Source organism: Melanostigma gelatinosum (assembly GCF_949748355.1).
Source record: "Melanostigma gelatinosum genome assembly, chromosome: 2".
Classification (NCBI taxonomy): Eukaryota; Metazoa; Chordata; class Actinopteri; order Perciformes; family Zoarcidae; genus Melanostigma; species Melanostigma gelatinosum.
The window spans coordinates 28,146,576-28,207,523 of NC_136635.1; the positions used below are offsets into that span (position 1 = coordinate 28,146,576).

At 42.4% G+C, this 60,948-nt stretch overlaps 1 protein-coding gene across 4 annotated transcripts; it reads right to left on the reverse strand.

Annotated features, from left to right (window-relative positions):
- Window positions 1-24,059: 24,059 nt before the first annotated feature.
- On the reverse strand, window positions 24,060-60,504 carry uacab (uveal autoantigen with coiled-coil domains and ankyrin repeats b). 4 transcript variants are annotated; one of them, XM_079289002.1, is made up of 19 exons: window positions 60,357-60,504; window positions 45,653-45,783; window positions 41,940-42,028; window positions 40,113-40,177; window positions 38,810-38,867; window positions 37,254-37,324; window positions 36,848-36,954; window positions 35,798-35,979; window positions 35,224-35,261; window positions 34,827-34,883; window positions 34,346-34,453; window positions 33,852-33,884; window positions 32,965-33,048; window positions 31,998-32,028; window positions 31,841-31,890; window positions 28,850-31,555; window positions 28,446-28,598; window positions 27,709-27,774; window positions 24,060-26,778 (listed from the first exon to the last, which is right to left on the reverse strand). In XM_079289002.1, the coding sequence occupies exons 1-19, from the start codon at window positions 60,402-60,404 to the stop codon at window positions 26,707-26,709; spliced, it is 4,149 nt and encodes a 1,382-aa protein (XP_079145128.1). In that variant the 5' UTR covers window positions 60,405-60,504; the 3' UTR covers window positions 24,060-26,706. The 4 variants fall into 4 exon arrangements, with proteins under 4 accessions (XP_079145128.1, XP_079145129.1, XP_079145130.1 ...); XM_079289003.1 differs by lacking the exon at window positions 60,357-60,504 and adding an exon at window positions 46,463-47,180; XM_079289004.1 differs by lacking the exon at window positions 34,827-34,883.
- Window positions 60,505-60,948: the final 444 nt, after the last annotated feature.

Below are 60,948 nucleotides of genomic sequence, written 5' to 3' on the forward strand. Positions count from 1 at the left end.
CTTTTAATTATTTTTCCAAAAAAAAAAAATCTTTTTTCTTGCTGGCGGATTCGCGGGCCACATAAAATGACGTGGCGGCCGGATTCGGCCCGCGGGCCTTGAGTTTGACACATGTGCGTTAGAGCATCTGCACACAAGCACACACACACACACACACACACACACACACACACCTACCAATCAACTTAATGCATTCACCATCACAGATACGTTGTTGTACATGCAGAAACTCTCTCTCTCACACACACACACACACACACACACACACACACACACACACACACACGCACACACTAGCCACACATGGAGTGAGAAGAGCAGCAAAAAAAAAGAGACACTAGTTCTATAGACACTGATTTATATTCCAAAGTGCTCGTGTCAGATCCCGCCATGTAAAAAGGCCTCTATTACTAATAAATGAACATACGATAAAAAAGAAAAGATTCCCTTCAAATCAGCCTGTATAATGTGAATCTTTTATGCAAATGGGATTTTCAAATGAGGTGGAGCTATCTTCAGAGACCTTCACTGTTTTTCCACAGCCCTCTATTAAAATTCATGCCACCGCTGATTTATAAATTGTATTAATAGCTCGCTGCTGCGGAAAGAGAAGCAGAAGTGATGAAACAGCTTCACTTCAGTCTTTCTTCTACGCGGCCCCTCTTTCCCATCGCTGGTCCAGCAGGTCCCTCGTCACTCTCTCAATCTTTTCTGCTCCCTCTGTTTCTCTCTCTCTCTCTCTTACTCCTCTGTGGTGTCTCATAGTGATTTTATAATTGGGCTCTGCTCATTGTTATTCAAAACCCTGTAGAACCAATTAGTGGCAGACCTCCCGACCTTCAGTTGCTATGTAATGGTGGTAACTAAAGACTCTAAGTGAGGCAGCTGAGAGCAAAGGTCTGAATTTTCTTTAGTTCCTGATTAATAATTCTGTCAACCCTATCACATGCAGACATCAAACAGAATTGCAACTTTAAGGCTTTCGTCTTTTTTTTTTTTTTTTTTTTGGGCTCTTTTCACTTTTTTACTGCCTTTTATGAATCTTTAAAGAAGCCCTGGTGCTCCCTCCCTGCTCTCTTGTCAGATACATGTTGAGATAAAAGGATAATGAGACTTTGCAGGGAACCTGGTGCAGTGAGGGAGGGGTGGCAAGTGACCTCTGCCAACAAGTGTGGACCATCTACTGAGAAACTGTTATTACTGGTATTGATAAAAAGCCTGCACTTTCACTCACATCTCAGTCTTTTGTCTCTGACGTTGACTTATATTTAAACCCATAACAAACAACTATTGGCAGTGACAGATATTTATACTTCTCTGCAGTCAGACAGCTGCATAACCATGAAAATGTGATTGGATTCAGGGTCACAGATTGCTGACGGACCGAGACTTATGATGCAATGTTGTGACAAAAAGCGTATCTGAAGCTGTGAGATTTTGTGTTGTTACAAAAAATTCAAACAATAAAATGCCAATTGCTGTGAACTACTGAGACCCTCGTGGATCAAGTGTAACATTTTTTTGAAAATAAGTTTGCACAATATGTGCCCTAACATTTCAGCAGGATTTACAACACAATTACCTTAAATGATGCTCATATTTTAGTCTTATGGGAACTGAACACGGTAGTTAAGTCTGGTTAGTCTGGCTGGTTACGGTTAGCCAACGCTAGCAGGTGCCATTACATTCCTGGATTCATAAAACTAAGTCCATAATTACATCACATTAATGTTCTTGTTGAGCCTTTATGCGTCATTATTCGGTGTAAACCTGCCGCTTTATAGTAAAGTACAACGTAACAGGCGGATATACTTAGGAATGCCACAATGTGAAATTTTTATACCATGATTATAGTCAGAGGAAAATATCACGTTTTTTTACAATTATTAAATCACAATATTTCTAACAGTCCTACAGCTAATGAACTAGAATATGTATTATCATCATCAAATATATCCTGACTGTCTTTAAGTCATCTGTAAAAGATTGTATTTTTATTGATTGGCATTGGCAGTTTTAATTATGTATCAAAGCTTCTTCGAGCTAATGTTAGGAAGCTAAACAGTCATTATTCCCTTTCTAATATCTATTTATGTTGCTGTGAAAACATGTCCTTCAAACAACTGGATATATTTAAGTTTCTCACCAAATCTGCATTTTACAAGATTACATTTGAAGACATCATGATAGTGTAAGCGATGCACCGATACTACCTATTTTCAGTACAGGTACTTGCAGATCCCAGGAACAGATATGAGGACCTAATAATACCATTGCACTTCTGACAATAACTTTGTTGCTGACATTAGTCAGCATTGTGTTTCCCTGATACAAACGGAGCATAGATCTGATGATTAACCAGTCAAACGTCAATATTGAAAAATAAAAATGAGCAAAACTCAAGAGGAAGGGCTCGTCACATAAAACAGAATAGTGCTAGTCGTCCACCCTGATGGTCAGCCAGCCTGAAGTGTGCCAGAGCAGCCGGAGTTGTTGCTAACTTCGGGGCTAATCTCCTACACTTTAATCAGCAGCTGGCTGACACAGGACACGAGAATTTATCTTGTGCCTCCTCATGAGCCTTGAGGAGGTGAAGCATTTATTCACAGACAAATAAGCCGTAAGCACTGCACTGCTACGCACACTGCTATTATGTTATAACAGCTACAACATCAAGGCCATGCTGCATCACCGCTACCAGTTAGTACCTGAGATCACGGACATAATGATATGATAATAACAACAATAGCTTGATCCTATGTGTTTTCAGACAGCCCTAACCCGCAAGGAGAACAACAAAACATCCTGAATTACTTCTCATTTTCTGTATGTGTTGACACAACGATGACCTGTGATGCATCTGAGCCGAATGACAGAAACTTCATGTGTCAGGCTTAACTTAAGATCTGCTGAGCCAACATGAACTTTGAAACGCCTTTTCTTTCACATTTTACAAATTGCAACATCAGGTCAGAAGTTGAATTCCCACAGTTACTAATTTCAGACTTATTGGTTCCCTGATTCTTATCTCTGTAAGGAACTTCCTCAAGGCAAATCCACTAAGCTGTTATTAAATGTTAGATAATGTACAAATGCAGAAAAGGAAAACAGGGATGCAAAAAAAAGGAAGAAATGAGAAAGACAAGAGACAGAGAGAAAGAACATAAAAATTCAACTTCACCTCAACACGTCTTGGAAGTTGTCCTTTGACATCCACAGGGAAATGTCTGTATCAGTAGAGTCTAAACAAAGGCAACCTGCCACAGTCGATACACGTCTGTCTGGGTTGTGGTCATGCTCCCGACAAACACAACATGAACTTTCTGCAACCTTGTCATCGCCGAGTCACAGTCGGGCAGAGAAGTCTCAGTTCACCTACAACAGTAAATACTGACAAATGTCATCAGACAGTCCGCAGTCACAACAGATAACTCCAATGTAACATTATGCTGAGCCAGATGTCACCCAGTAACACTTAGGCAGCAACGTGACAGTAGGGAAACATCCAACATGCAGAAAGAAAGCCTCAGGAAGTCCCTATAAATATATCAGCAGAGAGGCCGACCGACAGATGTAATGCTGACTTATTGATGGACATGCAGAGAGACAGAGGCTGACGGACTGAGCGGTAATACACAGACAGAAGGTGCACGCAGGCGTCGTCTTTTTTCTGTGTTTCCAAACCAAATCAAAAATCTTGTAGGTATCAATTAGATCAACCAATAATCCGTTTGTCAAGAGTTATGACACAAAATGAGAAATATTACCTGTTTTCACTGGATAAATAAGGGCTGATGTTTTACATCTGGACTCATGTATGTGGACTAAACTTTAAAGACGTGTATGAGGCTTTTCAAATGCGGAAAAGAGTCCACGGCTGGAGTGCCGAACAGCAGAGTTTTAGGCTCGTGCATGATTGAGATACTGCAGAGTATGAAAAAAAATAAGTGACAGAGGAGTGGCTGCAGGAAAGACAGACAGCACAACAACATCAAATATCTTATTTTCACTGTGCGTAATGCTAACGCATTACGAGTCTACAGCTAGCCTTAATCAGCACTGGTTCCCTCTCTTGTGTAATAAATACTGGATTGTCTGATGCTCCCTTTACCAATCAAACCACACACTCAAGTGGATTAATTGATTCAACGCATGAATGCATGCTTGCACAAACACTAGCAAACATGCTCCCACACACATGAAAAACACTTCCCCTGCATAACATCAAGACCGGAACTAATGAGTGCCAGAGCAACACGACGAGCCAAAAGAGACGAGCAGGAAAGGGTGTGTTGATAATTGGTGGATGTCATTATGTGAAAATGGTCATCTCCATCTCCCAGAATACATGTTGAGGCATCCAAACGTAAGATGCCAGAAATGATCTCTCAACAAACAATGTCTGGAGCAGCTCGTGCCGGTCGCATTCTAAAATAGTTGACTTATATCTTCGCTGATATCAAACCAACCCATCTACTTTTGGCCCTGCTTTTATTGTAACCCCATCTGTCACAGAGAGATAGACATCAACAATTCCCCTTTTAGAAAATTGCAAAAATGCAGCTGGATTCTTCACATGGCAGCCTTGTTTACTCTCTTGTAACACTCTCGGCCTTGTTTCAGCGTCTTCTTTTTATCTAAATCTGAGTGCTCGTGGAGATAGAGGACGGATGAGCAATTTGTTGGCAGGAGAGGAAATGAAGCTTCCTGCTTTTTATTGGGACGCTGGAGGGATCACATGATGTGAGAAGAAGAAGTTCCTTCAGACAGCTCACTCACAGACGTACATGTTTACCGTATATGTGCACAACAGAGCTGCCACTTTTAGTTTGTGTAAGTCAGCAACCAAAACAAGATTTGCTGCTTTCTTCCTCTTGTGTGATAGTAAACTGAATATCTTTGGGTTTTGGACTTAAAGGGGACATCTTGAGCGCTGGGATATTGTGATGGGCATTTTTCATAATTTCTTTTTTTTATGTCATGTAAGCTTTAAATCGTTCACATGTATACATATAATTAGCAAACAACAAATTCCCACACATACAGAATATGGTACACACTTGAGGTGTTTCTTTTCTGCCTCTTGAGAGTTCATTTTCTAAATTTCCAGCCATTCACTGCCGTGGTAACGCCACTCATGTTGCACATTGTGACACCAGAATTGTCGGGCAGCACTCTGCATTTAGCCGCTGCAAAAGGGTTTCCTGAAAGCCCACAGAACTATGAGAATAGAGTAAATGTTTTTGGAGAGTACGGTGTCACCGTGACCTTTACTTTGAAATGGCTTTTATTGTGGCGTGGCGACAACGATGACACATGGTTTTTCAAGTGCAATGGTGCTGTCGCAACAGAGCTTGGTTATGTGGCCTAAAGTTGTTGTAAAATGATACGGCAGCAGGCAGGTGGAAAAAAAGAAAAAGAGGGAAGCGGAGGTTTCACTGAGACATTTAGAAACAACTGAAAGTTCAGCGTGAATGACAGAGAAATGGTGGAGTAAGGAAAGAGAGAGCAGGGGCGAGAGATGAACTCAAATGAAGCTAATGAGAGGGAGACGTTGAAAGGGACAAAAGCAGAAATAAAAAAGGGGGAAGTAGAAAGATGAGGAAAAAAACCGGTAGGTGTGAAATGCAACATGAAGTAGTCATTATGTTGGTTATTGGTTTAAGCATCATGTGGTTGTGGTGAGTACAGACGGCATCCGTCCAGCCGTGTGGAAAGCAGGTTGTGAAAGACAAATATGCTGACCCAAACCCATCATGTTCCTCAAAAGTTAAGAGCGGTTTCATGTTCACACAACAGAACATACAAAAGCAAGAGCTGAAAAATTCAAGATGGCCGACTCATGTTCCTTGTTTAACGTCATAAAATGGGTATGTGCAGTGCCTGTATATGATTGTGTTTCTTCTTTTAAAGCATCTGTATTCCTCTTAAATTTAACTTAAAATCGAATTTAAATGAATTTAAACTCTAATTCTGGGGTCAATGAATGTTTTTGGTGTTGCGTGAATTAAAGTGAGCATATGTTATGACTCATGAAGCCCAAATGCATCTACATAGCGTTGACTGGATAGACGTGACAACCCATTGTCCTGGGGTTTTCCTCCAAACCCTTAAAACCACTAAACAGATGGCCATCCACAAAAGTGTTTTGCTCACAAGAGAGAAGGCAATGTAGCACAGGGAAACTGGCCCACACCATGATGCAACAACTCAACAGCAATATTAATCCAAGCAACACACCTAATTGCTTTCACACTGGTGGGGTGTGTTTGCATCAGTGAATCTTAACACTTATCTCCGTTTCTCAACACCAGCACTGGCCCTCTGTGGAGTGTAGAGTGTCTGACACACGGTTCATAAGCCCCCCCCCCCCCTCTGCAGCCCACCATAAATCCTTAACGACAAACCCTATAAACTTCTCTGGGCTTGAATATTTATGGATGCCTGTGGTTCCCCAGAGGGCCGTTCTCTGTCTGGGGCTCAACACACGACAGAAACTTCTCTGGCCTGTTGCAGCCCTCATGCTGAAAAGAACTTGCGAATACAGACGTGGTGGTCTGCTCGGCTTGGGTCATAAACAAAATGGCCCCCTGTGATGCAAGAGGAGTAACATATCAGAGTTCATTCAAATCCATAGCACCAGCATAACCCAACCTCTCCAGCTGTCTGTGGCTCAGGCTCTCATGACTCCTGGTGCTCATGCTTCCTGACTTTAATCAAGCTGAAGTCTTTTAATCAAACAAAGAGTTGACAGGTAGTCAAAATCACTTCAGGCTGTATCAACTCATCATCAGATCTTATTCGGAAGTCCAACTTCCTCCATGGTTCAGTGCCAAAACGGCCATTTCAGTCAAACGACGAAGAAGAAAACCTGCCAGTATTCGCCTACGTTGACACCATTGAAGTGTAGACACTGCTTAGCATTACCTTAAATATGCTTCTGATCTTTTAAATACAGTTCAATTTGAGCCTCTCGGCACCACATGACCTGAGAGTTTAACGCATATGAGAAAGAGTTTAAAAGTGAAATGTTAAGTTGCACGTACTGTTGCCAAAAGTTAATTCAAACTTTGTAATTGTTGCTTCAACATTAGACGTTATGAAAGACGTTACCCTGAAAACATCCGCCTTTTTGCGTAAGAATTTTTTTTTTTCTTTGGTCACATCTAGACATATTCTTGTTTTACTGGGGAAAATGATTAACACAAAGTTCGAGCCAAAATTACAGGTCAACCGTCATGTTCAGTAACCCAAACCTCCTGATGGATTGTTGCACAGAACCATCGGAGAAACCGTCATCGGGAAGAGTTTGGAACAGGGTAGGCTTTTGCAAAACAATACTTGGCAAGTGATTGGATGAACCATCTGTCAATCAAACTCTTGCCGAAGCGAGGTAGGAGAAGAGCGAAAAACATCTTTTAACTCGAGAGAAGCCTTCAGTGCCATTCTTTGCTCTTCTCTAAATGAAGAAATACTCTCGGGTTCTAATATAACTCATGCTATTGCAGCATCTGCGCTAAACTCTTAGGCTCCACCATTGGTGTTATGGACGAACAGTCGCCGCTAGCTCCTCACAGGATGCTGCAGGATTTCGTAACCTCGCGAGAATCCAGTTGCCGTGCAAGGCAACGTGTTTACGTCCCTAATGCCAATATACAAGTTTGCATTGAGATGATTAGAAAATGCTTTGTTTCTGAGCATTGTTGTACCTTGATATGTTTACAGGCAATAAATCAACTACGGAGGATGTGTTGAGAGAATAAAACTATTCCACGTCCTGTTTTTTCCAGTTACTTTTGCCAGAAATAGTTTTGCATCTGTAATTTACTGTTGGGTCACAACAGGTCAGGTCATTTTTAGTGAGGGCTTCCCCAGGCTATACTTGGCATGCAAATTCACTACAGACACAAACGGAGAGACAGAGAGCCAGATTAAGTATTACAATGAAAAATATGTCCCATACTGTAGCCAGTTGTAGAGAAGCGAGAGAGAATGTTATATAGCGTGTTGTTTTTCACGACCGAGTCTGAATGAACACCAGGATAGGGATGAGCAACACAGACTCAAATTTATACCACAGTATTGTATTCGCGTCTGTATTCTATTACGATATTACAAAATGAAAAGCAATGCTCCACTGAAGAAAGAGTTCGACACCGGTGACTGTGATGAAAAAAGTACGCCACCGAGCCCAAATATGCAACATCAGCTGTATGCAAACATCAGACAAAAATATACAACCACGTTATCCAAGGCCCATACCTAAGTCACATGATATAAAGTAAACTGTCTCCATGACAAGTGAGCAACTCAACCCACTGAGGAAGGCATCTCAATGTAATTGAAAACTTTAAAACATTGAGTTGGATCTTGTGTTGAGATTTTTTTGAAAATCAATTAAGAAATTGCTAAAAGATAAAATAACCAGATATGAATGTCTGTTTTTTGACCAAATTAGTAAATAAAATACTGTTAATTGATTTTCAACACTTCCATTTCCACCATACCATTTCCAACATACAAGTATACGAGTATCAACAGTCTCCAAAAAAATTCTGAAAGTATAAAAATGTATTATATGTTATATATTGTGCTATCGCTCGCCCGCAGTTAACCATAGTGGAGGTACATATTGTAGCTTTAATTGAAAAAAATAAGTGATGATAATCATGAGAAATGTTTTCTAAATATATTTCAGGGGCATTTTCTTACACCACGGTTCCTTTTCTTTTCAGGAAGTACTACTGGCCTACTCCTTCACACCACGATGACACCACCGAATTGTAATCACGTTCTCAGGCGCGTCGGAGGCATTCAGTGCCTTCGGATCATTATCAGCACAGGAAGCAGACACCTTGCCATACCTCATGAAACTCTGACACAAAACAGAAGCTACACATACTTTGCATTGCGTTGCGTCATGTGTTAGCAGAGGTGTTAACATGTAGCGTCGCGGAGGTGGCACAGCATGTGCTACTGTCCATGTTCTGCTCTTAAAAACAACCTCTGACCTCGGTGAGAAAGCTCAATCGTTTTTACGAGTCTCTTCGCACCCCTTCACAGCGGTAATGTTTCACTTTTACTAATAACTTTCACTCTTTCTAATAACAGTAATTCCCCCCTATGATTCATGATTAATACGTCTTTAATAGGAAAACAGTATTCGTGGAGGTCTGCCAATAGCCAGCTGAAGAAAATGAACTTGCATGTAATTCCCCCCCCCCCCCCCCCCCCCAGAGTTGAATGTGTTGAACCAATCTGACTATGAATGTTTGTTAGATTTTGAGAGGAGAGTGGGGTGATGGGAGTGCATGTGTGTATGTGTGTGTGGGCGGGTGTTAATGTGTTGACATGATTACAATAACAATTAACTAGATGCTGAAAATATATGGCATTCCCTCCCAAAATAATGCAGTTTTTTTCCCCGAAAATTAGATTTAGTGTTGAGTGACTGAGCTAAACTCGGTTCATTTCCATTTTATTTCTATTTCCCATTTAAAATCTTGCCGTAAGCGTGAAGAGTTCATCAACAGGCAGTGTGTCAGTGGGCAATTATAAAGATCTGCTTAGCTAAGCAAGTGGATTCCACCGACGAATCCATCCACAGACTGCGTGCGGCAACATGCTATCTCTGACATCTGGCCCTCAGCGACATTAACATTAAAGTGTGAAAGGTTTGATTGTACATTACAACAGGTTATTGGTTGTTTTATAGGACTGCACTAGTTTTAGTAAAATAGAAATGCCACAGTGAGACATTTAGAATTGTACTTAAGTTCAAACACAAAAGTATATAAAAGTACTAAAAGTCAAAGTACTCATTAAGCAGAATGGCCCATTTCAGAATAATGTATTATAATTATCAATGCAGTCATATGTACGCTAAATGTTGCAGCTCTTAACTAACTTAGTAACTTTACTTGTGAAGTAAATCTAGAGGAGTAATATGTACACTATTTGCCACTGAATTGTAGTGTAGTACAAGTGTGAAGTAGCAACATATTAAAATAATTAAAAAGTAAAGTACAATACCTGGAAATCGTACTTTAGTGCAGTACTTGGGTTTATGCTGTTGCATGTATCAAATACATGACTTACACATCTCGCTTAGCGATGACATACAAATATGTCCTTTGTTTTGTCGTCAACATCATCAACAGAGCAACTTAAAAGCAAGACATGGATAACAAAACTCTAACCAGTATAGTAGAGTAGAGTTACCACAGAGCCATAGATATAAAACAGAGCCGAGAGAGAATAATAGAGATGTATTCTTGACAACACCTACCGATATTTGAAGATGAAGACTGTCGTCCTCCCTGGTAGAGTCCGGTAACCATGTAACGTTGCAATAATTTCCTGCTGGGCTTCATGTCCTTCACAGGCGAGGATTAGCTTGATATCTTGGATGACTGATGCAAATGAAAAAAATGTAGAAATATTACATAGCATAATAAATGCCTCCAATACAAGTTCAAGGTCTTTTTTTTTCTTCTTAAAAGTACAGAAGTATTATCAGCAAAATGTACTTGAACTGCCAAACGTAAGAGTACTGATGCAGAATGGCTCCCTTCAAAGTGTAATATTGTCATAGAATATTATACTATTCTATTTGTATCACTGGTGGTGATTTAGTTTTAGTGTTGTAGTTGATCAATGTCGAGTCAATTTCCATACTACTGGGTATATTGGTAAAATATCACTGCATCATATTGCGTAAGCAGAACGTGTTTTTTTTTAATGCAAAAAATAAGAAGTAACTCAGTAAATGTAGTGCAGTAAAAAGTCTAGATGTATATACTTCAGTACAGTACTGTTTCTTGAGTAAATGAACATTCCACCACTGGTTATTTGGAACAGAAAAGTCATGTCTTTATGACATTGACAGTGTAAAGGAGCTGTATTTAACATACTGAACATGAACAAAGCAACAACTATTTTCTATGTGACGATATCGTGGAGTAATGTCTACCTGAGCAGAGAATGAAGTCTCCCTCTGTGTGTGTTGCTATCTGAGCTTCTCCTTGCTTTGTTGTCATCGCTGGGCCGGCCATGCTTGTTTTAGTGCATGTTCATGTATGTGAGCTTGACCCACTGGTTAGCTAACGGCCGCCGCTCTGCACTGCTCTCATAGGCCCGGTATACAGCTGATGATGCCGGGTGGCTTCCAAAAGAAAACACCCCTGCAGCTGCCCTCACATGGGATAGCCCAGAGACCAAAGTGGAGCGCAATTGAGTTGGATTATGATTCATTTAATTTACAGTAAAACAACATGCATGCACCTGGGTTGAGCAAAGATGCTTCTATTTCAATAGAAAACACAGCTTCTCTCTCCCGTCATCCATGATTGGTCTGATAATGAGCAGTCTTCAGCAAAAAACCTGGTAACTACTAAAAATCAGTATTCATGCACACACACGTTTTCAAACCCATAAACGTATAATATCACAAAGCTTTGCTCGTGCATCGCTTACAGCTGAAGTTTTTATTAACTTTCCAACAAACCAAACATGCACCAATTGCCTAAACATCAATAGAAAGACAGAAAATAAAGGAGCGCCTTTGAAATGCAGCTGGGGTTCAGTACAGTCACAATCGAGTATTTTCAGCACGGCGGTACCGAGGAGATCATCACCGCAGGAGTTTATTAGCAACCAGAGTATCTCTGCTAACAACCAATGGATAAATAATTTATAGCTTTTACCCAACTGCTGCCAAGAGCAAGAATGCAAAACAACTTGGCGAGTCTCTGCCAGGCTCTGGAACAGGGAGCTGTTTACACACTACACGAGTGAGAAAACAAATTGGTACTGAGACAATTTTAACCATCTAATAATCTGCCACGGCGAGGGAAAGGCTGCATCGTTATCACGTTTTTGTTTTTTTAAGTCTCAAGCTGGAAAGCTGATGGCCATCTCAGGAAGAGCAGCTTCATCTCCCAAACAGTGTTTACTTCTACAAATGGACGCTCTGATCCACGTGGTATTGTGAGTGTTGTTTTTTTTTAACAATCATTTGAGCAGATGTTGTGGGACAGGAAGCTGAGGCATTGTGCAGTGATTTTATGTGCATGAAAGACTGACGCAACACTGTGCTGGTAAATCATCAGTCACCTAAAAGTCCCAAACAATGATGAGCACGTGGCACTGAACTGTGCAGACGGCGATACGGCGCAGGCAGTTGCAGAAACGGAGCGAATTACATTTTCTTGAAACTACAAGTAGATGTTTGAAAAAAGCAAAAAAACAACTCGTGCGATAACGTGAGGTTGCGTATGTCTCGATGACCTTTGACCCCTTCACCGTCCCGTTACCTGTTTTGGACCGATGTTTAACAAGCAGCTGATGTTTCCAGCGTTGATTCAGTCTCGTGTTCAGGGTCCGTATACTTGTCACAGATGGTCAAAATACAGTTTCCAAGGTTAAGAATAGTCGTTTAAATTCAACCCCTCCGTGAGGGAACTTTTACCACAATCCACTTCGGAAAATGGAGCTGGTATCCATTCTAGAATGCAAATTCATACATTTCCCCACACAATATAACATATCATTGTCACTGATGGAGATTCTCAATATTTAACTGAAATCATTGTTTTACTGCACATAGCATTTCATTACTGTAAGCGTCTCAATAGATTGAGTATAATTTTTTTACACATGTACTTTATATGAAATAAATTGTAAAAATCACTTACTTAGTTCTTAGTGAACTTAGACAATAACTATTTATTTTGCTACCTGGAGTCAGTGCAAACACAACACTGATTTACATCACATTCTGAGTTGATATGGCGAACTTGTTAGCAAACAGTTGCCTGTTTTCACATCCATCAATTACAGAGCATGATTAGTATCTCACAGAAATACTTTATCACAATCTCTTAACACGCTAACTCTGCCTGCCGTTTGGTGCTGGACATAAACTGTGCGTACGGTTTATCAGCAGATAAGAAAAAGGTTTAGAGCAGCGAAACTGAACCAAGACAGTAAAGTCGCAGGCCGGAAAACCAAAACATCGAGGTGAAAGATGCAGAGACGCTCCATAGAGCTGGTGATAATTCTCTGTGGGTTTGTCTCCAGTGGCCCCTTTCACATACAGTTAGCCTACGTGATTGTAAAAATATTGATAGTAGCTGCATTGATACAAATTAAAATAGTAAAATATTTAAAGCGCAGAAAGTTTAAATGGTAACATTCAGACATTTAAAAATACAAAGGGAAAAAAGCTGAACTTAGTCCAGTAGCTGGAGTGGTTTTGGAGTAATTAGCTGCTTTCCAGCATTGCACAGTAGTCTTTAAACACAGAGGTATAACTTCAACAGCTAGGAGTTAAAATACAAATGAGGGATTAAAGAGGCTGCGAAACAAAGGAGGCGAAAAAAGAGAGCCAATCTAATTAAGATCTCAATCACTCAATTAGACTTGAGCGGGAGAAACAAATGGCAAATAAATTCTTTCATCATAATAACCGGTTTAATTGCTCCAAGACGAAGCACTGACATCTGGCATGCCCCCTACAGACTGCTGAGTGTGTGTGACACACACACACACACACACACACACACAGAGAAAGAGAGAGAGTTTGGTACAACAACATGAAGGGATTGGAAGGGCGGGAGTTCAACGATGAGTGTGCTTCCACTGAGCCCTGACTGCGTTTATGAGCGTGAAACTGCCCGAGTGCAATAGAGCAGCAGCCTGGTTTATCCATCCGCACTTCACCCACATGGTCAGCGGAGAGCGGTTGAGTTAATGGGGACCAGGGGGCCGATTTTGTCTCACGAGAGCACGGCTCTTTTTCAGACAGAGAATGAGGCCACTCGCTCTTTGAGAAAGAGATGTGGTTGAGGTAAACACACAAAACATGTCGGCCTGATCGTTGATACGACAACCCGAGTGCGTGAGACACAAGAGGCGCAGTTGTGGCCGGAGGTGGCGTGCACAAAAAAGCTAACTCAGAGGGAACGTGCACTTCTCTCGCTCCCTCTCTCGCTCTCCCCTCAGCCTCGGTTTCTCAGTACTCAGCTGCACCACGTCTTGTTATGAGTCTGTCTAACCACTTCCTCATGCTGCTGGCAGAGAGGTCAGGGGTCAGTCAGGTCCTCTGACAGGCTGCAATAACAAGAACGCTGCAGACGAGAACTCTCTTTTCATTTTCTCTCTTCAGCTACTACCTCTTTCATTCTACCCACAGCCCCTCTGCTTTCCTTCCTGTATCCAGTAATCACATTTTTTCCACTGAATTCATCACAGGGATGGCCTTGTTATGTACCCCCTCCGTTGCACGTCTGTGTCATCCTCATGCTGTCTGATCTCCGTCTGAAGCCTTTAAAAGGTCAAAAACAGCCGTCATCTGAAAGAATTTCTTAAATTAAGCAAAGTTGAGTCATTGAGTCATAGATTTCTGAAACAGCACTCACGCAAGAAGCAGGATGTGTTGCACAAAAATGATGAAATCCATGAAAAATGTGGTAAATAAATGAAGGGGGTTTAGTGCCTACAGCAGCACTGACGGATGGTGTTTCCACTGATCTCACTCATGTTAAAACACAATCTTCTCTGAGGGGAGCGACACCGTTGGTGATGTCGGTCTGCTCTTTTTGTTGAAAGGGATCTTACCTCCATGCAGCTCGGAACAGATGGGGATATGCTGTCCTCTGCTGGTGAAGACTGATGCTGCAGCTACAAGACAATATCTACAAAAAGCATATGTACATAAACTCACCAAAACTCAGTCGTACTTAAGTACTTAAATGTGCTATTTTTTCCTACTTGGTTCATCCAAAGTGGATTTGGCCGACCTTAAATTGAAGCTGTAAATCGGCACTTTCTCCTCATTGTTACTGTTTCATTTCAAATCCAAGAGTACGGATACAAGACGAAACTGTCATCACACTTTAGAGCTGCATTGCATTGGAACAAAATTACAATTTAAACATTTCACAGTCGAAGAGTTTCCACCATTTGAAAATGTAAACTTCAGTTCTGACAAATAACGTTGAAATAAGAAACATTGCTGAAGGTTTAAAATATGTCACAGTTTACTCATTGTGGTCATTGCTTTGAAATATTAAGCACCAAACTTCAGGTAAAAATGTTAATGTTCCTTTAAAAGGTTTCAAAGTTATGAAAAACAATGTTTTCCGAGAGTTTTGACAATGTCACAAGTTGCTATAATTTCTATCTGCCAGGTTCATATTTCGTATGGTATTTAAAAAAAAGTTTTTTTAATATTCAACCTTAAGTTACTTTCAAAATGTTGTGATAAGGTGGAATTTTATAAAAACTAAGATATTCTGTGTAGCTTTATTTTATCATTTATTTTTCATAAGACAATTTTTTTTTATACATGATTGAGAGTTAATGTAATTTTGTTAACCGTCAATAATCCTCAAGCTAGTTCTGAAAATGTGTAAAAAAAAGACACTGTCGAGAGTTTGCCATATTTCAAACCACGTGGGCAGACCGTCTTTCTCTGGTTATAGGGTTGAAATATTTTCTCTCTGTTGTCCCACATATTGTATTCATGAGTGTAATCTGAAACTATTTCGATATTGTTGCACTGAAAGCGTTAAAATTATAACTCAAACAGGTCAAAGTCCACACAGACAGCCTTACACCCACAAGTGCACAACAATTCCTCCCACATCTGCCCAACGGCCTTGTCAAGCAGCAGATTCACCAGCCTGTGAGACCTTGGCGTTCATGTTTCTATAACTCACCAGCAAACTGTGTGTTAAGCATGAGTTTGTCTTGCACAAAGAGGATTAATACGGTGAAAATACAAGCTGGGTTACAGGAGCAGCATTATTAACCTCACCAAACGTTTTCACCTGATTTATAAATATAAATCAGGTGTACTGTAGCTCAGCATCACTGAAATAAATACCGTATTTACTGCCAGTGGATACAGAAATTGAAATACGACAAGCTTCTTTTCGGTATATTCTGCAGCAAAGCTCAGCCCATCAGCGAGTGTGTTTACATGGATGAGTGTAAACACACTCGCTGCGTGTTCGGGATATGCTGCACACATGCTGCAACACGTAAACAGGATACTTCTAAAACCTGATCATTAACGAAACACTTGTGTAAGCACAGTCAGTGAGTAAAGAGACAATCTCTACTTTTCAATACAAAGCAACACATTCTGTCACCTCTCCATCTCATATGTTAAAACACAGTAGACTCGAATCTCTTCCATCCTTAATAAAAAGTTACGGACAACCCCAAACTCGTTTCTCAACCAATCTGCGGTCAACCGTAACACATCCATCCAAAGATGGCTCATTTCATGATTGATAGCTTAAAGAAATCTAGAACTCCAGTCAATCTCCCTTTCACCTTCATATATTTAGGGAAAAAACGGAAAACCCGTGGAAGTTTTTTTTTGAGCTGCCATAACGAAACAGATTTAGGGGAATATAAAGTATCTGGTCAACAATAGAAAAAGCCTCCTGGGTTTACTTCAGGCACACTTGCACAGTTTGACTCCAAGAGCACTTGGAGATTCACCTGGAGTTTATAGCGCACAACCCTAAAAACACGGTATTTTCTTTCTTTGTGCTTCTGTGAATATAAAGTAATTTCTTGCATGTTAAAGTTGAATTTCATGCCCATCTCAAGTAGAAATCACTTACAGCGACAATCGGATCAAATGGGTCAGACAGCAACAACAAAAAGCAGATGCTGCATGGTGAAGAATGTCTGCTGGAAGTAGTTTTATCCCTCAAGTACCAGATGTTTACATTTGATCTTCCAGCAAGCAGCAGTTCACAATCCCAGAGGGAACATGTTGGTATTAATAGGTCCGAATGGTGTGTGTGTGAGATATGTAAGTGGGTCAGAGATGTGGTTCCAGGGTCGCTCTGGTGGATCAGCAGGCGGACTCGGAGGTGTGTTTGCACATTTCTGGTAAAGGTTGTCCATCCGAATGGCTTTGACCTCGCAGGTCAACTTCAATATTTGTTGTGGGGATGATTTATAAATATTTCCCTTTGGTCTCGCCAAGGGCAAGATATCGTGCCAAGGAGAAGCTCTCTCTGAAGTAAAGCCAAGAAAGTCAGTTTTGTGTGATGCCTGCATGCTCAAACACACACATCTTGCATGAATGTATTCACACACGCACACACACACACAATCTACTCTCTCTCTCTCTCACACACACACACACACACACACACACACACACACCTCTGCAGCTTGTCAAAGCCAAATAACCCTGATCAGGTGAACAGGAGCATTTCCCATGAGATTAAAAACTGGAATACCGGAAACGTCCAATCATTGTGAATTTGCATCAAAGACACAAAGAGGCCGTCATCGCCCAACACGGCTGAGATCACAGGGAGGCAAACGCTTTGACACGCCGACAATCTGAAGACAACACTCTGTGTTTAAACTTGCGTCTAATGAGAAGAAGGGGAAAAAAGGGCGGCAATTAAATCAAGTTAGTGCACGACGGGGGTGGACGTTGTGAGGGGGGAGAGATGAGGCTTGTCTTCTTCTGCCTGAATATCAGAAGGTTAGAGTCCGTGATTAAAAGAGGATGCCATTTACTGTGTGGAGAACATCACAACAACCAATTAGGATTTCATCATTTATCTATTTTTTTAAGGATATTTTTAAGGTCGTCTTTACAGAAAAGTAGAAAAACTGGTTCTCATATTTGGCCGACTACTGTCGGTGCATAATCACCAAGAAAAACGTTTAAATTTTGGACTAATTATATGTAAACACAGACAAAAGGGGACGCACATTACAGAACATGTCTGGGCCGCATCAGGAATAAAACACAAAAATGTAAAGACGCCTTATAAGCACAGGATTTTAAAGACGTAGACACTTCCCAGCTTGAGTCAACTAAGACTCCAAATTTCCAGAGGGGAAGAAGTACACAGATCTTTAACTAAAGTACAGGTAGCAATACCACAGTTTAAAAATACTCACAAGTAAAAGGTAATGATTCCAATGCTTACATACTTTAGGTATCAAAAGTATTGTTGATGACTGATGTTCATTTCAAATACTTTATAATCAGATGGACAGTTTATTCTGAAGCATTGCATTGTGTTTTATGTACGGTTTGCATGTCAAATCTTAATCTGTATCATAAACATATTTATGCTACCTGAGGTAAATGTATTTAGTTGCATACTTTCCACCACTGATGCATGTAAAGCACTTTAACACAGAACATATACTATATGAAGGTTTAAGGTTATATACTAAAGGCGCACCAATGCAGGCTTATTCTTTTTATGCACGCGCTTTCAACTTGATCAATTCCAATCAAAACGTGGCTTCCTTTCAACCGTTACAGCAGATGATTTAAACATTTATTTGGCAAACTCTACCCTGGAGAGTTCTTGATTCTGAGCCATGTTGACTAAAGATTACCAAATGTGGACGAAAGGGGAAAAAATGAATACAGATGTCTCCGTTTTTACAGCCTGTTTACATCTTGTGAACTCCTGCCCAAAGAAAAGAGTTTCCTTTTATGTGTCGAATGAGATGGTGTGACAATATCGCCTTGTGCAACTCCTTTAGCTCTTAATAACCACCGGCTCCGGTCTATGAAGTTGAATTGAAGTCAGACTGAGTTAATATCTACGATCCACGATAACTCAGCAACTGAGCCCACGGCCGAGACGGGAGAGAGGCTTTGAGTGTTAGACCTTTTGACCTCCTCGCTACTGAAATCCCAGCTCTGTGGAGGAAATTAACCCCCCCCCGAACCACTTCATCATCATCAAGCCACTACAAAGCAAAGCTATGAGCGAATTCATGTTGGGCAAGAGGCTGCAAGTTAGGCAAAGAGTTGGACGCTCCAAATTAGATTGTTGCTCAATTCAAGAACACTGAACTTCTAAACGGCTTCCAGCTGATGCAAAGAAATAGTTCAGTACGCACCCGAAACACCACAACATGCCGGATTAAACTAACAATACACTGTATATTGTAACAAGTGGACTTAGTTTCCTTTGGGCAGAGCCATGTCAGCAGTTTCTCCACTTTTCCAGTCTTTATTCTAAGCTAAGCTAAGGCTGCTGGCATTAGCTTATTCATCCTAGTAAGTAAAGAGGAAGTTAGAAAAGCGTTCCTTTTCCTCATTAACTGTGCACATTTTGAGAATTAAAAGTAATAGTTTGACACTTTGGAGAAATATGCTTCATTGCTTTATTCCCAAAAGTTAGTCAAGAAAATCGATACGTGTGTTCTGCATGGAGTTGGTGCCAGGAGGTGATTAGCTTAGCATCCCTGCTCCCTCCTGTTGCCAAAAAATATCCCATCACCGTGAAACCACACCTTAACGTTTTATTTTCCCGTGGATTAAACTCCCAAGATATATTGTGTTCGTGAGGTTAAGAAGTGCTATCGGTGGATTTTTCCATTAATCTTGTTGGTTAATTGTTAATGATCAGTTAAGGAGGGTCGGGAAATTAAAAAAAAATCTAAATTAGCATCCCATTCAAACTCTCTGCAAGAAAGCTGAATATTAAAGTGTTTTAAGCACCTTTCCCTGTGCAACATGCCACTCATTACACCCACTGTGCTCGTTTTGCTAATAATAAAGTAATAGTTTGAGAGTTACATGAGAAGATCAATGTCACTTTCACATTTGTGTGTTATGAGCTGGAGCTAGTTAGCTTAGCTTAGTGTGCAGACTAGAAACGGTGAAACCGCTAGCCTACGTACACTCCCTACCACCACTGAAGATCACTAATTAACAGACTTAGTCTTGTTTCTTCAATTCAAACAAATATGATTTACCAGTACGACATTTCCAAATGTTCAGCGGCCACAAATGGTGGGTTCCTATTGGTTAAAGTGCCAAAAAGCTGTTGAGGTGAGGTATTCAAATACGGCTGGAGCTTTTCCCAAATAGAGCACTGCTGCAGAAAGTAAAATATCCCCACCACTCCATTCCCTATCTCTATCTTAAGCCTGAGTAACATACCGGTTAGTCCTCACTGTATCACTGAGCCACCCTTCGTGTCAGTGGTCGGTTTCGGCTGAACTGGCTGCCCAGCCAACATGCCATCACAAGATACCACAACTGAAAATGCAGCGGCTCCCAAACGCCAACATCAACTCAACGTCAGTCCTCCAGACTCGCAGCTTTTCATCCGGCCGTCACCATGGAATCAAACACAGCCTTTTCCAACCGCACTAACAAGCTGAAGCTCACACCCTCAGGCCTAACCCAATGTCTTTAAGATGATTGAAGCAGCCAGAGGTAGCCTCAGCCATGTTTCCAAGCACCCAGCAACCCCAAAAGCCTTATCCTATTAAACCACATACACCATCTCGTGTGTTGCGCCACGAGCAGACATGCAAAACTGGGGCAATTTTCCGTTTGAGAGGGAGGGATTATTGTGAAAGAAGTGGTGGGAAGGATGACAGTCAGGAGGGAGCGGGAGATGTGGCGGTTTGGGCCCATCTGTTTCTTGCTAAGTCAATGAAGGGAGGAAGAAAAGCTGAGCAGATACTCTAAGCATTAGTGGTTAACCAACTACTAATGAGGGGAAAAAGAAAAACATTGAACTCAGATGAAACCATTTAGCATACAGTGGTGTACAATGTCCTTACCGGGTTTCAGGGAAAGATGGCCAACACTCATGTAAGCCTCATGTGCAATAACCAAAGGGATAAAAAGAGCCTGTTTCTAATCTAGCTGCGCTTGTGTGTTTTAAAACCATCCTCAGAGTATAGGAATCTGTTTAATGCATGTATCCCATACATGTACGTCCACACCTTTGATACAGCAAATGTCCGGGGCGCTCGGCTCTGGTGTAGTCTTGGCATGTAAAGCCTGATCCTCCTGCCAGGGTTTGAGGCTGGAGGCTTTTCATTCCTCTGATCGCCTCTCTTCCCTCGTCTACCCCCGCTGCCTTCCCCTCTCCAAGCTCTCTGGAATAAATCCTGGGAAATGAGAGGGCCTCCTGCCCCCTCGCCGCTACTCATTCCCAGGTGTGCAAACCCCAGGTCAACCCAGGATCAGACAGCTACACTGCCAAAAATGTTAGCGGGAGGAATAATAAATGACGGCGGATAAAGAGTGCAGGGGGATGCGAGGAGAGGAGCAAGACGAAAGGTGAGGAGTGGAGATAGAAAAAGAAGAAGCGAGACGAAATAAAGGAAAGAGATGGAAGAGACAGCGCTTGCTTTTGGGAATGTGAACCATGCTGAAACCATTCGACTCAAATCAGCACCATGTGTCCTCCAGAGCCTTATTATCCCATAAATGAACTTTATTGAGGCAAGAAAGTGCTTTGGAGCTCTGCAAAAACATTAAAGGGGCCTCGCCTGTCTCGGCCTGGAGCCAAGAGTAGTCCGATTCCTCGGGGGACTGATGAAAAAAAAAAAAAAGAGGGGGCCCCGGCCTCGTGTTCGCTGCCCCCAGTGTAGCCTCACGAGAAGGCCGGCCAGCACCGCCTGAGTCATGGCCTATTAGTGACAGAGAAACAGTTAGCAATTACTCCGGTGAGACAAATGTGGCACAGACCTCTTGACTGACCTGACCTGTGGAATTAACCAGGAAGGAAGGAAGGAAGGATGACAGACAACAGGTAAAACAGCAGGAAGGGAGTAGGCAGAAGGAGGCAAAGAAGAGAGGATACGACAGTAAGGCCGAAAAGGTCGTTTGATTACTTGCATATTTTGGAGAACATTTGCACCACTGAATATCAACTTTCAGTTTATAATGTGCTCGCATGGTGCATTTTCCGAAATAAAGTTGTTTCATAAATTACCACAAACACAGACATGCAGAAACTCTGAGTCAGAAAGTACTCCAGTATCAGAGTACCGTTCGGTTTGTACTTAAAAGGGGAACTCCACTTACACGCCTGTTTCCAGGTGATGAGGAGTTCTCCGGCATATGTCGAACAAAAAAGTAGTATGAAGCCTTTTGTGGGTCCAGAGGGAGCTATAAAGTACAATATGTTTCAAGAGATGACACGTGTGGCAGTGTCGGTTGAGGCCAAAGACTACGAGGATGAAAATGAAAGAAATCTGGAGGTGTGGAGTTCACTACGCAGACCTCATGTCAGCTTGTGGCTGGCAGCTGGAGGTTACATTCGCTGAACTAGCATCACACACACACCAGTCTCAGACAGAAATGTTGGCGGTCGAGTTGCATTGTGGGTAATGTAGGCCCAGAGAAAGAAGAATATGTGGAATAAAAAAAGAAAAATGATATATCTGGTTGTGATGTGCAAATTTTGATCCTCATGTCTATCATTGGTCAGGGGGGGTGCAGTGGAGGTGGAGTACCGGAGAATTCGGAGGCAACAGAGGGGCCCCAACAGTGAATCTTCAGCGTGTGGCCCCCAAGCAGGTCAATCCGGCCGTGTAGGAGAGAGAGAGGGTGAAGACAACCACACAGGAGAAGAGTTTAAGAACACTATGACACGTGTCAGGTGCTCAAAACCATAACTTCTCACAACTCCTGCGAGACACAAGAGGGCCTCTCAGATTCTGTACGGAAAACAACGCGGAGCAACTCCTCCAGGGAACGAGGTGGCAGACCGCTGTGTGCGATAACAAACGTTCGTGACAGCTCAAAGGACTGGAAGAAAAGACGTGGGCGTGTATCCGATGTGTGTATATAACCAACCAACCTGCTTCCTCCTCCAGTCTACCACTCATGAGGCATGCGGTGGACGGCCGGGGCTTATTCCAACATAAATAAAGCCTCTGATCCTTCGCGGGATGACGAATATTTACAGAGATGAATTCTTTGTGGCCGGGAAAGGGGTTACGATGGTGAACCAAATGGCCGCAAGTGGATGTATGGGACTGATTAGGGCCCTGGAAATGAGATTAAAGAGAGATCTACCAACTGATTGAATTGTATTTGCCATAATTGCTGAGAACAGCTTATTCAGTGCAGACCGCAAAAAAGAAAATCATAAAGCCAAGGAAGGAGGAGAGGAGGGCTGCCACTTGAAACCAGCAAGCTTTTCTCAAAGAAATCAAACCCAGGACAAGCCTTGTATCAATTAGAGGATGTGTGCATGTTTGTGTGAACAGAGGATGGGATAAGGGATGGATTAGCTTTTTTGTGCGTGTATGTGGGGGGGGGGGGGGGGGATTAGTAAACTTGCTTATTTTTTATTTTTAGGCCATTTCAACTGTACTTTAAATGGAAAAATGCCCCCATGCGCAGTGACTGTGCATGCTGTGAATTTATCTGAAATGAGATCATTTAAATAGCCTTGATCTCGGTTCTCAGCATCGCGGCGAAAAAGAGCTTTAATGAAAAATAAACCTTGTGAAGAGAAAAAAGAAAAAGACCAACAGACAAATAAATAAGAGGCACGGGCTCGAAGATAAAAGTCAGCGCCGTGTGCCAAAGAGCTCCTCGCTCTCATTCCTGGGTTGATTGTACTTAAAGTGAAACCACATGAACTGAGCCGTTTCCACGAGGGAAGTAAGAGTGTGTGGAGCTAAAAGCACACATTTACAGACCGCCCTAAAGCCGCTGAACATTTGGTATTTCTCTGGAACATTGAACATTCATGACTCAATAAGCAACCATCAATATCAAAGTGTATTCAAACAAACTCAGCCAATTTGCTTCATCAGGCTTTACGGGTGTTTGATCTGATTTGATTCAGTTGTCTGGCAACATACCAAAACAGACCACACAACTGTAAAACATTTTGATGAAAATATCGATAAATCCTGATTGGTGCACATAAGTTTGTGTTAGCAGATTTTGGTGATTCACTGACTTTTCATGTAGCGCCATCGTCAGGACAAATGGACAGTTTGACCAGATGATGGCACCAAAGTCACTAAAATACATCGCGTGGGGACCATGAATGTACCAAATTGACAATCCATTGAGTGAAATGTTGATGTTTAACAGCGCAAGGAAAAACTTTAAACCTGATGATGGCGCTAGAGGAAGTTAGGCAGTTGCCAAATTCTGTAAGATTCATCCTCTGGGGACCATGAAGGTCTGTACGACCTGTCGTAACCATCCATCCATCCACCAATAGTTGTTGAGGCATTCAAGTCTGGAAATACAAAAACACTGAACAAGAATGTGGTTTTCTATGTTAGGCACTTTTATTGATTTTGTATTACTGAGTCACAAACACAAAGATTATTGTCAAAGACTGGTACACAGTAGACCGGTAGTTGTTCAGAGATTCAATTAACAGTCTATGTTAACAGTAGATGGAAGACAGGAAGTAATGATTCTTAACATCTGCATGACAAAATGCAAGAAGTATTTACTAAACTATCTGTTGGTGTGAGTTTTTGGCCAAAATATAAAAACAGAGAGAATTTTAACTTGGCAACGATGGAAGGTAAAGACAGAAGTGCGTCACAGAAATAACCGTCAAGAGGTTTTGTTTATCCACATAAATAAGAGGGATCTGCTCTATTCGGATCACACTACAGTAAATGTTACCCTGAACGTGTTGTGCCGCTCTACTTCCAGACCCGCTGAATATCAGAATTATCACACTGTAGTACAGTCATTAAAGTAGTACAAAGCTATGAAAAATATATCAGTGTAAAGGCATGGGAGACTCGCTCAACAATCACAGCACCACTACACCATCAAGAGTCACAAAGAGCGGCCTCAGGGGTACGCAGCCTTTGCTCTCGGAGAGTTCACTGCTGCAGAAGTCAGGGGTTTGTATTCAGTCAAGCTTCAACTGGGACATTTGCCGTCTTTAAAACGAGGTGCGGTATAAATGTAGTGATGCAAAGCAACAGATATTAGGAGATAAAGCTCTGTCAATTTAGTGTTACATTCACATTTCATATTCTCTCAGTTGTCTGTGAGATTTAACACATTTGCAGATAGTCCAGCTTCCTAAAGCAACAGCTGCCTACCCCTGGGCCACACTGATTATTACATCTTCTATCAACTTGGCCTGCCAAGTCTCTCCACTAGAGGACACTCTGGTTTCAACAAAAAGGACGCCGTGCCACTGCAACCTGTAGGACACAGCGAGAGATCTCCACTCCCTCCATGACTCAAATCCAGCACAAACCATGTCCAGATTAAAACAGGCTGTCTGAGTGACATGGCTCCCAAATCTATAGTACCATCTACCATATTGCAAAAAAAATGGCGAGTACAGATTTGTACGATTTGTTTTACACTCTTCGGGTTTTGGGATTATACTGAAAACACGAGAGCTAGTTTGGACCTCCAGGAGACGAGAACTGAGCCACAAAGTGAGTAAAGAGAAAGTAGCTGGCGTGAACAAAGTCAAAGGATAGGTTCGCATTCTTAAAACAATTCTGCCAACATGTGCATTATCAATCCTGCTGTCCATGTGAGGAGTTTCCTTGTAAAACTATTCTAATGTAAGAGATGTGGGACAAAATCCACAGTCCTCTTTCTGTGAGACAGTTAGTCAAATCATGTGGGTAACGGTTCAACTTTGAAATGTAAGAGCCAACATCTCTTACATTTGAATCGTGTTATGAAGAGATATTTTCACTGCCAGTCGGTTTACAGCGACCAACAGTTTCTTATGTACATTACGTATGTATGAGCAGGAGAGTACCGGTTTAAAGGACCGGTTCACACGTTTTTTCAGGGATGTTTTAGTATCCAGTATGAATAGGTTTACAGAAGATGAGACCTATTTCAGTGTTCAGACTTGTAACATCGTGAAACTATCCTTTAAAGGGCACGATGAGTAGAATTAGTCGCTGGCTGTTTGTAAACACAAGTGATAATCAAGAGGGATTCATTTTGTGTCAGTCTATATTGTTTCATAGGAAGATCCTACTCATCCTGCCTTTAAGGTTCACTTGAAAAACATGTGAACGTATCCGTCAAATTCTAGCGAACAATGCTGTCCAACGGGAAAACAAACCGCATGAGAGCAGTCAGGGGGGGGAATGTGAAGAGTGGTCTTTGTGATCGTGTCCATGTTACATTTCAGCCGAGCGTGTGAAGAGTGCTCTATGAAAGGGTCCTACACGTCACATAACTCCCCATATCACCGTCATATCAGCGGCAATAACGATTTGCATTGTCATGGATAACAGATCCCACAGAAATGTACGGAAAGTGAAAAATGTTCCTGCACGTACGTCAAAAATCGAATGAGTCAAAATGGTTTCACAGTCAGGATGTCACGATTGAAATTTTTAGATCAAAACGTGGTCGAAAATAATTTTTTACGATTCTCAGTATTATTTTTCCCTCCGCCTACTTGCGCTCTTCCAAAAAAGAAGAAGAAGAAAAACACTTGAAAGATGACGCAGCGTAACGTACTGGTAGCCTGCAAATGCACTTTTTGCAACACTGTGGCAACTGACGGAGTCGGAGTCGAGATGACAAGAAGAAACAAGAGAATTGTAAAATGACACTCCTATTTCACAGGTCACTTTGATACAATCACCTTTTTAATGAAAGTTTTCATTCGCTGGGATCTACGCAGGTCGAGATCATTTGTATCTTGATCTACGGTTATTCACTTTTACCCACGACATTGATTTTTGGGAACCAAAGTGCAGCCATACCACCAAAAAAGGAAGCCTGTTTCGGAAATTTTGCCAAATGACAAACAAGCAAACACACGCACAAACATACACACACACACACACACACACACACACACACCGGGCACCCACAGGGGCCACAGCAGGTGAACTCAGTAGATGTGAAAATGGTGAATTTGAGTCAGCAGGCAGCGTTTCGTTTCGTCGGAGGAAGCTTCAACACACAAACTCCTGCCTCATGCGGATGATCTGCAGTAAGGCGGCCTGCACGTCCTCGTCCATGTGGCCCTGCGAGAGAGAAACACAGTCAGAAATGAGCTGCAGTTAATCCATTTGTGCCGTATTTCTCGACTAAAAGCTCTGTCGTCAATTACTTGCTAGCATAACGGGTAATCCTGCGCACCAGCTCCTGACAGCTGCGCTGCACTTACGCCTTCATATGTTCAGATAATTTGGGGCTGAGTCATACATTCTTTTTTTTTTTCTTGTTTTGATGAATGATTTTTGCAACCGGCTCCCACTGGACTTCCAACCATGAGCGTTACCATTACATGTTCCCAAACCATCTGCACCGGCTGCCTCAAATAATCAGCAGACTTTCACACATTTTACCGACGTGCAAACACACGAGGTGGCATCTCTTCGCTTGAATGGCGACAAAGTGCTTAAAGTTGACCGATCTTGATTTGTTGAAAGCGAAACCATGAATCAATAAAACAGACTTCACAACATCTTTCCCTGGTTTTCTACCTATAACTCAATGATTGCAGCGGTCGTTTCCTGTTTTAACGTGCGCTGCCTGTGTGTCGTACGAGCCTTCTGTGATTTGTTTCGCCTCTCAAAAAATTGTCGACTGCACGCCAACTAGAGCCGTGCTGCAGCTGTTGTGACGGCTCCCGATTCCTGTCATTTACTTCCTTTTGCTCTCCGGATGGCAGACGTCGAGCGAATAACATCTGTGAAGGGAGGTTTTTAGAAGTGTAGTTCATCAAAAGCGGAAAAGTCTTGCTGGGGATGGCCAAGGATCGACAAAGTGGTCTGCCCTTTTTAAGCAATTCAGGGTTTTAACGAAGACGATTCATCTCTTCTCCGTAACAAGTTACATTGTGACTGTTCTCAACGTGCTCATCATATCAGTGTAACTGTCTGAACAGAACCGGAGACCATTCATGGGAATGAAAAGCAGAGGAGCCTCACCCTCGTCAGAGAGAAACGTACCTGTGCTGCGCTGAGAAGATGAGTCCGATAAATGGAAACCACCTCTCTGTGCTGCCTCTCAGCATCCTTATGGAGCAGAAGAGAGAAGCATTAAGCATTGCACAACTTCATGTTACGATAACAACTGCACACATTTCTTTGCGACAGTTGGTTGTATTTTTAGATTTTAATAAAGAAATGGAGATGTTGAATGTGTATTTTCATCTCTGTTCATCAAGTAAAGGAGGTATACACGCTGTAATCACCATCACATGCTGAACAATCTACAGCTTACCTCACTTCAACCAATTCAAATCTTTCATTTCATTACTATTTCACTTCCAGTTGTTCTTGTTTTACTTTGTCTTGAATCTTAACTGCATGATGTATTTTTAGGTTTCTTATTTGTCTTTGTTGGTGCCGATGTTTTTACTCTCCTGTACTGTAAATTCGGTCTCTGCGTCGATGTATTTCTGAGTTAAAATAAAGGTTGAATGAATGAATTCTAAATCAGTCACTTGACGTAGTTTCCATATGTTTTATGCTAAACCAAAACACATGGATTGTGAAGCCTAAACTTTAAATTGAATTTATTATCTGAAGGAAAGTTTTTTAGATATCACTGTGTAAATAGCATTTAAAATAAAATGACGGTGTTCTCCCAGACAGTCTTTAACCAAAAGACAGTTGCTGTGCAGTGAATGGAATATAAAGCAGAATATGCACATGTCAGCGTAATGTCCTGTGTGTCCACTCACAGCCAGCTGTTGCTGTAGGGTCTTGATCTGGGCGTGGAGTATTTCGATGTGCTGCGTCTGTCTCTTATTGGGCGCGTTGCTTGTGTATGCCAGCTGGGACAGACCGTTTAGTGCCTGCTTCAATCGCTCAACATCTGTCAGCAACTCTGTGATCTGACACACACACACACACACACACACACACCATTACTTTATCACCCAGGCAACGAAACTGGAAGAAGAGTTTCATCCCGAGTATCTTTTTCACCCTTTGTGTCTAAAGAGACACAACATATTGTCACTAGAGGATTCTCACATTTAGCATCGACCGTAGTTTTAGCTAAAGTCAAACACGCATACTGCCTGCACCAAAAGTAGTTTGATTCATAAAACAATGACAACAACAAGTTTTCCTTTTCGGTTACCTTTTTGTCTTTGGCTTCAGTCTGCTGAGCTGATTTCTGAATCCCCCTTTGAAGATCGCAGATGGTGGTGAGCGACTCATCGTATCTCTCCTTCAGCTCCCTGATTTCTCTCTCGGCGGCACGTCCCTTCTCCTGGACAGCCTCCATCTCTGTCCGGGCTCTGCACTCACCCTCCCTCGCTTGCGCTGCCTCCCGACGGGCCTCTTTGCCCTCTTCTGCTAAGCTCAGAAGCTTGTTGCTCAGGTTGGCAGCCTCCTCCTCCAGCTGCTGCTTCTCCTTCTTCAGCTGGCTCATTTGGTCTTCTTTATCGTTAATTTCCTCGAGAGCGTGCGTGGCCTGAAGGAGCTCAGATTGCAGGGCAGACACGTCTTCGGCCCTCTGGGCGCCGTTCTCCTCCTCTTCGCGGAGAGCCAAACGAAGCTTAGCGACCTCAGCCTCCAGGGCATCCTTGGCCTTGGCTGTTTGTTGCAGCAGAGAAGCCCGATCCCCGCAGCGCTCCTGAACTTCTTTCTGCAAGGCGCAAACCCTGTGGGCCTCCTCCTGCTGAGCCTCTCTTGCTTTCTTGCAGTCGGCCTGGGATTGCTGCATGGCGTCATGGAGCGCTTTAAGCTCCGTGTCGTATGTTGCAATCCGAGTCAACTCCGATTTCAGACGCTCGTGGAGATTCTGGATCTGAGCGTTGCCGAGGGCGTTCTGCTCTTGAAGATCCTCTTTCTGGAGCGTTACCTCCTCGTGCTGCTGCTCTAACTTGACCAACTTCTGAGTTAATCCCTCAAACTTATCCTTGAACTCCTCCTCCACATTCTTGTGCTTTTCCCCGGTAACCACAGCAGAGTCTAGCCTCCGTTGAACAGATTCAATCTCGACTTTCAGTTTCCCGTTCTCCTGTTTGATGCTCTCTCTTGCAGACGTTTCTCTGTTGTACTTCTCTTCCATCTCCGACAGCTTCACGGTCAACTCCTTCACCTGAGCGCTGTGGGAGTGATCTTTCTCCTCGGCTGCTGTCAGTGGAATAAACTTGGACTTAATAGCCTCCTGTATGGTATCAAGTTCTTTCGTCTGTGCTTCCAGTTCTTGGGTAAGCTTTACCGTTTCCTCCTGAGCCAACACATAACTTCCTGACACCTCCTTTGCTTTATTCTCTGCCTCGACCACAGCAGCATTCAACTTGTCTGTGACAGCTTTGTGCTCTTTTACGCTCACATAGTCCTTTTTCATCTCCAACTGGACTTTTTCCAACTTTTCGTTTAACTTTTCATTTCTTTCTTTCACATTCTTCAATTCTTCCCCACTTTCTTGACCCTCGGTCTCCAACTTCAACCTCTCAGCTTCAACACTCTCTAAGGTGAAACTTAACTCCATCTTCACTTGCTCGTGCTGCTGTCTGGGAACATACTCTCCCTCCAAGCTCTGCTTCAGAGTCTGGCTCTGCGTGGTCAGCTGCACACGCTCTTTATCGCCGTCGTCACATCTCTTCTGCAAAAGTTCAAGTTTCGTCATCAGGTCGGCGTTCTGAGATCTCAGAGCGTCCATTTCGCCGAGGCGTCTCTCACTGGCGCTTTGGAGACTGCTGATGTTCTCCTGCAGCGCTGGCTTCTCGGATTGAAGCTGCTGGACTTGCGCCTCTGCTTTTCCGTAACGTTCGCTGGCTTCCACCAGTCTGTCCTCCAGCTCCTCCAACGCCGTTACCATGTTCCTCCGGGCTTCATCGTGCGCCGTCATGGGAACGTAGTCCATCTCAATCCTGCCGTTGAGCTCATCCAGCTGCTCTCGCAGTATATCTCTCTCCTCCTCGCTCTCCTCGACCTCCTGAATTAGAGCCTGGCTTTTGGCAGTCACATCGGTCAGTTTCCTTTTCAAAGAAGCGTTCTGCTCTTCGAGGGCTGCCCGTATCCTCTGCTGCTCCTCGGCAGACTTCGCCCCCGATCCTCCCTGGGATGACGGACTGTCCAGCTTTCGATGGAGCTCTGCCACCTCCTCCAGCACGTGATCGTAGTCTTCTCTCAGCTCAGCGATCTGCCGTTCCTTCTCATCAACCGCGTTGCTCAGCAGGTTTTTCATGTTGTCAAACTTCTCAGCTGGCACCGTGTTGGCATGTTTAGTCTGGGTCTCTTTTAAGTGGCTTTCCATTTCTAGAAGGGTTTCTGCTAGTTCATCTCTGTCCGCACTCGCAGCGCTCAGCTCTTGGTTCAGCTTTTCTGCCTCTAGCGCCAGCTGGTTCTCGCTGCTCTTGTACTCCTCCAAAGCCTTCTCGCTCAGTTTGAGGCGGTTACGAACGCGACACACTTCGGCCGAAGCGCCTTCATACTTGGCCTTAACATCTTGGAGCTGAGAGCGCAGCTCTTCTGTCGCCTGGCCCCCTAAGTGTTCCTTAACGGCGACGACATGGGCCTGCAGCTGTTTGACCTTACACTCAGAATCCAGCATCCTCTTCTGGACGTCCCCCAAGGCGTCCTCCAGTTCTTGAACCTGCTGGTCGGCCTGTTTCTGGACGGTTTCTCGGCTAAGAACCAGCTCTTGGCACTCTCGGTTCTTACGGTTCAGGGCAGTCTGAAGTCGTGCCGTCTCTTCGTCCGCTGCCTGTTGTCTTCTCTTGACCGCCTCGAGTTCACGTCGGAGGGTGCCCAGTTCGCCAGAGACGTCCCAGCCTGCAGTGGGATGACTCTTCTCTGGAGTTCGAGACAGCGAACGCAACAGGGCAGGATTCTGGAGCATCAGCAGAGAATGAGGAAAAACATTTTTAATTTGCATTGTCATTTGTTTCTATAGAAAGCCAGACACTTTGTTTGAGACTAGGGAAGAGTTGTCGATTGCATTGTAATACATTCGCAAAAAAGGTTCCTCGGCTTTCTTTCCAATCAGGCTCTGAATACTGTATGAACAGTTTAATTTGCATGCAGGTCCTCCTGTTAACACAGATTGCTCAAATGCAAACTACTGACATTGTACTTCAGACATTTGAAAGTCATGTGATTCCAGATGAAAACGTACCCGTTCAGAGTCCAGGCTTTGAGCTTGTTTGACCAAAATGTTTTCTTTACCTGCGAGAAAACCAGCGTACAAACACAACATTCAGACCTCGTCATACTCTGCAAGTAAATATTTAAATAACCGTATCAAATGTTACGGTTCAAGAGACGACTCTTACCTTTGATGACAGACTGTCCACAGTAGTCTCCCTGTGAATAGACGCAAACAAATACTCATTACAAACGGTCTGACTTTTTAGACGTAAAACAAATTCTATTTTCAACACTTTATAGATGACTCATCAAAACCTTTATATAAACTAGGATGTGACATTGAGATTAAAACCTCTTTCACAAGTGAGACGTTGCCAGGAAAGGTTTAAACAGCAGCCGCCAACACATGACAACAACATCAGATCACAGCAGCGACAATAGATACCACAAAACAACATACGTTACATAATACAGTGCATTTACCAGGCAGCATCTTGGTCATGTGCTTGTTAGTTAATTAAGGTAACTGCAACACTGATCTGTTTAAATAACTTACTGCATGTCTTTTGCATTTTCTCAAAGCAGATACACAGTTGCCAGTTCATTCGGTAAACGTATCAAAACAAGAGTCCTTTTTGTCCGTACAGCTTTGACGTTGGGTTTTGGTTGAAGATAGAGAGCTTATATTTAACTGTGTGATCGCTTTGGGAGAAAGGTGCTTATGTTCTTTAGCCTGCCGTCATTCAAGTAAATGGGGTTGAAAAAATATGAGTAGAATAACGCAGTACAGTTCAAAAGCATCACAAACTACATCCACCAAATTAACCATGAAGTTGAATCAACACATCTCGAAAACAGTACCAACAAAAACTGACCATTATATTCGTAACCTTGTTTTTGTTTGTTTGCAGGACTGTTGTGTGTTCTGTGTTCGACTGCAGTAGTTTTAGCTGCGTGTACCTAATAAACTGGCAACTGACAGTGATGTTCTTTGAGGGTAAAGCAACACTCTGATATGAAAATGAATGTAAAAAAAAAATGTAAATCACAAGTATTAAGTTGGATTACAAATAAAGAAAATCATCAATGCACTCATTTCGTTGAGGATTAAAAGCTCAAAGTAAAAATCGGATTAAGAGTAAAGTCACTGACCAAAGTACTCCGGAGCTGAACCTTGACAGTCTCCTGGCCTCGAGCTCCTTCTTCTCTCTCTTTGGAACTGAGTAACATCTTCATCTGATCCAAGAGAAAGAAACAAAGATCAATAAATGACTGATCACTGAATGATGGAAAACACAGTTGAACGATATCATTTATCAAAGAGAATATATACACTTTAATTGATACGAACTGCTCCAAAATACTTTTTTATTTTTATTTTTGAGAAATGTGCAAAAAACATCTGCCACACCGTTTTTTAATGAACAACTTTGGAGCAAAATTGAAAAGAAGTGCTTTTTGATCGTAACGTCTGACTCGCAGATGTCACTGCACATAATCATCAATTCAAAAGCAGCAACTTCTAGAAGAACGAACCTGCTTCATGGAACATACAAGAGCGCACACCTTTACTTGTGTGCATGCACAATGACGTTTGTGGAATTCATCGATTTTTGTTTTTGTTGATCTTTCTTTTCCGACTTTTAGACTAAAACAGTGGAACCAACTTAGGTTTTATTTTTTTTTTTGTCTCAGGAAATTACAAAAGGTTGAATTGCTACAGCACTTCACCTTGAATCCTGAATGTGTGGACCTGGTAGCATGTTATCAAGTTCCATTACGTCACAGCTGGACTGTGCTACCTTCCTTTGCCCTTCACCTCAACATGTACAGTTGACACCGCTCCACCAACATTCCTCAACCGCTCTCATTCGCTCTTATTTTTAGGATTCGGAGGTCTTACAGTAACATAAGACGTCTGCACGCATGACTGCTACTGCTGAATAACAAAACTCTTACAAACAAATGTAACCAAGAAAACAATTGAGAAAAGTGTGAATGAGGCCCAAAATGTCCAATAAATCATTTCAGTTTCATACCTCTTTTTGAGCGTCTTCCACAGTGATCTTTTCCTGCAGATGAATAAAAAAAAAAAAGAATATACATACAGTCAATTAAGGGACTACCGGTAATAACCAACAACAAACCACTTAATTCTTATGATTGAAATTCCTCGTTATTATTCTGGCGGCTAAAATTGAGGACTCTATTATGCTCACTGAATGAATAAGTCATCACTATTTTATATCGCCAATCACCAAACACAAAGCCTGCTTTGTGTTTGGTGATTGCCGATTACACATTCCTTGATATTAGGATGACGACATTAAGCCAAGAGATCTTGACTCAAATCAGCTTTTAATATTATATTTGCTTATATTTGTCACCCAAAGCCCGAGTTTAAGACGCTCAGATGTACCCACACACTGGAAAAACAAGCCAGCAGTAAAGAAAAAGCATGCTTGGAGGGTTACTCTAGCTGCTGAGCTATTCTTTAGCTGAGTCGCTCTTGTTTTGTTGTTGTGTCGTTTACCTGTGTGAGCTGTTGCTGTAGCGAGTTGACTTTATCTAACAAGGCTCTCTGATCCTGGTGGTACTTCTTAAGACTTTCCTGCAGGGTCTCGTTCTGCCTCTCCAAGTCCTGAAAGACACACACATATATACACACACACACACACACACACACACACACACACACACACACACACACACACACACACACACACACACACACACACACACACACACACACACACACACACACACACACACACACACACACACACACACACACACACACACAAAACAATGAAGCTTAAAAACTTAAACGGACCAAAATACAATTACTGAATGCTAAAAACAACTAATTATGTATCACTTTCTTTATGTACAAGGATGTGTTGATGATTGAGTTTAGCTTTGGATGCAGTGAATTCAAGCAAACACTCCCTAAATGCCATGAAGGTTGCTTGTGTGTGTGTGGAATAGGGAGGCTGACGTTAAACAGCACTTACATGTATGGTTTGATCCCTTCTGCTAACCTCAGCTGCCTCTGACCTCTCCACTGAATGCTGAGGATGAAACAGGATCTGTTTTACAACCATGTTTTGAAGATATAACGTTACCAAAGGTTATGAAAGTGTACAGAACAACTCTCAGTTATAATCACTAGATGGCAGTCATGTACATCTGAGCGGCAGTGAGTGAGGCAAAGAAAATGATTAGAAGTGTGGAACCACTGGAAGAAAAAGCGCAATCTAAAGGATTCAAAGAGTCTCAGCATTTGACTGGCTTTTAACAAAGAGACCTGCCGAAAAAACAATGGCCACACCAAATGTCAGTGTAAAGTAGTGTGGAGAATAAAGGCTGCTCCTCACTATAAGTGGGGTTTAATGAATGCTGCAGGATTACCTGTCGCTTCCACTGCTCCATCTTCGCGGCCTCTTTATCTGGAACAACGCGAGAAAACAGAAAGTTCAGATGTACAGGTGTGTTTACAGAACAGTGTTTCTTCAAAACATGTTCAAGGAAAGGAATGCACTCAAGCAAGGCAACAATATATCAGAGAAATACGGAATCAGGCCTCAGATATTGTGGGATATTAAAATACATGTTGACAAAGATTAGAAAATAAAAATCAAACATTTACATTCTGCAATGACATCATTGTAGATTCTACAGCAGATCTAAAACAGTGTAAAATGTCAACATGTGAAATGTCAAATGCGCCACATTTTACTGTCGTTGCCAATAAGAGTAAGAGAATCACTGAATTAATTAATACATGTATAAATATTGTCATGCAGCTAAAACAGAGCCAGCAAAACTGTAGAGACGTGTTGCACCTTGAAAAAACTGGATGTCGATTATCTTTTTTGAAAGAAAAGGTGAGGTGATTCTCAGCTTCAATGCAAACTCTGCTCTTATAAACTGCAACAGAATTATTTCGTGTTTAGTCTCCGGTGCCGTTTTTTCGCCATCTGACCTCTGGTTGCTTTGTCGAGGTAACTTTTGACGATGGCAACGAGCTCCAGGTTCTTGCTGAGGCGAGCGTAGTGAAAGGCATCGTGACCCAAGCTGTCTACCGCCTTCACGTCAGTGCCGCTCTTCAGCAACACCTCCACTGCATCCTTACAGCCGTACTCGCAGCCCAGAATCAGCGCCGTCCTGAGGGCGTCGACAAACACCGTTGACGAGCGAGAACATGCACAAACTATCAGTGGAACAATTGTGTCTGAATATGAGGATGTCAAATCAAAACATGTGGTACAAAAAAACAAATTCACTGTGCATGTAGTTCCACTGCTGCTGAATAATTCAGAGCTGTGGGAGCGGAGTGGATTTGTCCTTCTCTTGTCACCACATCTTGTTCTTTTTCTTACATTTTCAAGAACCGTGTTTTGTTTGTGTTAGAAACGCTGCTCAGAAACCACAATGAATCAGGCAACACGTGTAATGCATTATTGTGACGGTAAAAGTCATATTAAACTGAAAATAGACGCGCAAGACGTTCTGAGGGACTTTCTTTTCAAAGTATCTAAAATATGATATTGTGTCACTCCTGTAATCTATAGAATTAAGGCATGGAATTAGTTTATTCTTATACCCCCAACAAAACTGGTTTGTCTAGTTGGCCACGAAAATGTTCTGTAAAAATACACAGCATCTTATTACTGATGAAATTCTCAACATCTCCCATTAAAAAAATGAATTCTGTCTGTTTTTCAAATTTCTACTTTCACTGATATTCATCACCTGCCTGACACAGATTTTGCTACAAGGTTTGTATGGTCCTTTTTGCAAAGTAAGTACGATAAAGAAATACCTTTTTATTTTATGATGAATTTGAATAGCTGGCACAGAATATACAGACCCAAAAGGAAATCTACAGAAATTCTAATTGTTTTAAGTTAAAAATCCACACCACCTGTCAAAAGCTGCCTTTTGTAAGCAACACAGACTCCCAATTTTTAAAATGTAAACATGCCAACAAGCTAACCAAAGATAAACACCGCGATGGGGTGATGTTTCTTACTTGTGTTGTTTGTCCCGGATGGTGATGTCAGCCCCTCGCTCCAGCAGCAGCTGACAGATGCGTGGATGACACATCTGGGTTGCCAGCACCAGAGGTGTCCTGCCATCCTGGAGAAAATCAAAAACACATAAATACACAAATGTACATCTAAAGAATCAATTCATATCTAACGTCAAAGCAAAGAGTGTAATACAGAATTTAGAAAGCGCTCATTCAAGTGGACTAAATTAATATTTATTAAACACCTTTGTGTGCTGCTCCAACTAACCTTTCATGAAATGAATGACCGTCATTGACAAGGAGCAAGCCAATCAATACACTTTTCTACAATGATAACTGAACTGAAAATATCTGAGAAGGGACCATCACGACACACTGTGTGAAATTAAGTGAAAAGAATTCTCACGAAATCAGTGGTATTCACAGAAGCCCCACTGTCACAGAGAAGTTTCACACTCGAGGAGCAGCCGCCCATGACTGTGGAGAAAAAGAGAAGAAATGGCCGCAATCTTTTCATCACATGTGCAGCAGCGTGGAGCTGGGTTTTGTGTTGAAAAGGAGAAAAGCTATACAAGCGGTTTCATTATTACACTGGAATCTTTTATGCAACGAGGTTCACATTAATGAGCATGTGGACGCTCTGCTCATCGGGGTTTTCATTTATTTTAAACAGAATAGAGCACAGTAAAGCCGTGACTAAGATAATGTAGAATACAGTCGAGTAGAGTAGTTACTGCGGTAAAGTAGAATAAAATAGAGTAGTGACGGGTAGAGAAGATTAAAGTCATTACTACGGTAAAATAGAATAAAGTAGCGTGGTTACTCAGGTTAAACAGAATAAAAAAAACAGTAGAGTAACGTATTTGCTAAGGTAAAGTAGAATAAAGTAGAGTTAAGACTATGGGTAGATTACAATAGAGAGTACACTCAGAACTAGAGTAGAATACAGTCAGTGCAGTCAATACTAGAGTAGAGTCTGCAATTGAGTAGAATAGTCAGTTTTAGAGTAGACTAAGCACCATACTACAGTAGAGTAGGGGCAAGAGTAGTCAGTACTAGAGTAGAGTAGGGGCAAGAGTAGAGTCAGTACTACAGTAGAGTAGGGGCAAGAGTAGTCAGTACTACAGTAGAGTAGGGGCAAGAGTAGAGTCAGTACTAGAGTAGAGTAGGGGCAAGAGTAGAGTCAGTACTAGAGCAGAGTCAGGACTAGAGTAGAGTAGGGGCAAGAGTAGAGTCAGTACTGGAGTAGAGTAGGGGCAAGAGCAGAGTCAGTACGAGAGTAGAGTCAGTACTAGAGTAGAGTCAGTACTAGAGTAGTCAGTACTAGAGTAGAGTCAGTACTAGAGTAGTCAGTACTAGAGTAGTCAGTACGAGAGTAGTCAGTACGAGCAAGAGCAGAGTCAGTACAAGAGTAGAGTCAGTACTAGAGTAGTCAGTACTAGAGTAGAGTCAGTACTAGAGTAGTCAGTACTAGAGTAGTCAGTACGAGAGTAGTCAGTACGAGCAAGAGCAGAGTCAGTACGAGAGTAGAGTCAGTACTAGAGTAGAGTCAGTACTAGAGTAGTCAGTACTAGAGTAGTCAGTACGAGAGTAGTCAGTACGAGAGTAGTCAGTACGAGCAAGAGCAGAGTCAGTACAAGAGTAGAGTCAGTACTAGAGTAGTCAGTACTAGAGTAGAGTCAGTACTAGAGTAGAGTCAGTACTAGAGTAGAGTCAGTACTAGAGTAGTCAGTACTAGAGTAGTCAGTACGAGAGTAGTCAGTACGAGCAAGAGCAGAGTCAGTACAAGAGTAGAGTCAGTACTAGAGTAGAATCAGTACTAGAGTAGAGTAGGGGCAGGAGTAGAGTCAGAACTAGAGTAGAGTCAGTACTAGAGTAGAGTAGGGGCAAGAGTAGTCAGGACTAGAGTAGAGTCAGAACTAGAGTAGAGTAAAAACTAGAGTAGAGTGAGTAGAGTCTTACCAGCATCATGAAGAGCTGTTCTTCCTTGTAGGTCCACATTTCCAACTGGACTGTTGTTCTGCAAAACAACAGAATCAAGTAAATATGATTATTTTACTAGTTGTGAAATATCTCTGGATCACTGCAAAGACATAATTGTGTGAAATAATATCTCGATATACGGTTTCATCACGTTATGATGCCATTAAAAAAACAACGATCAATGAATCAATTTGAATTATTGCTCGGTCCTATTCAACGCAGTAAGAGACCTCAAAAGTATTTTTTGCAATCAGAGTATGAATAACCACGGAGTAAGTATTTATTTCAAATAATAGATTATGTTTTAATAGTTGTAGAACAACATTATTAATTCCCACTGGCTGGGCAGTGGAACCTGAGATCAACAGCAGGCAGGTCATATTAGGCTAAGTGGCGCTGTGCTGATATGCTTGTGACATCTCTACCCAGTCAGTCAGCTGGTTGGAGAGTACCACGGTGGTGATGAGGGCCTGTTATGAAAGCCTTGAGGACTCAATGCTAAGAGGGGCCTGATGTTGCTGGGTAGGCTTGACAGCGAGCTCCACTATAAAAACCCAACTCTCTCTAGCAACAAGGGCCAGAAATTAGCAGCACGCTCAAATGACAAAGCGAAGGAGGCGGGGGTTGTACGGGTGCGGGGGGGCTGGACCGGCCATGGGAGCTGACGGTGGAGCATGGAGGGGGGATACCCTATACCTTGTGGGTTTGGTTGGGCTGACGAGGGAGATAGTGGAGGTGGCGGGTGTTGGCGTCCAGCTGCTATGTCTGGTGTGATGACGGCACCAAGAATGGACGGCAGGTTTGCAGGAGGGTAGGCTTGTCAACACCACTGACAACCCCCTGCCAACAGCCGCGACCTCAGTTAGATCACTGCCATGAGAGAGGTGGGGGCAAGAGGAAGGGCTACAACACTACGAGAGCACAATATTGCAGAGATAGCCCCCCGATTGTAAACACATAAATCCCCCAGTGGGACACGGTGACTCAACAGGGCCGACTGTTGACCGATACGGAGTGGGCTCAGCTGCCAGAGCTGCTTAGCAATAATTATTTAAAGAAGGAAACTGCTCTGACTGGCCAGTGACTGGGAAGCAGGTCCGTTGGAGCATCCATGCAGTAGAGTGTGTAGATGCACAACACACCAACATAAGGAGCAAGAAAACAGACCAAACGCTGAAATTTGACATCTTATCTTGTAGTTTGGCACGTTTTGGGTTTTTTCTTTTTTTAAAAAGGAGTAAAAACAGGTACAAATATTGTTGGAGGAACAAATGTACTTTACCTGCAAGAGTTTCTGCACACACAGAGAATGTCTATTTCTTGAAGCCTGATGAAGAGCGTTTTTTCCTGCAAGCAATAAATGCAACAAAATAAATCAGAAAGTTAAGTATAATCACAACCAAGGGTTTTCATTGAATGTAATTTTAGAGCCAAACTCAATCAGCAATTAGCACTTAACGACCCTGTTAGATGAGACTTTTACGTCCACGACCGCACTGTGGGGAAACTGCTCCAGCAGCAATTGCATCACTTCATCATGACAGCGCCATCAATCAAACATATTATTCTGTCACAAGCAACCGGAATACATCACTCTGTTGCTCTGCTGATGCTAAAAACCTAAAGTTTACTGCATGAAGTGCCACTGATTGCACCACTAGATTAATCAGTGAATCACTTTGAGCTCGTCTCAGCAGGTAAACCTGCTTTGGCAAACCGGAGCCCATGGGTTCTAATCCCAGTGGAGGCAGTTCGAGAGTTACAGCTTGACATAAATTATGCACAATGCATCATAGGATTCAGAACGTGTACCCGATTTTACATTAAGCCAGTTTCTCTTCAGCTATTCTCCCAGGTTTCAATGACAAATTCTCCTCACAGTCCATGTCCCTGCAGTGTGTTGAAGATACTCAGTAGTGCCCTGACTGACCAGTACGATTTGACAGTCCAGCGACAAGGACAAAATATATCCAATTAAGTTTTCTAGAGTGCTGTACAATGCTAGTTCCTTTTCAATATCTTAATCCAAGAAGAAGAAGAAACATTCCTTTATTTGTCCCACAGTGGGGAAATTATTCTCTGTATATAAAGGGAGCAGTGGGCTGCCAATGACAGGCGCCCGGGGAGCAGTTAGGGGTTCAGTGTCTTGCTCAGGGACACAGGACACGGTGCAGCAGAGGATCGAACCGGTGACCTTTCGGTTGGCGGTCAACCCTCTCTACCCAGTAAGCCACGGGTGGAATAAGTGTCAAATAGTCTACTTTGGTATTGATCCGTCTACTTTGTTGAAAGCACACTTGCTGGTATAAAAAAAACCAACTTCTTAAGCTACTTTGTAATCTTTTCTTTGCTCGCTGATTTTGGATGTTGAATACCTTTCTTTTTATTGACATATTTACATTTCTTGGACCAATATATCATTCATCAGTTAGTCATGCAATTCTTAAAGATAACCTACAATATATCAACCCTGAATATGATTTGCTATAAGGCAGTTATTATAATTTAAAAAATATATATAGAAATGAATTTGGTGAAACCGTTTAAATGATACGAACTGACGTTATTTTAGAGATTTAGCTCAGCTTGTAGATGGTGACATAGTTTAGTATTTAATGTTACACAACAGCGTTGTACTCCAATGTGTTTCAAGGATAAAACAGAAAAGGAAAAGAGGCTCCTATGAGCCCTTGTAAATAGACGCCTCCTTCATAAAAGGCAGAATATGGAGTTGTAACTTATACTGTGACCGACCAGTCTGATGTCAAGAGGTCTGTATAGATATACTGTCCTCAGGAGATTTAATGAAGTAACCACAGTGAACGGCCGCACATAACAACACTACGCGCTGCAGATTTATCATTCCCGAAGGTGCAGACTGGTTTATTTTCAGCAAAGGCAATGCACTCTTTCCAAATACCTTGAATGTGGTCCATGTTGAAATGAACCACTGACCAAGAAATACTGCTTCTCTGTTAAAGTAAACAAGCTGTTTTTTTAGTGTTAGGTCTACTATCATTCACACAAATGGGGTGGACAAAATAATAGAAACCCATCTAAGTATATAACTACAGCTCCAGGATATTGTTTTCATTCAACCTGAACTCACCAGTGGCATCAGTCGCAGTGACATCAACGCCGTGTCCCAGGATGAGATTGAGACATTCTAGGTGTCCTCGCGTTGCAGCCAAATGAAACCTGCAAAACAAGAACAGAGATGGAGGAAGAATTGAGAGAGGAAAACTGATGGCGGGAGACGTCAAAGAGTAGCCAGCACGGAGCAGAGAAGGGCAAGTGAAAAAGTGATAGGGTGTAAAGAGAAGGGGGGTGAAGGTGAAACTTAAGGACAAGAGAGGGGCCGCAAACGGACGCCTGGCTCCTCGCCATCAGCAAGATCAGCATTCTTGAGGCAAATAACAAGAAACATCAGGGTCCGTCATGTCCCCAAAGCAACCGAGAGCTACACAAACAATGTTTTCCCACTGTGGCAGCTTCACTGGTGTATGTACGAGCATTCAAATCTTTAAAAAACAATATAGACCACCTGCACAAAAGGCTGCAGAAATACTGCAGCTTCTCTTTGGGCTTTCTGTGTCCCACATGCTTTTTTGTAAAGGAAACGCCTCGAACACGATTCTAACTGAGGGATAATTATGTTGATGTTTAGGAACAATTACACAATGACTCGAGTTATGCCTCTGTGCTCACCGTCTAGTTTGCATAGTGAGTTATGAGCCACGCAACTGACCTAAATATTATTTAACCATGATTTTCTAGAACTTGGAAACCGCAGTAGAGAGACTTTTAAGCCAACAGGGACAAGAATTGTGATTGTCCTGTCAAATTTGTATTCCTGTGAGATTGTCACAAAGTTTTCTGCCAACTCAATTGAGCAGTTTCCCACTGAACTTGATTGGCAACTTGTCTTTAATCATCACTTCGGACCGGAAACATGTCTGTTCCCCTTCTTCTCCGATTAAACCCGCAGCAGCACTGCCGACACCAGCCACGAAGGTCTGCAGAGCACTTGCGTGTAAACCAATCTCAGTCTGTCACCCCCTCAAGCCACATGAGCCCGTTTATACACTAACCCTGAGGTATCTGCCAAGGAGACAGCTAGGCTGTCACCTCAACACTGCCGCGGGTATTAAAAGCCGCGTTGATGGCCTGGAGATGCGGGTTCTCTGGGGAGCAGTGGAGGCTCCTGGCAAACAGCAGACTGGGAGCAGGGCAGACCTATCCAAGTTAGGGGAATCGAAGCATTCTGAATGACCAAGTTCATGAGGCGCAGCGTCCTCCAGAAGATAACTGGAGGAATATGCAATTGCAAGCTTGAACTGGGGGTAGTGGATTACCTCTCGACTTTGTGATGAGGAAAGAATGACAAGTCGTGTGACAGTGAGTGCCACTAACTGCTACCAAGATGGTTAACACTGAAAATCATGTATTTGCAACTATATAATGACTAAATGCAAGAAACTAAAGACAGAGATTTGATTTGAGGAGACTTAAATCCATTAAAATAGTTGTGATCGGCCCAGTTTAGACTGCTAACAAAAACTAAGAAACCAACAAAACAGCTAAATGTTGGACACAGACCAAACACAAAGAATTGACTGTTGAACTGTGGAGATCTAGACTGCTTACCCAGCTGGAGACCTCAGTAAAATGGTGAAAGATAACCAATGGGTCTGTCTTTAAGAGAGCACATGGCATTTCATCGTCACACCTGCTCCTTGGGCGGTTTTCAGGTCGACGGTCTACAGGATACGGTTGCTATTTTTAGCGAGCGGGCAGGGGAAGAATGAACCAGAGAGTATATGCTGGTAGCTGAACCATATACAGCGTATGATCATGTGCGTCTCTGAAGGAACAGCAGTCAAAATACTGCGGCCGCTGCAGCTTCACGTTCTACGCAATTATTTCTGTCACACTTGCCCAATCATTGCTGCACATTGTTTTCAGAAGTCTACATATCTTCTGATGCATTTAAGTGAGAAGAACATTCATAATATCAAAGCTAGACGCACCATGTGCATCATCAAAGTGGTCACTCATAATGAACTTATCAAATTCTACAGTACGGTTTTAGCTTTATACTTTGCCGATTGCCTTCTTGCTTCAAAAAAATCATAAAAGTGGTGTTCGTTCGTGTGAAGATTATCTTGCTGAAAAAAAACATGCAAGTATCATAAAGTTGTGTTTGCCACAAATCTTATTTTCTGCAATAATCCAAAGGAAATATCGCATTGGCTTTGTGTCGAGGGAACCAGGGCGATACCAACTTCTGAGGCTGGCCTTCAAAACAAACCTCATCCCTGCAGAAAGAGACAGGACAGTGGACATGCTGCTCTAAAGAAAACACATCGGGGTTAACGCTTTGTAATTAGTTTCCCCTCAGAGTCCATGACTACAAGACACTGCCATCAGAAATTCCTCTGCTAGCTTTTGCAGAGGCCAGAAAGCCACGGACACGTGTTAGTCCGTGTGTGGCCCACTGAACTAAAAGTAGACGTGCTGAATTGAGATTGTGGCTCACTTTTGTTCGGGGTAGACTACACGAGCAAAAGCGTGACCCGTTTCTATAAATGTTCAATGTGCTGATTTTATGGTTAACTAGCTGTGGTGTGTCCGCCCTGCAGGGGAACACCAAAGGATGAGCGCGACTGTGTTTGTGAACAACAACCTCTGCAGTCACTGGATTTAGTTCGGACAAATTCTAGCACCTTATTATGAGACCAGGCATTTATCAGGTTGTGTGCGTGATTATGCTTATTTACATGCACTCGTGTATACAATCATTGGTCTGTGCAATGGTGCCATGAGAGAATTTCACACACTGCTGAAAATACTCGGCACCTTTGCTGCCGGGCTTTGTGGCTCCATAGTTTTATGCTTTAACAAAGCCTTTATCAAAATAAACCTGATGCACGAGGCAGAAACCAGAGACTTCTTCATATATCTAGGATTAAACTGAGGGCGCTGGGCCTCCCAAAATGCTGGGGTTGGAATCCGGTTACATTTAGCAATAAAACCAAGTACCTGCTTTTTTAAACGGCTCAATGCATTGTTTTCCATTGTTTTCCATTACGGACCAAAACAAAACGTCTGTGTGTGAAACCTGAAATATCTGTGGTCATGCAACATCAAAAACAATTCCTTGAACATGTTTCAGTTCGGGTTGATCTGCTTTTCTCCCTGCACCTTCCATTTACTTCCTGTCCTATCTTTCTAATGGACCCTTGTGAAGGGTGTAAATCCAGTTCTTTGCAAAACAAAAACAACCAAAACCTGAGGTTCCGAAAAAAATCCTCCCGATCCTGATAATAGCCTGCAGCTGGGCCAAAATGTATTACTTTGTGTCGCAAAAGCACCACAGTGGATCAGAGCTGAATTTACAGAGAGTCATTTCCTGTGGGGACCACAGAAACAGCCTCCAGACAGATGTGGTCAGGCCTACAGTGGCCACACATTTCTTGTACCAACTCCCACACAATGACCTCGAGTCAGATGGATCCAAAAGAGACATTTCTGGATATAAAAATAGACTCATAATGATAATATGCAACTGCAAATGCAATTTTGGAAGGGGGGGGGGGGTTGTTTTTAGGGTCGTGCAGGGAGACAAGAGGTAAAATTATTTTTTAGCAAGAGTCATCCAATTGTGAAGAAATTCCTATCAATAGATGCTTTATCTGGGAAACAAGGTTGGGAAGGTGTGGTGGGAGAACCACAACGTTTGAAATGTGTAATGCTCAGCACTTTTAGAGTTGCAATGGATGAGTGTAGGTCTGTAGACGTTCAGAGGTTATGTTTACTTACGCCGAGCGTCCTTCCACGTCGAGCTTGGTGGGGATGATGCCCTTCTTGCTGAGAACGGCAGCCACCTTGTCCGCCTCGTTCCGTTCCACGGCCTTCATCAGCCGATCGTCATACTTGTTCCAGTCTGTGTTCTGACAGTGAAGACAGTGAACTTTCAGACATGCAGGACGTTTGACAGGATTTCACAAACCAAATATTTGACCATACACCTCCGTAGTTTAAAAGTAGTGTGTAATGCCTGCAATGTGGTTTCCAGTTCTTTTGGCTGACAAATAATTGCAACAGGGACATATGCATATGACACACTGGCAATGTAGTTTGTCCTTTTGTAGTACAATAATATACTTAAGTTAAAGCAGAATGTGCCAAGAATGTGCTGTGCTGCTGTTTCACTAACCCAACCCCCTCATGAGTGATAGCTACAAAGCATGGGAACAGAGTGCTTTTCAGGCTTCTGGGAAGCACACTTCAAATGGAGTGTTTTATACTGGGAGTAGAAAATGAACAGAGAACACAAATTATAACCTCAACCGAGTATCAAACACAAGCAATGTGTATGGACACAGCAGCAATGCACTGAAGCTCCACAATAAGAAAATAATGAAACCATACATACATCATTTGACAACATCGTGTACAATATACTGCAGTTGTGAAGCAACCAATGAGCCACTCAACTGACCCACCGATGATAATTCTCCCAATTTGCCTCGAGAGGAACTTTTAGGTAACTAAATTTGTAGACAAAAGCATAGAACATAAACCATAAACACAGATTGTGGTGACAAACTGAAACCAAAGAATACCTACAAAGTGCATGGAGGTGCATTTCAGCCAGCGGCTCATCTTTGGTGAGTGGAGCTGGTCCTTGCACCGTGCTATTGAAAAGGTTGCCAGGGTTCCGCTTTACAAAAGCAAAAACGGAGAGAAAAAAAGTGTACACAAAAAACCCCCTCAGTTTGCACTCAACCAGTGAGTGAAACAACAACAACGAAAAAGACAGAAGGGTGACAGTCTATACGGTAGTGGAGGTCCTCTTAAGGAAGGCTCAACCTCTCGAGTTTCCCTGACTTGAGGCGGAGGAATTTATTTGGGAGGATTTTCTGAGCATTCCTGTGTTGCTCACAGGCTCTGGCTGGAAGTTCATCACTGCGCAGCAGTTTAGTTGATTGTTAAAGGGAGGAGAAGGAGGAGTAAGAGGAGGAAGGAATGGAGGTGGAGAAGCAGTAGGACCAGCCCTGCCAGCCCTGGGACCTGCCCTGGCCGGCAACTGCAACTCCTCCTCTGGGGGGAAAGTCAGCTCAGCCTGGCTCCCGCTCGCCTCCCCCTCTATTCTCGCCTTTATCCTCCAACCTTCTGTTCAGCTCAGTCTCCTTCTGTTTTGATACTCTTCCTCTTCGGATTGTTTTCTGTGTAAAAAAAAAAGCTGCAAGGTACTTGCTGAACAAGTTGTAACTGAGGGGCTTCTCGCTTCGCCTCTTCTCTCCTCTATCAGTGGTCTCCAGCGTCTTCAACCCACCAAATGGCAAGTCGGTCAGGCTCAGCGGGGTAAATATGTGAGCGCTCCCAGGTTTAAAATATCACCCCCTCCCTGGTAAACAGCGGCGGTGCAGACAGCGCTGTAGACTGGTTACCTCTTTATTTTTTGACCCTCCAACCTTTCTGTAGTGACTGATAGGAAGACAGGGGCTAAGAATACATTCTGGACATGCCTGCACTGTGAGTAATGGCTTTAGTGTCTATCACCACTGCCAGCATGAAACAAGGCCAGCCAAAAAGACCTTGCTTACATCGCCACCCCCCACCATGCTCCCTGCTTGGCTCCATCTGAAAATATTAATGTCAGGGGGGGATTATGGTTTGCACATTTGAAGTGGTCTCGGCACTGACCCCCACAGGACACTACTGGCCCAAGAGCTGCCGTTAACCCATCCATCTAAAGCGGGTGGTGTGGCTCCAAAGTCCTCTGAGCCGAGCTGCACAGTAGCAAGGTTAGATGTCAGCCTTTTTACAACTAACTGCCCACCAAAAACTACAACTACACTGCCTGTTTACTTACCCTAAAACACTGCAAAAGCACAAGCTTCCCTTTTATTAGGGGTACAGAGACAGCAACCCAAGGGCCCGTTTAATTTATACACCGCATCAGCTCCTTGTGGCCTCGTGTTACTGTCCGCTGCCAGACTGGCGTTAACAGAGCGGCAGCGATATCCATAAACATGCAAAAAGACCTCCTCCGCATGACATGTCATATGAAGAAGTAGGTGTCAACTTACGAAAGCTGCTCAGCCCAGCATAGAGACAAAGGCGCCAAAATGGCACCCAGTCACGCAGCATACTGGTCACGTAAATCTCGTACATGGGCGTGCTGGTGTGTGTGTGTGTGTGTTTGGGAATCTGTTCTGTACAAGTTCATGATAGGGCTGTTAAAGTAAAATGTGCCACTCCAGTAGTCACTCACTCACTTAGAAAATGAAATATCATGATAGGCTTTAAAGCATGGCTTGATGTTTTAAAGTGATTTTGACTATTGGTGCCTTCTTAAAATATTTGGTGTAAACTATTTGGGAGTTTTACGGACTATGTCGCCCACTTTTGTTTTTACTCGGAGCAGTTCAATGATCTCAACTTGAGTCACTTGACTGCAGCCTTGAAGACCTGGGAAGATGATGACGAGAACACATGCCGATATCTCGTTTCATATTATGTCGTGAATATGATGTCAACGTGATGTCCCTGCTTTACTTTCAAACGTTGGAATGGTGGCAACGAATTGCAAGCATATGAATACGTGTAACGTTTATTTTTAAATGACTGAGCTCAACGACATTTGATCTGAGGGATAAAATACGTTTCATTTTAGTTTCTAGAGATTCGTTTTAAGCTTTAAATGACACCAAATATTTACAAATTTCTATTGTTGTAGCTTTACATGTGAAGAAAAAAAATATCGACCCATTTTTGCTCCAAGTCATGTTTACTAAAACCAAAATATTTCACCAGACGTAGCATTTGCCTTCATCGCCATTTTTTTCTCTTGTCATTTAATTCATTCAAAAGTTTGACCGAAATAACTACATGAGACGTTTTTTTAGCATGTTTTCATTTGATCGTGCACTGAACAAACGACACACAATGATCGTGATTCCTCATGAATCTGATTCCACACAGAATCAGGATTCTTTTGGAGGAGAGCAGAAGGACATAGAAGAGACTAAACGGCGACAGTAGTTATAGCGGCTCTGTGAGGCTGTGCTTTAAACTAAATACCAACGTCTGCATGCTAACATGGTCACAAGGGCAACGCTCACATGATAGATGTTTAGCAGGAAAAGCACAACGTTTCAAATGATCAACATCATAATTAAGTGTGTCCCCCGATTGCATTGCATCGTTAACTGCGACGTTGGTGCTGAAACGATATTCAACCCTCGTTGCGTGCGACTAAAACAAACGCATTACCTAAAGTTTCTATTTAAACACAGTGACCCGGAGGACAACACAGTGGCTGAGCCAGTGCAGGCTTCTACCTGTCCACACAGATTATGCTGGGTGTCAGTTTGAGGCCGGTCATCTTCAGCTCACGGTTTCCATCACTGTCTACAGACTGTAATTCTTTCCAACACCTCAGTTTCCTGCCTCTCTCAGCCCCCCGGCCAGACTAATGGGTCTCTAATGTCCTCACAAATGAAATCACCAGCAGGAAATATCTCACCGGTCATCTGATAACAGACCGAGGCCAAGACCAAAACATAAAGCTGTCTGCCAATATGTCAAGTGATAGTGGTGTCAGATGCCAAACTGCAGTTACTCGAGTGGTTTTATAGCATTCTGATTATGGGGATGACGGTGATCGCGGTAGACATCTGTGAAGAGACGTTAAATCATGAAATGTAAACCTTTTGACATTTTACGGGCGAAGTGGATAGCTATCTGGTAGTACAGACCTTTCGCAGTACTTACTTTCTTAGCTGTTAGTATTTTATATTAGGGATGAAACCTAAGTTGCCTGGAGGACAGGTGATGTTGTTGATTACTGAACTCACTCCTTCTGTTCATACCGATCACAAGTCCTGCTCATTGGAACAAAAATTAATTTAAAAAAATCTGAAGCTAATGTGCAAATCTCAAATTCAAATTGCAGCCACAGCATGCTGACATGATGTTTTTTTCCATGTTCACCAACTTACTTAAGTGTGTTAAAATGTTATAAGCGCTATACAAGTACAGTCACCATAGAAGTACAGCTGAATCTGATGGGAATGACACTAGCTTTGCAGGTATTTTGTCATAAAAAAAAAAATAAAATAAAAAAAATATATATATATATTGGACAAATGAAAGTTTTAACCTGATGGTGGCGCTAGTTTTATCCTCAGTAGAGCATGAAGGTCTTCACCATAATTAACAGTTTCACTGAATAACTACGTTAACTTATGATGTACTGTCTGACGACCCATATCACTTTTCAATACCAAGCATAAAATCTTTACAGTACTTCTAGCTTATGAAGTTGCCCAAACATGATATCAATCATGCGTTTGTATTTTTTACCATTTATCCCCAGAGAGACCGGTTTGTGACATTAAAATAGCTACATGCTGTGCGAATATCTCAGTGACAAGCTGATCTATTGGTGCAAATTACCTTGAAAAATCATATTTATTTTTCAGGGGAACATCTGAAAGTCGATGTTTTCTCTTCGATGTGTGCATGAAGTGTGAATGGACACGTAGAGTGTGAGTACAACAACCACAGGGGCAGAGACTGAAAGGGTGGCGGAGGAGAGAGAGAAAGAGAACATGTGAGGTCAACAAATGTGTAAATGAACAAGTGGAGGGGTGAGAAAGTGACAAGCATGCTTGCAGTCGATCTGTAAAAATGATGGGACATGTAAATTGATGCTTCGGAGTGAAAGGCCCTCTTGGATCGGGCCACGTCCCTGCTGATGGTTCAGGCCAGGTGTCGAGGGGAAAGAGGCGCTCTGTTTTTGGTATGTACACGAGGCACTCGCTGCATATCTGCGTAGCTGCTAAACACAGGACCACTCTTGCTGGGCAGAGTATGGACTGGATGCAGCAGGACAGACAGACAGACACGCCCTCTGGTGGTGTACAGAAAGACAACAGGTCGAATTCACTAAAGTCTATTTGTATCCTAGACACAGAGGAGAAGGTGACCAATGGTCATCTTCTGCGTTGATGCTTTCTCGACAAGATAATCCTTTGTCTCTCTGCATTGGCCATACTTCAGTAGTGAAACCGCTACATGCTGTCAAGCGGGTTTGAAGCTCATCTTTCTTATGAATAGAGTTGGGTGGATCTATGTTTTTCTGGTCTGGCCAGGTGTCTGAGCTTCAAACGTTTTGTTTTCATGGAAACCAGCTGAACCGGCATTTGTCATCATGACAAGTTCTGGCAAATTAAAGAGTAGCCTGCAACAGCAACCTCTGCCGACGGCTTCAAATAAAACTTGTATTGCATAATTAGTATTAAGCAATATGACAACGTGATGAAGGGAGCCTCTCGTGTCTGACAGGGAGGGGCGTGAGGACGCACATGGGGCACGTTGGCTTTGTTGACGAGAAAGCTCACGTGTGTTTTGGGGTGATGAGACAGACGGACAGAGTTTTGTCTCAAAGAAAAATAAAAACTACCGGTACCCTAATATGGCAACATTATTGACAAGTGCCTGTGAAGAGCATTAAAAGCCTGGGACTTTTTCATGTCTTACAATTAATCTGAATAAATGCACATTTATTGTATTGCAAGTACATATATAGAGCACACATTCACTGTTTACACCAGAATGGACTCTCTGTACTGTGAATAATCTCAATCATCGCCAGTGTGACCAATTGTTTCATGCCGTCGCATAATAAGAATGGTAGAAATTTGCCGGCCTGTGCCATTTAGAGAATAGAGATTTCGAAGGCATTGGAAACTTCTCACAGTAAAGGAATGTACGATTCTAAGGAAATAGAGAAAGAGCAGGCTGCCCTCAAAAACTGATAAAAACTGATACCATAGGTCTGTTTTGTGATACTTGAGTTAAGCCCGAGCCTGTTGAAAACACAATAAAACTCATGTGTGAAGTGGATTACTGGGAGTTTTCTGGCGACCGCCTTAAGAGATCTTCACTTGTGTGGCCCAGAGATTAAAAATGGAGAATAGCTGGTCCAGCTGCTGGGTCACACCATTTTAGATGACTTATGACCCAGAGGGAAAAGCCCTTCTCGCTATTTTCTTCTACTTCCGACACCCGCTGCCAGGGCAGGAGATCAGCTTCCCAGTTGCCCAAATCCGGTGAACTTTGCCCCGGCCAACTCCCCAGGAAAGATCATGAAAAACAAGAAGGCCATAATATAGTTTCTGAAAGACAGGTCTAGATAGAAAATGGTGGTATTGATGTGAGATATCTCAAACTATTTCATTATCAGTTGATATCTGAAAAGTCTATGATTGAATCTGGACAAAACCCCTCTTGAGGTAATGCTTTCTCATCTCTACTGCCTTCATCTGACTGTACTAGACCACAAATGTGTTTTTCAGACCTTTAAAGCTTATTGAAGAACAGTGTTAAGTTTCTAAAAATAATTAGATACATTTATTTTGATGTAACATTACAAATAAGAAAAACTAAGAATAATAACCAATAAAATGAACAGTAAACATACAGGAAATAAAACAAAAACAAATAAACAGATGTTAGATGAAACTAAGATGGTGAACATTAGACTGGCTTAACATCAGCATGTTAACACACTGAACACACCGACATTAGCATTGGAAGCATTTTTTAAAGAAACAAATAATTCCAAAACAATTTAGAGAAAACATCATTTTGAAGGCACCAGATCTGTACCTGTTCTGTATGAGGTTAAAATATCAATTTCCTGTAAAATGTCGGCAGCTCAGCTGACTCATTTAAAAAGCCATCATTGAAACAACAATGTCTCGCGGCAGGAGAATTAAAAACAGCAGGGCTGTGGGCTTTGGCTGCTGGTGCGGCTGATATTATTCCAGCTGGTCGGACGAAGTAGAGATACAAGAAGAGAACAGGGCAGAAAGAAGAGCCAAAGTGAGGAGCCATTTAGATCACTAATGTAGAAATACTACAGCAAATCACAAGGTGATTTTATAAAAGAGCTGCTATATATATATATATATATATTTTTTTTTTCCCCCAACACCACTAAAATGAGCATTTTCAGTGCCATTACAGACGGTAGGAGAATACACACTATGGTATAAGAGACGCAGACAAAGAAATGTGTGTGTCTACCGCCTGTGTTTACACATGTGACAGTGGTACTCCGATGTTAGTGTGGCTGGAGGGAGTATTGCAAGGAATGAAGGCTGTCGTCATATCAAGAAAAGTGACGACGCAACATGAGGGAAAATACCACAAGAGTCTTTTGTCTTACACGGCCATATTTGGTTAACCGAGGAGCTCTCTGGGCATGTTGGTTCTTGGGCACAAAGAGAGGTGATGATGCTTGTTTGGCCGGCACTTGCAAGTCATCACACACCCTCACACAAGGAATGTTACTGGAGGGTTGGTCAAATGGACTGGGCCTCGCAAAAACATGTCCTAAAAACATCCATTTCCCCTTAGTCTTATGGAATGTGTTAAAACAATGGTTGCTCAACATCTGAAAGTTACTTTCATTGCTTATGTGGTGAGAATTCAGTATGCCTTTAGTGATGCAACACACTGCATCGGTAAACATCGTCCATAAGATCACATCTGCCAAATCCTATATGTAGAGAACTACATTTACGTAAAAATAATCATTTGAGCGGCTGTGTTAAATTCCTGAAAACAACACCGTGACTCCCGTGGCGACAGATAACAATCGGGTAGATACAGAGCAGGTAGTGACTCGTCCCTGCGATAAGTCTTTCCTGTGACCAGGCAGGTCTCCCTGTTATCGTCTGCTTCCACATCACAAAATGTCTCCAATACATGTTGACCTTTAGAAGTCACATCACCCTCTTCATTATCAGTCAACTCTGCTGCACGTTGCGTTTCTCTGCAAAACTCAGTGGACAGCAGAAGCCAGCGGTGGAGTTAAAAACAAAAAGAAGGCACCATGTGGCTCCACCAGCATGCTGGGGGCACTGGGACCTTTTGTAGGTTTTACTGACTTCAACTTCCTGACAAAGCCGGGCACTTGCCTCATCTGCAGAGAGACGGAAGAATACAACCACACACGGAGCACAGCTTGATGAGGATTACAGTCTGAGCCTTTTCACAGCAGTTAGTCCCTCATCAGCAGAATCTTTGTGCTCCTGTTGCTCAGCATGCCTGACTGTACATACGTATACATGTGTGTGTGTTGGCTGATATCAGCTGCAGCCCACCCAAAGTCAGCTCAGCCCACTCTCACCTGACAACCTCCCTCATCATTGGTAATCTCTCCATCACTAACCCTACACAGTTTAAACTACACATATACAGTGACCCAACTGCATGGTCCCCCCTGTAATCACACATGACAAACACAAGATGCAAACACACACCGACATGCCTTGCCGCCGCCACACACACACACACACACACACACACACACACTTGGGGTCTGTCACAGAGTGAGCTCTCTGCCTGGGAACACAGGCGGGTAACGCTGCGGAGATGACCTCATGGCTGCCCCCATGGAGCCAGACTTTAATCCTAAAAACACAGACTGTCACGCTACCACCTCCTCTACAGCCAACACAATGTCCAGCCTAAAACAAACTTCAGCTGATCCTGTCTGAGAGTTGGCCTCCGACAGTGAATATAACTAAAATGGCCGTGTGAACAGATAGATATTAAGGAAGAACATTTTTTAGAAAGAGATTTCAATTTGGTCCTCAAAAGATATCGACTAGTACGATAGACTGCTGTGAAATGTGATATAGGTGTTCTTTGACCCCTTCATCTGGCCAGAATTTCCCAAAACAATCAAAATTGACTGTTACGGGCAGATTGCCATGATATTAAAACTCTATTTATACTGAGGAGTGGGTTCTGTAGGCTCCCTATCAAAGTGACTAAAACGAGCAATTTGGGAAGAAAAGAGGCTTCGTCAGCTTCTCTTTTTCAGTAACGCACATCTAGCAAAGCCATTTCCACCGCAACCATTCTGCTTCATTTATCAGCGTGAAGGGAACATCTTAAATACAGGGACAGCGCGGAATAGTCTCACGGTGAACCTCCGCACGTCACAAAGTAAATCAAAGAACGGCCTGATCCATTTAGCGCTCGGTCAAGAGTAAAACAGGCTTCACTGAGCACAGTCATGCTCCCCAGAGGATGAACCATTTTCAATTTAAACACTCCATAAAATTTCCTCTTGTGCTACCATCTGGAAAAATGTCTATTTCACACACAAGATAAAACACATTGAAGTTAGAAAAGGAGCAACTATATGACTAAACAGTTCACTGGTGTGGATGAATCGGAAAATGTTTTTGAATGACAGAGTTGGGTAAAGTGTGATCCCTTGTAGTCATGTGTGACAGCAGTCTTTTGCTTCATTGTGTAGCTTGAACATCTTCAATGTTCAACCTACACAAAGCAGACCAGCAATTTAGTCTGACAGGAAGCCGTCAGAGGAAGATTTGAAAAGCCTCGTCATGTGACCGAGGATTAACTCCAATGAAACGTTCATTCTTTACCAACTCAAGCCCAAAAAGCAAAGCAACACACGTGCTTTGAAAATGAGGGAGGAAAAGAGGATTTTGTTTTTTCTTTCCAAATCCAAGACCTTCTCACCCCCACCAGCAGAGGGGTAAGAACGCCTGCTGGGTGTTTTCTACCAAGTTGGAGCCTAAACTTGATCATGTTAAGGAGGTACTCAGGGCTTTATACGCTGCTCAGCGGCTTGTGAAAGATTCCTCAGGGGTTCAGGGGACCGCGAGTTCCCTCACCAGCGTAGAACGGTTGTTATTATTATAAATCAACGAGCTTCTCATCTTTCTAGAACACTGCAATTTTTGAGAATACTGCTTCTGCTTCTTGTTCAGATGTCATTTCTCTGATGATGTGAAAAGCCGTCTTACATGTAGCGGAAAACATCCACCGCTAGGGTTGACATCGGCGGGATATTGATAAGACACGTTACAATGTCCATGATTGAAATGAAGCGCAATTCTCAATTTAAAAACACTGAATCTCTGTCTCTGCATCACAGACGTTGGTGCAGCACGACAACAAACGCGTCGCCTTGCTGAGAGGATCAGAATAAGTTGTGTCTGTTTTTGCCATAATCACATTACTACGCGTTTGAACAAACTGAAAGAGTTGATGCAAGTCATGGCACTTGTTAAAAGCAACAACATTGTTCTGTAAAAACTGATTTCAGTAAGTACGTTTAACTTACTGTGATCATCCAACAATATCAGGCCTACGATATCCTTCCAGAGCTCTGATACTTTGGGTCGTGGTGGTTTGGTGTTTGGATAAATGTTGGGGATGTGATGGAAACGGTTATTGGGCTAAAATGAAAGCCGTTCAGTGCCACACACCGTATGAACCGCTGGCGTTTGAGTTAATCATCAAAGACATGTTTGAGTGTGTGTCGCACTCCCTGTGGAGCAAAAAAACCTCATTCATGTCGGTTGACGTCTTGACGATAAAGATCTCTGATCACCGACTACGTTTTCAAACGCGTAGTAATGTGATTATGGCAAAAACAGACAAATTATTCTGATTAAGATGATTTCATCAGTTTCTTGATGGACAGCACCATTCATGTTCCAGTGTTTAGGGTAATTAGTCCAACTTGCATTGAAAACACGAAACATTATTTCCTGTGAGGATTAGAGTCGATTCATTGTATCAGTCAATTAACAGAAAACATGATCGGCCAATGTTTCAGTCATCAATTGAGTCATTTTTAAGCAGGAGTTCCAGCCTTTTGAGCTGCCGCTTCTCAAATGTGAGGATTTGCTGCTTTTCTATTTCTCATGACATTTTAAAGTTATTATCTTTGAGTTTGGGACTGTTAAACGCACAAAACAAACATTTGATGACATGTTTGCTACCTTGGACATAGCCTAGTATAAATCTTTCATATATATATATATATATATATATATATATATATATACTAAATCAATACTGCATAGAGAATCAATGCTGAACATGACAGATCTTTCTCTCCGTGCTCCAGCCAGCAAAATGCAACTAAAGAATTGAGATCTTGAGAAAAACATTCTGAAATGACCCAACACGAGGCTCCCATAGAGGAGCAGAAAGACCTCAGTTCAGGTCAGGGCTGCAGAGTCGATAAAAGATAGAGCGTCTCTCTCCTTCACTGTGTGAACCAGTCTGATTTTAATCTCCTTCAAATATTGTTCCGCAATTTACCGAACAGATGTTCGCTGTGACAGCAGATGTTCGCTGTGACAGCAAGCTGTGCGACAGCTCAGACTACAATCTCTAAACTAACCAAGAAATCCAGTTCCGTATTCTCCCCCAGGAGCTCTCCTGTCTGCTCCTGTTTCAGCAGATCCTGAAGCTGAAACATTTTCAACCAACATGTTGCTTGAGACAGTCTGTGTTTGTGGCCAGCGGAGGTGTTCGCAGAACGTTCGTGCAACCACATTCAGACATTTGATCTTAATCTTGCTGAGGTCAGCCTTATTTAGACATTTTTGTTTGCTTTTATTTTGACAGGGGATCTGCGTGTCAATAGTCTGATCATATAATTTATACGTTATTGCCAAAATCTATCAAAAACTAATGCTGGTTAAATATGAATGTTTCAGTCCATTTAATGGACTAAATGGAGAATAAATAAGGAATCTTCTTTTACTTAAAGCTGCAAAGGGTAATCAATACGTTCAAATACACCAGCGTCTATTTTAATAATCAATGAATCTTTGTGAGACATTTCTAAAAGGAAAACATGTAATAAATATCTGGTTCAAATTGCTGCTTTTCTCTGTTTTGTAAACTGTATATCTTTGGGTTCTGAAGTGCTGGTCGAACAGAACAAGAGATTTGAGGGAGTCATCTTGCTGTGGGAAACTGGGATCTACACTATATAACAATTAACTTATTCATCTAGAAAATAAACAGATTTAATGACAGATTCACTGATAATTACTTAAAGTCTAAAGTCTCTGTCAAACATCATGAATCCTTGTTTTCTTTCCATTGAGAACAAATGGTAATTATAAGCCTCCGTGACAATGCTCGTCATGAGAAGCCTTTTAGGATTCAAGAAAAACTGTTTTCTACTCAACAAAAGAACTGTTTTCTACAGAAGAGAACGACTGAAACTGAAGCCCTGCCTCGGAACTTGAGCCAGAACTACAGACCTTAGCCTGCCTTTAATCTGCAGCGGGTATTGAGGAAATGTCTTGGCATTTTCTATCCTGGTCAGAGTTTGTTTTTCAGCCACCTTAAAATGATTTAGTTTGCATTCCTTGGCTGAAATAAGTTCTTGTCAATATTTGATAGGTAAAGCAGATTAATGAATAATGACAGAATTCAATAAAGAGGAAAATGTCAAGTCCGAAGAGGCAGTTTGTGGCTCCTATTGTTAGGCAGTCCAGGGTTTCTTTGTTTAAGAACATCAAAGTGAATCCACATATGATAACTTGAGGAGACAATAGAAAAGATAATACAAGGAGTGGACGAGGCTGGAATTCAGTTACAGCGTGTTCAAATACTAAAAACACGTTTCCTTTGGATCCCCCCATGCCTCTCCTTCTCGGAAAACACAGATCCATTTTTCTTAACTATTAGTCACCCCACCAGGAAGTTGTGAGTGAGTTCACCTCCTGCACATTGTGTAGCAATGAGGAAATCTGTACGGATCAACAGTGGTCCGTTATACCACTATCGGAAACACTACCACTTTCATCCACAGGGACCGCCAAAACCAACACAAAATGAAGGCTCCTTGAAGTAGCTTTAAGTTCTTCCTTTGATATATCTGCCTGCAGAGGACTGCAATGGGAATGTTATAGAATCATCACTCAGACAGACCTGCGTAAATGTCACGGGTGTTTCCTCAACACGGCTTACCGTAAGCTGTTCCCGAGGTAGCTTTGAAACAAAACAGGACAGAAAATGCTGAGGGCTTGAATATTTTAAATGGCTGCCTCGGACGGCCGGAGGGAGACAACCGTCAACGTGGATACAATACCATTTTGTTGCCGAAGGGCTTTTATTCTCTCCCTTTTAAAAAGACAGTTTACCACACACAGCTCCTCTGGCTTTGTGCCTTTCTCATGGTAATTGCTCGGAGCTGAAAGACAGAGTGCAGTGCCAAACACCCACAGCATGTTGAACTGTGCACAATTGTAATGACTGAGTTCATACAGGCTGCTGCTGGACAGTGAAGGACGAATACAAAATGATGGCCGATTGTGTAGTCACTCTAGCTGAGAAGCATAGACCTGATAGATATTCACGACACAGTGTTGTTCATCCAATACTCCGGTCTGTAACACACGCAGGCTTATCCTGGCAACAAAATCACTGCAACATTCCTGAGGGGACTTATGGTGTATCCACGGAGACGTGATGGCTGCCCACAACACATTCTACACAAATACTAGGGTTAGATGAAATATTTTAAGTTTTCTGTATTTTGTGCCAGGATAACTGCATTTCTTTATACAAAAGGATATACACTCAGTTGTCAGTTTATTAGGTGATCACAAAGCTGGTTCAACACCTTTTCTAAAACAGTTTCAACATAAACCGAACTTTCTATCCGTTATTTACTGCAGAACTACTGTATTAGCAGTGTTGGAAAGTAATTACATAATTGTACTGTACTGTACTAGAGCAATTTTGAGGTACTTGTACAAAACTTCAGTATTTTCATTTTACTTTATACGCACTACATTTCAGAGGCAATGAATTGTAGTTTTAATGATGTACAATTATGGATTAAGCTCCACAGCTGTATATATAAAGTCATTCAAATCAGTCCCACATTTACAAACTGCAACATTAAAATTACATTAATCTATTCATGAATGGGCTGTTGTGCATAATAAGTACTTTACTTTCAGTAACTTTTGATTGCCTAACTACAGTTTTTCCACACTGTGGTATTACTACTCGTGCTCAAGTGAAATATGGGAGCACTTCGTCCACTACTGTTGTATTAGGATGCATTCGTTTTTAAACCAGGTTTACCGAATAAGCTGACAACAGACATCCCTCATAAAACTTCACAAGCATCTGACATCTGTTGGTGAGCTGCTGCGTTCAAGAACAACCCAAATGTCAAACCTCAGCTTCCAGGGGACTACAGCGGGGTTATTTGTGTGCGTTCGCAGTGATAACAACCAGGCGAGGAGGCGCTTTGCTGCACTGATTTAATGATCTTTTGTGAACAACAACAACAACACCGTCAGCGACTCCTGATTTAGGCCAGATCATGAACAAACCTGAACCCGAATGGATGCAGAGTAATACAACTGTGTCAGAGGCCACATCCACCACTCGCGCGTAAGGTCGCAGGTGCGTAAAGTTACTGGCGGCGTGTTTTATTTCCGTGGGAAGATGACCGCGGTTAACGTAGTTGTTGGGGACAAGAGGTCAGGTTCACAAACAATAAACCCCACCCGGTGTTGAAACCGGTTAAAGCACAACGCAATCGTTGATAAACACGTACTTGATTCAATAGTAAGAGTCCGGGAATGTTTTGCAAAACGTGAGTTATTCGATTCAGAAAAAGACAACTTACTGTGATGGTAACTTCGTGCTTTTTCAGTCGATACTTGAGGCTCTTCATCTTGTGGCGTGTTGGTCTGCAGTATTAAAAGTTTCCTTTGGTTAATAAGTTCATAAATAGCATAAAAAATACTTCCCAGAAAGTTCAGACGAAGTACGTTTTTTATGTCTTTTCCCCTCACAGAGCGAGTTTCACCTGACGCCTGACCGCAGATTCTACTCGCCCTTTTTGAATTGACAACCAGCGGGAGCCAATCAAACTGAAGCACACGCGCGTTGTGTTACTTTTCATCCAATCGGTGACCTGGAAAGGGGCGGGACTTCCTTCTAAAGTGTCAGTTGGGAGAAGTGTGAGACATCCTGGGCCAGGGGAGGGAAAACCTGGAATGACGTCATGCGTACCTGAGGACCGAAACACCTTGAAAAAATATATTTGAATCTATGAACGATCTGGTGTCATTATCTGTTGTTTACAGGGAATACCTCAGCGGAAACTATTTAGCGTTGCAGTGTAAATTTCACCTGCTATTAAAATGATCTTAATAAACCGATCTACCTGTCTGTCACCGAGCTACCTGTCTGTTGTGTCACAGGTGATCGAGCTC

Excerpts from the sequence above, each read along its gene's own strand:
- uacab (XM_079289002.1), bottom strand. The coding sequence starts at position 60,404 with ATGAAGAGCCTCAAGTATCGACTGAAAAAGCACGAAGTTACCATCACA. Across the intron at positions 35,262-35,797 it reads CCTCGACAAAGCAACCAGAG|ATAAAGAGGCCGCGAAGATG; the intron begins GTCAGATGGCGA and ends GCGTTGTTCCAG. Across the intron at positions 34,454-34,826 it reads GAAGGGATCAAACCATACAT|GACTTGGAGAGGCAGAACGA; the intron begins GTAAGTGCTGTT and ends TGTGTCTTTCAG.